The 72,089-nt window shown below is 41.5% G+C and overlaps 2 protein-coding genes across 2 annotated transcripts; one reads left to right on the top strand and one right to left on the bottom strand.

The window, feature by feature from the left end:
* Window positions 1–17,856: 17,856 nt before the first annotated feature.
* On the bottom strand, window positions 17,857–22,553 carry LOC139479999 (uncharacterized). Its single transcript, XM_071262967.1, has 5 exons — window positions 22,459–22,553; window positions 21,809–21,955; window positions 20,783–20,950; window positions 19,702–19,798; window positions 17,857–17,952 (listed from the first exon to the last, which is right to left on the bottom strand). The coding sequence occupies exons 1-5, from the start codon at window positions 22,507–22,509 to the stop codon at window positions 17,945–17,947; spliced, it is 471 nt and encodes a 156-aa protein (XP_071119068.1). The 5' UTR covers window positions 22,510–22,553; the 3' UTR covers window positions 17,857–17,944.
* A 41,018-nt stretch (window positions 22,554–63,571) lies between these two features.
* On the top strand, window positions 63,572–64,995 carry LOC139479355 (rho GTPase-activating protein gacII-like). Its single transcript, XM_071262212.1, has 2 exons — window positions 63,572–63,615; window positions 64,239–64,995. Exons 1-2 carry the CDS (start codon window positions 63,572–63,574, stop codon window positions 64,993–64,995), a joined length of 801 nt encoding a protein of 266 aa, XP_071118313.1.
* Window positions 64,996–72,089: the final 7,094 nt, after the last annotated feature.

The raw sequence follows: 72,089 nt of genomic DNA, 5'->3' as shown, positions 1-72,089 counted from the left end.
TAACTCTGTCATGTACCAGTTGGTCTAACTCTGTCATATTCCAGTAGGTCTAACTCTGTCATATTCCAGTAGGTCTAACTCTGTCATATACCAGTAGGAGTAGATAAGACATACGTCCACGAGACCTGACTGACCCAGCTGTATGATATACCACCATACAAAACTCTATCAAACACTGGTTGATATATCTTTATTACATACCAACATGCACAACTCTATCAAACAATGATTGATATATCTCTATTACATACCAACATGCACAACTCTATCAAACAATGATTGATATATCTCTATTACATACCGACATACACAACTCTATCAAACACTGGTTGATATATCTTTATTACATACCAACATACACACCTCTATCATCCACTGGTTGATATGTTTCTATGATGTACTAACATGCACAACTCTATCAAACACTGATTGATATCTCTATTACATACCAACATACACAACTCTATCAAACACTGGTTGATATATCTTTATTACATACCAACATACAAAACTCTATCAAACACTGGTTGATATATCTCTATTACATACCAACATACACAACTCTATCAAAAACTGGTTGATATATCTCTATTACATACCAACATACAAAACTCTATCAAACACTGGTTGATATATCTCTATTACATACCAACATACACAACTCTATCAAAAACTGGTTGATATATCTCTATTACATACCAACATACACAACTCTATCAAACACTGGTTGATGTATCTTTATTACATACCAACATACAAAACTCTATCAAACACTGGTTGATATATCTCTATTACATACCAACATACACAACTCTATCAAACACTGGTTGATATATCTTTATTACATACCAACATACAAAACTCTATCAAACACTGGTTGATATATCTCTATTACATACCAACATACACAACTCTATCAAAAACTGGTTGATATATCTCTATTACATACCAACATACACAACTCTATCAAACACTGATTGATATATCTCTATTACATACCAACATGCACAACTCAATCAAACAATAATTGATATATCTGTATTACATACCAACATGTACAACTCTATCAAACACTGGTTAATATATCTCTACTACATACCAACACGCACAACTCTAACAAGCACTGGCTGATCCGTCTCTATTATATACCAGTTGACCAGGCTCTATCCCACAACAAACATGTCTAGTGCTATTCTATATACCAGCTACTATTTTTCTGTCATATATCATGCAGATGGCCTCCCGTTAATATCTACCGTTCATCTGACATAATCACATGCAAAACGATCTATCTCCAACATATAATAGCTGTTTTGTCTCTTCAACAAACCACATAAAATAGCCGAGCCTGTCTGGTGTGGCTCTGTTACAAACACGCTTCGTCTGCAAATATCAGTGACTCCAGCTGCTATATATTCCTGTTAATTTTCTACACATTTTATGCGCAATACGCATAAACACACAACCAACTCTGGCGTGTAAAACACCGTAATTACATATGCCTATCACAAGGGTGTACAGGCCCGCGAAGGTCCGGGGTAGAACAGGTTTTCAGCAACCCATGCTTGCCGTAAAAGGTGACTATGCTTGTCGTAAGAGGCGACTAACGGGATCGGGTGGTCAGGCTCACTGACAGTTGTTGATGCATGTCATCGATCCCAATTGCGTGGATCGATGCTCATGCTGCCAATCACTGGATTAACTGGTCCAGACTTGATTTACAGACAGCCGTCATATAGCTGTAATATTGCTGAATGCGGCGTTAAACAACAAACAAACAGACAAGAGTGTACTTAAATGACGACCCGGAAATACCAGGGTTAACGGTTATCAGCAACTATGAGAAATCCCAGGTTCTATATCCCTCAATTTACACATTTGAAAGGTCACTTGCGTGGAATCCAATACTATTATCTGAAGTGAAATAACAAATATGCATATTGCATAACCCATTGCATAAGATACCGCTACTCAGTTTTGCAGCACGTGGTCTATTCTATTATTGGATAAGAGTTTACCTTTGACCCATTGCAGCTGGGGTTTCGTTACGTAAGATGCTTGGCTTCACAACTGATTCAAGCCGTTTGGTTGCTATGGATTGATATATTACCACGTACCTTGGTCCCGATACATATATTTGTCAATGATAAGGGGGCGATAACACACATAATTCGTTACATGTCATACCTCTGATGTTAAAGTTCATATTGTGGAGCGTATCTTGCCTATTAAGCCAGGCTCAGCGAATCCTGGAACAGCAAGTTGGCACAACTCTGCACTGCGACTGGCGTCGGTTTGTTACACTGGTGTGTCCTGGTAGTTTGTGTGACATCGTATCTCAACGAAGTGGTGTTGATCATGCCATTACACATATTCCACCCCCAGGCACAGACCCAGCACCTCACCCACTGTTCCAATATATAGGTCATATATATATGAACAATGCATTCACACAATGTGTATCGGCATAATTCAAATAATACTATATAATCTTCGGCGCAGGGCTTTGTTCCAGTCTATGTAAGAAGTTCTCCACACGCAACGCTGACGTTATTGAAAAATGTATCAACGTATTTATTTTCCTGGTGAATTAAGTACAAATTGATATATTTTTTATTTATGTGAGCGTGTACAAGCAGTATTTCCTGAACAGGAAACGGCAAAAGTCATAACAAAATTGAATAGTGTTTGTTTCCCTGCTATGTAAATAGTGATTGGTTTCGCTGTAGTTTAGACAGCGGTTGTTACACTGCTATGTAGACAGTGTTTGGTTACGCTGTCGTTTGGACACTGGTTGTTACTCTGTTATGTAGACAGTGGTTTGTTACGCTGTAGTTTAGACAGTGGTTGTTACACTGCTATGTAGACAGTGGTTTGTTACGCTGTCGTTTAGACAGTGGTTGTTACACTGTTATGTAGACAGTGGTGGTTACGCTGTAGTTTAGACTGTGGTTGTTACACTGCAATGTAGACAGTGGTTGGCTACGCTGTAGTTTAGACAGTGGCTGCTACACTGCTTTGAAGACAATGGCTGGTTACCCTGTACTTTAGGCAGTGGTTGTTACACCGCTATGTAGACACTGATTGGCTACGCTGCACTTTAGACAGTGGTTGTAACACTGTTATGTAGACTGTGGTTAGTTACGCTGTAGTTTAGGCACTGGTTGGTTACGCTGTAGTTAAGACAGTGATTTTAATCCTACTATGTAAACCGTGTTTGGCTACCATATTGTGTAGTGTCGACAGTGGTTGGTTACTCTTCTGTGTGGACACTGGTTGTTTACCCTGTTGTGTAGACAGTGGTTGGTTACCCGGTTGTTCAGACAGTGTTGTTACCCTGTTGTTTAGACAGTGGCTGTTACCCCTTAGTTTAGACAGTGGTTTTTACCCTGTAGTTTAGACAGTGGTTGGTTACCCCATTGCTCAGACAGTGGTTGTTACCCTGTAGGTTAGACAATGGTTGTTACCCTGTAGTTTGGACAGTGGTTGTTACCCTGTAGTTTAGACAGTGGCTGTTACCCCGTTGTTAAGAAAGTGGTTGTTAGCCTGTAGTTTAGACAGTGATTTTAATCCTACTATGTAAACCGTGTTGGTTACTCTTCTGTGTGGACACTGGTTGTTTACCCTGTTGTGTAGACAGTGGTTGTTCAGACAGTGGCTGTTACCCTGTAGTTTAGACAGTGATTGTTACCCTGTAGTTTAGACAATGGTTGTTACCCTGTAGTTTAGACAGTGGTTGTTACCCTGTAGTTTAGACAATGGTTGTTACCCTATAGTTTAGACAATGGTTGTTACCCTGTAGTTTAGACAGTGGTTGTTACCCTGTAGTTTAGACAGTGGTTGTTACTCCGTAGTTTAGACAATGGTTGTTACCCTGTAGTTTAGACAATGGTTGTTACCCTGTAGTTTAGACAGTGGTTGTTACCCTGTAGTTAAGAAAGTCGTTGTTACCCTGTAGTTTAGACAGTGGTTGTTACCCTGTAGTTTAGACAGTGGTTTTTACCCTGTAGTTTAGACAGTGGTTGTTACCCTGTAGTTTAGACAGTGGTTGTTACCCTGTAGTTAAGAAAGTCGTTGTTACCCTGTAGTTTAGACAATGGTTGTTACCCTGTAGTTTAGACAATGGTTGTTACCCTGTAGTTCAGACAGTGGTTGTTACCCTGTAGTTTAGACAGTGGTTGTTACTCCGTAGTTTAGACAATGGTTGTTACCCTGTAGTTTAGACAATGGTTGTTACCCTGTAGTTTAGACAGTGGTTGTTACCCTGTAGTTAAGAAAGTCGTTGTTACCCTGTAGTTTAGACAGTGGTTGTTACCCTGTAGTTTAGACAGTGGTTTTTACCCTGTAGTTTAGACAGTGGTTGTTACCCTGTAGTTTAGACAATGGTTGTTACCCTGTAGTTTAGACAATGGTTGTTACCCTGTAGTTTAGACAATGGTTGTTACCCTGTAGTTTAGACAATGGTTGTTTCCCTGTAGTTTAGACAGTGGTTGTTAACCAGGTAGTTTAGACAGTGGCTGTTACCCCATAGTTGAAACAGTGGTTGGTTATCATTGGTTGTACCAATCACTGGCCACCTGCCCACACCTTCTCAAAACGTGGTGTGTGTTATTCAGGAGTTTTCAATCTAGAGCTGGTTTGTTTGTTTCTATTTCAACGTCTACCTGGGGAGCCGTGGTCAGTGGTGCCATCCAAAAGACGATGAAAGATGGTATTTCTTATTACCCTGCCTGGCGCCCGGCATTAAGTGGGTAAAGGAACGACTGACCACGGCTCTCCAGGTAGACGTTCCACCCACCTGGCAGTCTTTTAGAGTTTTTAGATTTATAAAGGCTTTTAGGAGAATATTTATTTGTCATTTTTTCATAAGGAACAATGAAATAATACCAACCTAAATGGTGGACATGCATGATCCTGTAATTACCGACCGACACAGACAGACATTTAGTCCCAGAAATAAAGTTGTCGTATTCAAAATATAGGTCTTTGAGAGGCATTTAGAAGTAATACACTCAGGGAGGAGAATATATGGATGTCAGCTTCTTTATTATGAGGAACACAACGTTTCGGAGTATATCCTTACTCCTTCATCAGCAGGATGATGATGGAGGGATAAGCATATACTCCGAAACGTTGTGTTCCTCATAATAAAGAAGTTGACAACCATATAATCTCTTCCTTAATTATTTCATGGTTATTTTTTAAGGAAAGGATTTTAATTTGTTGTGCTGCTATTGACAAGCAAATTGCAGAAACTTTGAACTATAGCTTAATATTTTTAATCAGCCTCTATCAATGCAGGAGTATGTAACATGTACAGTAGGTAGAGACGTTTCCTTTGTGTACCAATTAATGACAAAACTAACAATCAGTCAAGGATAGCCACAGAGTGTCTTTATTTCTATCACGATAAGCTGCACGTGATTTCCAAACAGTACACGCTAATCCTGTGTCAATCACTGGGTTATCCGGTCCAGACTAAATCTTTTGATAGGCATTACTTAGAAGTTGACGGAAGACAAGATAGACACAATTTTTATGGATAACAACTTCTTTAATACTGTGAAAAGCGACTTAATCATTTACAGACCGTCGTCATATATTTGGAATATTACAAAGTGCGGCGTTAAACAAACAAGCAAACCATAGGGTTAACGCCGCTTCATATGCAGAAAGGGAAATACACATTTAGCTGTACCTATATTGATATTCCATATCGGTCCAAATTTGCCTCCAATGTATTGACCAGTAAATTTCCCGTGTGTGTTAGTTGGATCATAGTAAGTCCGTGGAAGTATAACTTTACACCCGGGTGAAAATTTAAAAAATGGAAAATCCATGAAATAACGGTAAAAAAGTAGAGGCAGAGTTACTTCCCTTCTTCAAATATCATCGCGATAAAATACAGTGCGCATTCTTTTTAATTTGAGCAAGAAATTCGTAAAGAAAGGCGATTACATACATTCAAGTGGACGAATAGGTGGAATTTATGCCATACAGGGTGAAAAAACAACAACAAAAAAACCGGACTGGGACAATTACTTGAATGTTGTGAAAACTAGACTTTGATATGGGTGTGTGGACACTCTTGCCTCGGGGAGGTGTGCCAATCATTGGATGTGCCACTTTGACAACCACCATCCTCAGCTAGGAATCGTCTATTATGAATTATCTTTATTTCATTCGGGCATCATTTCGGCTATAGCTACATTCGAAGCTGGAAATGTTACGTGCGTATACATGCAAATACACGGAATGCTGTTTACATGTACATGTAGAAGAGGTGCAGTAAGTTCAGGACTGTTGTTGTCTCGAAAAGATGTGCTCGGGGGATTCACCAAAGTAAACGTCTAAGACCTGCATAACTTGGGCCTTTCCTCACACTTCAAGCTGACACGCCGTGATATAACTGGAATACTGTTTAAGCGGCGTTAAAACAAACTCACTCACTCACTCATTAATATGTATAATATTAACGGATTTTATTTCAAAACGGATCGAACTCGCCCTCGCTCCGTTAGTCGCGTCTTGAAACACAATCGTAATAATAAAGACGGTATATAACGAGGAAACAACTGTGTATTTTGTATTACTCACTTTAACTTTGCACATTATTCAAATACAACTTTGAAAAAGGACATTGCTAGTATAAGGGTGATGTATGAACTAACAGTCGTAACTGATGATTCGACCATTCACTGTTCTCTAAAGCATCAGCATTGCAATAAAATGCGCACTTTTTTCCGAGATCTATTGCAACAATTGATTTGGAAAACAGTATTATTTGCACAAACATGGCCAAGTTGGAACCATCGGTATCTGTATGCAGCACGAAAAACACGGAGTTCAAGGTCGGTAGTGGACGCGGCGATGAATGTTGTGTTGATGCTCCGACATTATGATTTGTTTATTAATGATGCTCTGAACCATTATAATGAGACAATGCTTGCACTACTAATTGCAAATAATGTGTTTACGTCCTAAATACAAACCTAAGTAAGCGCGTTCCTTGTCCCATAATTTGGACGCTTACATGTCACACAGTGCTCTCGATGCCCCATTCGAATGACCAGCTGATGCCAAAACTACACCTGGCTGCACGTGATGTTATAGGCCCTGTTTAGTACAGGTGTGTTGTTTGTAAGCGGGTGGTAATAGAAAACTTTTTAATCAACAAATAATAGGATAATATGTATATAGCTATTCCCTGGAGTGAGTGAGTGAGTGAGTTATTATATAACGTCACATGGGCAATATTTCAGCCATATCGTGACGAGAAGTTATATTTATGATACATTTATGATACATTTATGATACATATATTTAGACTGAATAAAAAGCTGTCAACGAAGGACAGTAGAATAACTAGAATATCACAGACTTGATTGTTCCCTGGATGTCTCAAGACATGACTACATATATAGATGGTACAATGGTCTGGGAGTTAATGTTTCATCTAAAGTCTAAAACAGGCATTCAGCTTTGAAGTTTAAACCAAGATTGGAAAGAAGCCAATAGTTAAAATAGTGTCGACACTGAAAATTGAAACAGACAAGGCACACCACACACCGTCAAATGGATTCCCGATGAACACTGAAATAAATCCATATAATGGTCGGATGTTTTTCAATTGTCTGCGCCTCAAATACGTTTCTCCACCTACACTTTTGGTGCTGCTGCAAACGTCAAAGAAAGTATGTACTCAGCGCGATGAACTTTGTAGTTACACTGTCGGTGTGGGTGTATGAATGGCGAGGTTAGAGAATTACATCCGAGGAATTACGCATCACCTGTCCCGAGAGAATTAATTGTAAACATCAAATCTCGAGGGACAGATACTCCGTAGTTCTGAGTAGGTTATTCTATGCATTGCTCGTAGTCTTGTTCTTCTGAGAAAAGGAAAACCAAAACACGTGGGTTTTAGCTCAGCCAATCTCTAGTAGCAACAACACCAAAAATATGGATTTTAATGCCAGGGATATTTGATGACGTCAATTCTAATTATTGCGACAATGCGTCGACATCTAATGTTTGCGATTATTATCTTCACATAACGTCACGTTGCTCAGGGCCTCTTCTTAAATATTGAAAATAGTGTAACAATTGGTGTGAACTAGCTAATCAAGATGACGCCAAATCTACAATGCTGAATAAGAATTATCGACAATAATTTTTTCACAATTGAAATAATTAATTTTCAGTTCTATCTCTCACGCAATATTCTCTTCCTTTTACCGAAGCGCAATAGTATATTAATGTTCAGTCCAATATGAACGATATTCATAAGTAAATATGAAAATAAATATTATTAATTTTCCTTCTTTATCAGAAAACATCACGACCAAACATTATGGGAGTTTTGCACTCGCAGCCCGATGGCGTCAATCACTGGATTGTCTCGTCCATATTCGATCATTTACAAGACCTAGGTAATATAGCTGAAATATTGCTTGGTGCCGCGTTAAACGATAAATATACCTGCACGCCATCAGTGAACATACCCGGAGAAATCATAATTATTTTAATTATTTTGAGGTATCTTTTACGTAGCACTCGTCAACGTTGTGCCACAAAAAGGAATATTTGCGAAAGCGCCGTTTCATTTTTTGAAGCAGTCATAAAATATATATTAATATCCTGTTACGTATAATATTTATTTCTCTCATTGCAAGTGAGCAAGTATTCGACGTAAGCAGTGATGCAGGCCTTTCTCTGGAGGATTCACCTCACGGGTACAACGTGAGAAGCCTATTCAAATAAAAGTGTTCACAGACATTACATGTGTCTCGAATATTGCTAGAAGTGGTGTAAGATCATATCCATGCATTCACACAATGAATTTATTCCACAGCGGCCATGCCTTAATCTATATGTGATAGTTTTCTTAAACGTCCATGGGCCTTATGAGTAACTAAATAGAAGGCACATGTATTTCTATTTTTTAAACAGTTGTAGATGACATATGCATGTCATATTTGGTCTACTTTAGTTTGACGTCCATGTTGTTAGTTTGTCTTTTCTTAAACGCTGATATGCAAGGCATTTGTTTGAAAGTTTCGCGCAATAATGGAGGCAAGCAGTGACTTCGTGCCTGTACATCACAACCGCTCGGCGACCATGAGTTCAGAATAGACTACTGCGCTAGTTTACCGGGCTATGACCGTGTTTGTCAATATCTACGTCAATATGTAAGGGTGGTTATGGCATAGTTGTCAAAAACATGACGTAAGATATAAAACAGGGAATGAATTTAAACCATCGATCATATTGTTTCAAACATTTTTGGTGTTGCTTCATCATGTTAGGAAAATTATTTTATCGTTAATTTAATTTGTTTGCACTTTGAAATATAGTGATGGTAATTAGTTGCCTTAGTGTTGATCAAATGTTTCCTGTTCTGTACTTTTGGACATAGGTCCATGATAAAACACAAAATTGATAAAAGTATAATTATTAAATGTACATGCCAAATAAGTGGCTGGAGTACAAGACACTCAATGTTAAAAGATAAATGTCTTGCTTCTTATGTTCAAACACTTTGCGAAAATCATTTACTCAAGCACTTGGCAAAAGTATTTATTCAAGCACTTGGCAAAATCGTTTACCCAAGCACTTGGCAAAAATATTTACTCAAGCACATGGCAAAATCGTTTACTCAAGCACTTGGCAAAAATATTTATTCAAGCACTTGGCAAAACTCATTTACCCAAGCACTTGGCAAAAATATTTACTCAAGCACTTGGCAAAAGTATTTACTCAAGCACTTGGCAAAAATCATTTACTCAAGCCCATGGCAAAAGCATTTACTTAAGCATTTAGCAAAAGCATTTGCGCAAGCACTTGGCAAAAATATTTACTCAAACGTTTATTAGTATGGATATTGTCTGCTGACACTAGTCTTGAAAAAGTTCGGTTGTTGTTGGATTGATGAGACGATTGAGGAGAACAGTATTTTCCGTCAATAAGGGAGAAGGTCACAGGTTAAACAGATTCCCACACTTAGTACAAAATTAAAATTAGAATAGTAATTGCATTTAGATGAAGCGGCGAGGTGATGACCAATTGCAAGAAGCAGTCATAAAATCAAAATTTGAAGCCTGGCAGGAACAACGAGACGGCCATTTTAACCCAAAGCCACATTTAAATAAAAGGAAACTCTTATTTTGAGATGACTGTTCTGGATGTACAGTAAACTACGGTTATATCGAACTTAAAGGGACCACTAATTTTAGTTCGTAATAACCGTAGTTCGTTATACGCATATCTACAACATACTTACAACAAATGGCCGGGACAAAAACATAAGTTCGTTATATCGGTCAGTTCGTTATAAGCGTGTTCGTTATAAACGTAGTGTACATTGATACTGCCTGGAGAGACTCTCCCAGGGCCATGTTGACACGTTTGTGCTCCCAGAAATTATTTACAGAATACGGTGTGCATAATCTCAATAATGTATCAATAAGTGGTTCGCCATATAACTGATCAACAGCACAGGTTATGTGTGATAGCAACAAAAATATTGATGAATATATCCACAGTTTCTGATAGTTGTAAATTGAGAATACTGCTTTTCTCGCTAATTTGTGTGAAATTACAATACTAATATATCTTTCAATGTTGCAAACATTAATTTCTTCTCTATTATGGAACCAGTTTACATAACTGCGAAAAGGACCTCTATTTTAAAAGACTATAATATTATAGTTGTTGAAATTGACTTTTATTTAGTTTATCTTCTGCACAAAAAACACTGAAAGACATATTAATATTTTTGCATTTGTTTGTTTGTTGTTTAACGCCGCACCCATCAATATTCCTGCATAATGACGGCGTTCTGTAAATCATCGAGTCTGGACCAGACAATCCAGTGATTGACATTATGAGCATCGAGCCACGTATTTGGGATACGGTGACAAGCATCAACCAAGTCAGCAAACCTGACCACCGTTGAAAACCAATTCGAACCCTGATCTTCACGGGTCATTTTGCTTTGGAAGCTGTAAATCAGAGTAAATAATTATGAAAACATATCATAAATATGAGGAGATACAAAACACCTCTCCAACCTTCCTCCTTCGACATTGTTGCACGCTGGTTGATAAAAAGGATGACAAGTTGGTGGCCGCGGACACATCCTTGACGGTTACCAATATTACATGTAAAGTATGTTCATAAGCCATTTTCAGTTGTGACACAATCACATACTGATGGATTATCAACACAGGATATTAATGCATATTTTATGGCTGCTTCAAAAAATGAAAGCGCTATCGCAAATATGCCTTTGGTGGCACAACGTTGACGAGCACTACGTCAAAGTTACCTCAAAATAATCGTAATTATTATGATTTCTCCGCGTTAAGCCCTAATTTTACTACGACCACGAATATCCCGAACCTCCCCGAGTAGGAAATGTTTCATGTTCGTAGATAAATCTCAATCATAGCTTGAAGTTCTTAAATGAATCTTTTTGATTCCCAAACATTCGTTCAGTTCGCGGGCGTACGTCGAATCGGCGAGAAAGTTTTTTGTTTGTCAAAAACTTTCGTGGAAGGGTCCCCGAATTGCAATTTCGTGGCTGTATCGTAATCCATTTGTAATTAATTCTTATGTTCCGTAACAGCTTCGTTATCGAGTCTTTGGCATTCTTGGCTATTTTTAGCGATTCGTGGCTCTCAAAATTTCTTGTCTTCAAACCAAAAACATCCCGAAAGAGCCACGAATGTCCCGAATCAACTACGAATCATGTAAGAATTAAGTAAGAACAACACGATTCCCCAAGGACCAGGACCAGAGCAGCACGTGCTCTCCGTTGAACCTCCATCTGGAAGTGATGGGTTGGCCAGCCTTTCGGGACCCAAAAATATGCCGAAGTGTCAGGAAAAGTACCGATTTTCGCAAACTATTCGTAAATATGTCGCTTTAGTCGTATCTTATTCGTTGCGATCGTCCTGCATTCGCACATGCATTCGGCACTTTCGTAACTTAGTCGGAGGTCATTCTTACAATTCGTGCATGATCTTCTAATTCGTTCATGTTTCTGAACCCATTCCTAGCATTCTTCATATTTTTCAACCCGATTTGCCACGAGTTTCTCGCAACTGCTTCGTACCTCTTACCGATTCTCCATTAGTTTGCATTATTGGCCGAATCATCACCAATTTTGAAAGTTTCCGGTTCGGGATATTCGTGTTCGTAGTGAAAGGGGGACATTAGACGAACACATCTTCACAGCCATATCAGTAACTGCCACTGATAATGTTGCGTTGGATATGGGAAGTTGGGAAGTCTAAAACGGATGTTTTAATCCTGGGATAACATAAAGAAAACAGATTGGGGCGGCCTATTCTATGTCACCTTTGAGTCCATCCCTATGTTCACTAATGGCGTGCAGGTATATTTATCGTTTAACGCCGCACCCAGCAATATTCCAGCTATATTACGGAGGCCTGTAAATGGTCGAATATGGAGGAGACAATCCAGTGATTGACGCCATCTGGCTGCGAGTGCAAAACTCCCATAAAGTTTGGTAGTGATGTTTTCCGATAAAGGAGGAAAAATAATATTTAGTTTTGTATTTACTTATGAACCTCGCTCATATCGGACAGAACATTAATATACTATTGAGCTTCTTATTCTGCATTATAGATTTGGCGTCATCTTGATTAGCTAGTTCACACCAATTGTTACACTATTTTCAATATTTAAGAATAGGCCCCGAGCAACGTGACGTCATGTGAAGAGAATTAACGCAAACATTAGATGTCGACGCATTGTCGCAATAATTAAACATGACGTCATGAAATGTTCATGACATTATTTTTGGTGTTGTTGCTACTAGAGATTGACTGAGCTAAAACCCACGTGTTTTGGTTTTCCTTTTCTCAGAAGAACAAGACTACGAGCAATACATAGAATAACCTACTCAGAACTACGGAGGGTTCTCTCCCAAAACTTCTACATGCCAAAACGTCTACATGCCAAAACATCTACAGAGGGTTGTCATGGCTGATTGAGTTTACCTATTGTTATCATGGTATAGCCCTCCTGTAATTAAGAAGACTCATTAGCTTCTTTACGATGTTGTTTTAGAAAGGCAAGGAAGGGTACTTCGGGAAGATTAAATAGTTACAAATGTACCTAATGAAAACAACTTTTTTTTAGATAAAGAAGATTATAATAAAAAGACCCGTCACTTACAATGAAATTAGTTCCTTGATGCTGTTGGTCATCTTCTCAAACTTGGTTAAGAGACTTCAAATATAGTAATTTTAGTGTTGTATGTGACAGAGTGAGGCCAGTTGTGACATTAAATTAGTGTGTGTACTATTTATTTATACCAGTTCTTACATTAAATTAGTAAGTAGTCTTGTGCAAAAAGTGTGTGTACCATTTATTTATACCAGTGCTATATGAGTAGATTGTCTTCAAATTGTTTTATTTTGTTGTATGTTGTACACTTAATTAATTGGACTGTTCCAATCAATGCCCAACAGGTACAAATGTAACAGCCAGGAGATTAGAGGTGCAGTGGACCATAAACTTTGTTGTTTTAAGCTGTAGAAGTTTTGGCATGTAGAAGTTTTTGGAGGACACCCTACGGAGTATCTGTCCGTCGAGATGTGATGTTTACAATTAATTCTCTCGGGACAGGTGATATGTAATTCCTCGGATGTAATTCTCTAACCTCGCCATTCATACACCCACACCGACAGTGTAACTACAAAGTTCATCGCGCTGAGTACATACTTTCTTTGACGTTTGCAGCAGCACCAAAAGTGTAGGTGGAGAAACATATCTGAGGCGCAGACAATTGAAAAACATCCGTCCATTATATGGATTTATTTCAATGTTCATCGGGAATCCATTTGACGGTGTGGTGTGCCTTGTCTGTTTCAATTTTCAGTGTCGACACTATTTTAACTATTGGCTTCTTTCCCATCTTGGTTTAAACTTCAAAGCTGAATGCCTGTTTTAGACTTTAGATGAAACATTAACTCCCAGACCATTGCACCATCTATATATGTAGTCATGTCTTGAGACATCCAGGGAACATCTATGTACATATTATCCTATTATTTGTTGATTAAAAGGTTTTCTATTACCACCCGCTTACAAACTACACACCTGTACTAAACAGGGCCTATAACATCACGTGCAGCCAGGTGTAGTTTTGGCATCAGCTGGTCATTCGAATGGGGCATCGATAGCACTGTGCAGCTGTGCTGTACAACGTCTACTTTACTCCGAGACGGATAATCTACTCTCGATAGACACTAACGTCTTTCCCAAAACACCAGAAGTGCACAAACACCATACGCATGCATCTCAAAACTCGCAGTGCTGTTAAAATGTTTCATTTAAATTTTTAAGTCCTTGATTTTTTCAAGTTGCCCGTGATCAATAATTACTTAAGGTCGTTGTGTGTGTTCTCATGCTTGCAAAGTGAAAACAAGCCATTCCGGCGATAAGGAATATTACCTACAGTAATGACAAAAAATACAAAGTGTGCTTTTCAAGAAATGTCTGTCTTGTGGTGATAAACATGAACATTGAGTTTAGAACACCTGGTTACTATCCGGGTACGAATCGTCAGCCAGGTAGGTGCCTGTGAGCCGTTTTAATCTTACAGGTCGCTACTTTGGTACCGACCATCAGCTTGGTTGATGGTGCTAAGGCAAGGGGAGCCAGTGAAGGTGGTATCGATGCCTTTTTGTCGTTTGAATAACCTGGTGATTCGATGTGATGTCTAGCTAATATACGGGTCTCGTGATTTTACCTTGCTGTGATTGTTTTAGAACGTGTATTCTGATGTTGTTGTCATATTGCTTATTTTAAATATAGATATAAAAGTTATCATATATTATATAATATATAATATATTATACACCCCACACCACACCCACACCCCTGGACAATGTCATATTATTCCTTTTCAGTTCAATTCCTTTTGTAGATCTATATAATTTCCTACTTTGAGGATTTGATAATGATCGGTTTAGCATGGCTGAAGAAACACAAATGGTGGAAGATAAACTTTAACTGTTAAACACAGTTCAAAATATGTTTAAACATATAAGCGTCAAATATTTGGATAAGGAACGCGCTTAATTAGGTTTGTATTGAGGACATAAATACACTACTAACAATTAGTATTGCAAGCCCAGTCTCATTATAATGGTTCAGAGCATCATTAATAAACAAATCATAATGTCGGAGCATCAACACACCATTCATTGCCGCGTCTACTTCCGACCTTGAACTTCGTGTTTTTCGTGCTGCATACAGATACCGATGGTTCCAACTTGGCCATGTTTGTGCAAATAATACTGTTTTCCAAATCTGCATCTCATCTTTTGTTGCAATAGATCTCGGAAAAAGGTGCGCATTTTATTGCAATGCTGATCCTTTAGAGAACAGTGAATGGTCGAATCATCAGTTACGACTGTTAGTTCATACATCACCCTTATACTAGCAATGTCCTTTTTCATAGTTGTATTTGAATAATGTGCAAAGTTTAAGTAAGTAATAAAAAATAAATATTAAACGATTCCTCGTTACATACCGTCTTTATTATTGAGTGTGTTTCAAGACGCGACTCAAGAGCGAGGTCGAGTTCTCCCTCCCCCCCCCCCCTGTCTCTCTCTCTCTCTGTCTCTCTCTCCCTCTGTCTCGCTCTCTCTCTCTCTCTCTCTCTCTCTCTCTCTCTCTCTCTCTTTATATATATGTATGAGTGAGTGAGTTGGATATAACACGGCTTTGAACAGTATTCCAGTTATGATGTGTGACGAAAGACCCAAGTTATACAGGTCTGTAACGTTTACCACTTTGGTGAAATCCATGAGCATGTATACGGTGCTGACAAACCTGGTAACATTATCGAGTCTGTCCTTATCTCTATCTTTTCGAGACAGCAACAGCCCTGAACTTACTGCACAAAAAAACATTTGATATTTGTTGTGACACGCACCTGACATTTCCAGCTGCATAGCGTGGTGTAGCTGCAGCTGAACCGATGCCCGGATGAAATATAGATAATTCATTAGACGTTGCTTAGCTGGTGATGGTGGTTCTCGTAGTGCCACATATCCCATGAGAGGCATATATATCTTTCCGGGGGAAAAGTGTCCACACTCCAATATCAAAGTCTAGTTTTCACAACATACAAGAACTTGTCCCAGTCGGCGAAAACAGGTATTGTATAGTGTTCGATCGCCTCTCAGTCCGTTTATCCATTTAGTGCTTTTCACCTTGTACGGCATATATCATCGCACCTCTCCAAAATAAATGTTTTTACCATATAATGGGTAGGTTTCTCGGCAGGATAAAGCCAACGGATAAAAACGATATCCGTTGGGGTCATATGCGGATAGCGATGCATATATCAAAGGTCAAGTTGGGACTACTTTCAGTGTTTATAAACAAACATGGCGTCGCACTTGTCATTCGGCGATCGAGTTAGAATTAACCATCGTGAATCTGGCAACTTTGGAGACATGAATTTCGAAACAATTTTCCTAGGGCACTAGGCCTAGCCAAGCGGGATCAGTAGCCATATCTGTGCTTGTAGACCTCTGCGGCTTGAAACCTTTTCCACAAATACAAATAGTTGGATTTAGGCGAAATATGTATGTATTGTTACCTTGTTTCGTTTTGGCGCTGTGTGTACATCTGACTGAACTTCTTAACGTTTTGACAGAACAGGCTGACTGTCAACAACGTCTGAACGTGGCCGTGATGTGATGTCTCATAGACTAGGGTTACAGTAGCTTCTCTTTGACAAAGGGCAGTTGCTCTAGCGGACAGATCGATGGAATGTCGCGAAAGGCAAGTAAAAACAATTGTTGTTTTGCGTATATGTCGCTTCGCCACTGTATAAGAAATAGATTTCAGTTGGAACTATATTGGCTACTGTCACTGTCCGACGGACACATCACCTACCCTGTGACGTTATAAATATTAATGCGCGTATTCCAGGAAAACTCGCAATGTTTAGGTAATGTTTGTGAGAGAGGGGAAGCGATTTTCAAGCACAGAATTGAAGAATGACATTATATGATAAAGAGGTTATCACGCTTGTGTGTTTAGGAATGGTAAAGGCTCGCTAAATACAATGTTTATTCCTAATGCAGGATATTTACCATCCCCAAACACACTCGCGTGATAACCTCTATATATCCACCCATTCGTCCACTTGAATGTTTGTCTCGCAATGAATTCCTTTCTTTACGAATTTTTTGCTCAAATTAAAAAAAGAATGCACACTGTGCTTTTTTGTGATGGTATTTGAAGGAGGGAAGTAACTCTGCATTTTTTCTCTGCAACTCTCCACAACGATATCGCAACCGTTGTATTTGTACATGCAGTACAATATACATAGACGATCAAGTTGAGGGACCACTGTTGCAGGAACCCATTAATCATCGGAACTCCGGTCGGGACATTGGTGACACGTTGTAACCAAGACATGGAATACCCAGACACGCCACGATAAGGAGTTTAAAACATTTGACAGTTGGGGCCTTGTTCGAGAATGAATCTCATCACGATATACATATTCAATACCCAGATATTTGTTATTTGTGTTCGTGTGATATGGTTTTGTAGGTATAGTGCTGGATACGCTGACCTTTTCGCGAACACCTGGTATCATCACCATTTTATAGTAAACACATGCTCATGTAATAGTCGACTTCATACCATCGACTCTCGGTCTTTCTTATGAAAATGGAAAGGGTTTTGTCGCTTTTGTTATTCGACTTTTTATTACCGATATGGTGGCAGTTCGGTTTTGGTTGTGTTTATACATTCTCCAACAACAGGCAAAAAGGAAAGATGGAAAAAGATAGTATCAGGGGTGTTTGCAGATTTTATTTCTCATGTTACAAACGATCGGCGCGTGGTTGTGACGTGGTAAGTCGTGTCTTGTGCTCCCCTGCCCCTATGCAGCTGCAATAGAAACGACCACACGAACAGTTAGTTTGTTTGTTTGTTTGTTGTCTATAGCCGCCTATAGCAGTATTCTAGCTTTATGACGGCGGTCTGTAAATAATTGTGTCTGGACTAGTCAATCCAGTGATTGATATTATGAGCATCGATCCACGCAGTTGGGATACAATGAGTGAGTGAGTGAGTTAATACTTAAAGTCACATCGGCAATATGTCAGCCATATCGTGACTTATTAAGCAATTTATACATAAAAACAACATTAATTTAGACTATATAAAAACCTGTCAGTAAAGGACAGTAAAATTACTAGACTTATCACAGATATCAATTGGTTTTTAAAACTAGTATGTGACCATAAAAAGCTATTACTAACGAGAACAATACGTTGTAAAAACGGGCTATAGATCGCCAGCAATTGAAGGAAGATCACCATACTAGGGACCATGGGGACTTATAGTACCTTTGCTACCTACATGGGCCTCAGCAGGATTTATACCATCCCTTCAGTCGCTGGCGACTGTATGGGATACAATGACATGCATCAAAACAAGTCAGCGAGCCTGATCACCCGATCCCGTTAGTCGCCTCTTACGACAAGCATAGTAGCCTCCAACGACAAGAATGTCGACTAAATGTTACAAACAGTTAGTATCTCAGATAGACCCCTCCCCAAATACCCGTGTTCGGGTTCTGAATAAACAAACAATAAATGTCGCATATGAATCAACAACAGAAATAACTTTTGCTGTGTGCTAAGATGGACTAAGAATAAAGATGACTATTGTCCCTTCACGTTTATTCAAATATGTCAAGATTATTGCCAAGATGATACTAAAAATGCGGTACTGTAAATAGCCTCATGAAACTTTGGTTAACATACAGTCTGAAGTGCGGCAGAAAGTAAACGCGAACAGGAAAGTATTTTTAATATTCTGTCAGTTATTTACAGTCAGAACTGTTGTGTATTTTACTCGACAACGCTATCAATCTTATGACGAAAGAACTATTTTATGTGGCCCAAGGGTAATCATGGCACCGAAAAATATGCCTTATTACTCATCCCAGAACGACCATGACTTTTGTGCATGCTAATATTAACATACTCTTTATTTATTCATATATATTTACAATATATATCATTGTTAATTTATACCATTCTGAATTAATAGACCGCCTCCGTGGTCTAGTGGTAAGGCGTCCGCCCGGAGAGCGGAAGGTCCGGGGTTCGATCCCCGACCGCGTCACACCAAAAGACGTTAAAAGATGGCGCTCGGCATTAAGGGGCTAAAACAATGACTGGTCGGCTCGGAGTCAGTATACTGTATCTGAGTGGGGTATTCATGTTAAACTGCAGCATGGTATCTCAGTGAGCTAGCACTATAAATCGGCATCAGTCCGGACTAGTACAAGCAGCCACACACACACACACACACACACACACACACACACACACACACATGCACGTCGCTATATAAGTGCAATAATCTTGCGACGTTAAACCCCATTTCACTTCACCTCACCTTAATTAATATGGCAGGAATTTCGGAAATATAAGAGGATAATACCTATTAGTATTAACAAAGTGATAATAGATGAGACAATTTCTCTTTGTGACCGTACCTTACCTATCCCACCTATCTCACCGAACAATCTACCTTCCATCACAATTCTTGCAAAATTCACGATTAACCACAATTATGATGTTATGATGCTAAAATGTTTTGACGATTGTTTCACAAGGTACTTACAGAATTTGCAGGCCACGTATACTGGTTCTGTTTCACGGCCAACCATGGGGCACGCCAGCTGCACGGAACACCCAACACGCGTCGCGCTGCTGGTGATCTGAGTAGGAAGGATGTAATATATGTTGTGGAACATCACTCTAGAAGTATCTGTTGTTTTAACTCGGCTTTTGAACATTTAAGTCTTGACCAGAGGTAACCAGAACAGGAAACGTTCATGGCCCTCATCTCACAAAACAGCAGGTCAACCATCTCATTTCATTCACACTTCTTACTGGGATCTGGGACGAGAAAGCTGGCACTATGTCTTCCCGAGGTACTTGTCATCTGTCATTTAAATTTTTTATCACACGCAAAGCAATGTTTATTGTATTGACACAGGCCAGAAAACATGAAGAATTGCTCATGTTTTATTACCACCCATACGAATATCAAATATACGTCACAATAGGCCAGTGGTGACCTTACCATGTGTATTGAATTGAACATAAAACTAAAATCATGTGCATGAAATGAAACATTTTGCAAAAAGAAGATACATTTTATAACGATGATCAACTTTATCCTAATCCTAGCGTTGTTGGGGCGGTCGGGTAGCCTAGTGGTTAAAAGCGTTCGCTCGTGACGCCGAAGACCCGGATTCGATTCCCGACATGGGTACAATGTGTGAAGCCCATTTCTGGTGTCCCCCGCCGTGATATTGCTGGAATGTTGCTAAAAGCGGCGTAAAACCATACTCACTCACTCACTCACTCCTAACGTTGTTTCGATGCAGCCGACTCGGCTTTCAGCAAAGATTTCTTATGATTCTGGAAAGTGTTTTTTCGTTTATATTTTATTAAACTACCATTTTACCAGATATTATTTCGGGATTTATATCAAGATTATTTTTCCATTATTAGAATTTTCTCCCGGGAGTAAGGTTATACTTGCACGGTTCTTACTATGATTCAACTATCCAACTTCCGTATACACGTCCAGGAAGACCATTGAGTGTAGTGTCTAGTTCGTGTGAATATATATCTTCAGTTAAGAAAGACGATTAATGTTTATGTTCGTGACCAACACTTTGACTAATAGTTACCTCACTCAGGGCATCTGGCTCGTTCGTCCAACTAGCAATGGCTTTGTTGATCGCATCATCAATATCAGTTCCATGTGAGAAGATGGCGGCTGTAACTTTAGGCATCTCCTGTTGCTCACAGCTCTCAGTAATACCATCTGCCTCAACCATGTCGAAGAGATCCCAGACCTAATATAACACACACGGGGAATTCACTCGTCAATACATTGGACCCCAATTTGGACAGACATAGAATACCAATATAGATACATAATATATAGATAACTGTGTTATCAATTATTTTTCCTCTTTGCATGTGAAGCGGTGTTAACCCTATGCTTTGTTTTTTGTTGTTTAACGACGCACTCAGCAATATTCCAAATATATAACCAAGTCAGCGAGCCTTACCAACCGGTCCCGTTAGTTGCCTCATACATGGATATACCACAAGCTTAGTCGCCTTTTACGGCAAGCATGGTTTGCTGAAGACCTATTCTAACCTTCTTCACGGTAACCTCTGCTACCTACTCACGTTACCCGGCCATTTAAATCTAAAGTTTTGAACTTCATACAATTTAATATATCATTTAGAAAGAACATTTATTGTGTTTAATGCTGCCTGGAACAGTATTTCAGTTATAATCACAAGTCTTCTCAGTGTGGGAGGATATTTCCCAAGTCGTTCAAGACATTATCACCTCACCGAAATCTGATAGCACGGGTGGGATACTGACACAGCAAGGATCATAATCAGAACCAGTCTTGGATTCGAACACATTCCAGAGGATTACGGCAGGCACGAGTAAAACGACTCGGCAAATTGCAGCACCTTTCAATCAGAGGAAATGTGTGCATTTAGTTGCCCTGTGCACGAGTGGCGGGATGCTTAATTGGATTCATGTTATTCGAAAGGCACAAGGGCCACTTGTGTCACAAACCAACCAATCTTTACTATAAAGACTGCCTGTGGCTCTGACTCTATGTCATCCACAATGTGCCGTTATGGTCTTCCTGCAAGTCTTGCTATCGTTATCCTTTGTTACCTACCAAGTCTGATTCACCATTGGCGCTCCTGATCTTGTTTATCGATGCCAAAGTTGATTCCTGAAGCTCAGGAGAAAGCTCCCCGGCAGCGGCCAGTGCCAGAATGGCGACGAAGACTATGACCTTCATGGTTGAGGATGCCTGTTGGAACTGTTGGAGGTGCAGACGGGGACAGAAATAGAAACATTTATTGACGCTATCGGTATAAATACGTCAAACGACTTCCACAATGTCTCAGTAATATGTGGCCCAGTCGCCTAAGGCGCCGCGATTCGCTGTTAAGGGTTGCGTTCCCTTGGGGACGCCAGAAACCTATGATTGTGGGTTCGAATCCCGGTTCGCCCCGATTATGTTTCTAGGTTTGTCAGCACCATACCCGTCCGTCTCTGGCGTCCCTGCTGTAAAATTACTGGAATAAAGCAGTGAGTGTGAGTGAGTATGGTTTTACGCCGCTTTTAGCAATATTCCAGCAATATCACGGCGGGGGACACCTGAAATTAAATGGGCTTCACGCATTGTCTTCGGCGTGACGAGCGAACGCTTTAACCACTAGGCTACCCGACCGCCACTGTTAAAAGCTTCCCGACACTAAACCTGCCCATCCCACTGGATAACTCGATCCCAAAGAAAAACCAAAAAAATGTGAAACTTACCGAAAGTCGTAACGAATGTTGAAATGGAGCTGAATGGATGTGGACACACATTTATATACTCTCAGCTGTGCACTACAGAGTGCTTATCCCAAAGAAGCCATCATACTTAATGACAATCTGCATGCTTAATACTGCAGGTGCTGCATATTACATAAAGCACTGTAACTTGTATGCGAAGAGCGAGATTCCTACATATATTATATTGATTGATCACTAATTTAATTAGTCAGTTACTGAATATGTTTTGACGCCAATATATAAATATGTCAACTATCACAATTAACATTATCTATGAGTATGTTATTATTTTATGAAATCTCAAGTGTGTTGCCCGTTTAGTCGTAAATTCAATTAGCATTATTTTGGTAGAGTGTGGTTGTGTGTGTATTGAGGGGAGTCACATGTTTTTCTTAAAGTTTAAACAGTTTGATGCCAGTATATAACACTGCCATAGAGTAACGAGTCTCGATTATCCTACGAAACAAATTCCGTATAGCGATGACAATTGTATGAGTGAGTGAGTTGGGTTTAACGCCGTTTTTAACATTATTCCAGTTATATCACGGCGTATCAGCTTAATGTGGGAGGAAAGCCCGAAGTGATTCAGGTCTCAGACGGTTACCACTTCGGTAAAACCCACGAGCACGGGTATGGTGCTGACAAACCTAGAAACATAATTGGGGCGAACCGGGATTCGAACCCACAACCATAGGTTTCTGGCGTGCCCAAGGGACGCAACTCTGCACAGCGAATCGCGGCGCCTTAGACTACTGGGCCACCCGTGCCCCCGACAATTGTATGAATTTCAATTACTGAAACACAGTCAGCTATTGTTCTAAACTATCTGTAAAGTTTATTTGAAAAGGAATGGTGAAACGAGTGGCCGATAGAGTGAGCATTTAACCTCCTTATGACTGGACAGGGGTCTGTCCATGTAAGCAGACATTGATGATGTGACTTACGTCTGTGCCTCCACCCTTTTACTGCGCTGCGAGTGAGCGAGTGTTTAAAACGCAGCACTATATTATCCATATTACGCCTTATTAGCAGTGTCACAATGCTTTTGAGTGAGTAAGTATGGTTTTACCCCGCTTTTAGCAATATTCCAGCAATATCACGGCGGGGGACACCGGAAATGGGCTTCACACATTGTACCCATGTCGGGAATCGAACCCGGGTCTTCGGCGTGACGAGCAAACGCTTTAACCACTAGGCTACCCGACCTTCCCCACAATGCTTTTGACGTACAGGATACAAAGGGTGACTTTTCATATTTTACCCATCGTTTCAGTCCATCTCAGGTGTTCAAATGAACGAGCAAATTTAAAGACGTTCACTTCCGGCTTAATCATCCGTCCCCAGGGGTCACATACTCTGATGTTTGAATTGACGTCATTGGTCACTGCATGTTAATGTTCAATTAATTTACATCAAATCTAGTAAGTGAGTGAGTAAGTTTGGTTTAACGCCGCTTTTAACAGTATTCCAGATATATCACGGCGTGGCAGCTTAATGTGGGAGGAAAGCCCGAAGTGATGCAGGTCTCAGACGTTTACCACTTCGGTGAAACCCACGAGCACGGGTATGGTGCTGACAAACCTAGAAACATAATCGGGGCGAACCGGGATTCTAACCCACAATCATAGGTTTCTGGCGATCCCAAGGGACGCAACTCTGCACAGCGAATCGCGGCCCCTGAGACGACTGGGCCACCCGTGCCCCCCATATCAAATCTAGTCACACATAACTCACAGAAAGCTCTATGCATGCAGCCACACGTTTGTTACATAATCAGTCACGGCATGCATGTGTTATGTATTGGTAATGGTTAATAACGTTGATTATATAACATTAAAAATAATTGATGATAAAGATAAGAATGGTTATTAGATAATGCATTGAATAATTTATTAAATGTGTATAATAAACTTCGCAGTGATATGCTTTGTATGATGGCCTACGTTGTTATCTATACTCACACGCAAAAGAAACGCAAGTCGAGTATGCAATATACATGTTATTTATTTTCAACAGTAAAAACAAGAAATACTAATAGTTTAATGGATTAAAAGGCAGATGAAATAAGTGGGTTATTTTTCAAATGTTAAGGGCTTACACAGTTTCGGGTCAATACCCAAAATGTCAGTCCATACCTGGTGTGACCACCATTAGCATTGATCACTGTCACACATCTCCTATACATTGAGTGGATCAGACGATTTGTGAAGGCCCTAGGGATCCTCCTGCACACATCCAGAGCAGCTGTGCGTAGTTCATCGGCAGTTGTAGGGACTGCATGGGCGCACATTGTGCAGACGCCTTTGAATCTCATCCCACAAGTATTCGATGGGGTTCAGATAAGGGCTGAGGGCTGGCCACGGTAGAACACGGATGTTGTGTTGTTGCAGAAAGGCCATGGTAGCTCTGGAAAATGTGTTGTTGATGTTGTGCAAAAAATGGAACAACGTGGGGTCTGATCACTTGGTCGATATACCGCTGAGCAATGACGCCGTGTCCCCGACCTTGACCAACATTCAAAGAGCACATGGGTCCAAGTCTCGCATTAAGTCCAAACCCTGCCCATATCATGACGCTAGGTCCACCCCATGGATCCCTTTCCACAACGTTTTTGTCAGCGAAACGATCGCCTCGACGCCGCCAAATTTTGATTCTTCTGTCTGCATGGGAGACACAAAAGCGACTTTCATCAGAGAAGATGATACGCCTCCACTCATGATGACGCCAATTGTGATGACCATGTGCCCACCGAAGCCGTGCTTGTCGATGCCGTGGTTGGAGAACAGGACGACGTGCTGGTCGGCGACATCTGAGGTTGTTGGAACGGAGACGTCGGATCACAGTGTCCCGGCTAATGTGTCGATTATGTGTTCCTATGGTCTGTCGAGCACTTTCACTTGCAGTTAGGAACGTATGTCACTGGTGTTGACGGGTAGTCTGCCGATCTTGTCGAGGTGGGGTGACCCTAGGACGACCGCTCCGAGGAAGGTCATCTGTGGTCTGTGTAGCATTGTATCGATGCAGGAGACGGTAAATTGTGCTTATGTTAACGTTGAAATGACGGGCAACATCTGGGACAGACTCTCCAGCTTCCAAACGTCCAATAGCCTGGTTTCTCTGAATTTGAGTTAGGCGTGGCATTGTTGACCAAGGAGTGGTAGGTCCAAGAATCGGCCACAGTTTTATACCCACTACAGTTCGTGACAGTTCGTGCATTTTCGATTTCGCGAGAAATGGGTGCATGATACCTACATATTCATTGAAATGGTGCGTTTTGGCGATTCGTTTTTAATGTTGCGTTTTTACTCGGGGCTTCAAAATGCAACCAAAAATATTGATAACAACTTCAGGCTTCACTACATGCTATCAATTTATGGATCCGTGTTTGTTACCTATTTTCTTAAAACCACTTGTGTTTCTTTTGCGCGTGAATATATAACGTTGTTCTCAAAGACCCAGTGCCGCATGGTACATTGTCAAAACAAGAACTTTAAGCTTAAAAGCATCAAAAGTCTTCAGTTTTCGACATTCGATATCCATGTGAATAATAAAAAAATAACGTTCATAAGATCAAACAATACCGATAAGACGATAGGGTTAAAAAGAAGATATGTGTTTTAGTTTATATATGACGTTATTGCATCATCGAAAAATATTTGACACTGCTCGGATTCTTGGTTTGCTGATTTGAATCACGTGATGTTTAAGGCACCACGTTCCCTTTTCAATCCCTTACAGTTTCCTCTACTGGGCATGCGCAGATCGGTGAGTGTCCGTGCTGGTGCCTACAGTCTGCAAATGACATTCTGATCTTAAAATACTTTGAAATATCGCTGACGGCCAGATATAAACATGCCTATATATTTATAGACGGTCACCTATTATCCGGCGTAGAATAAGTCTTAAGCAACCCATGATTGCTGCAAAAAGTGACTATGCTTGTCGAAAGATGCATTTAACGGAATCTGGTGGTCAGACTCGCTGACAGGGTTGATGCATGTCGTCGTTTCCTATTTGCGTGGATCGATGCTCATGATGTCAATCACTGAATAGTCTGGTTCAGGCTCAATTATTTACAGACCGCCGTCATATGTTTGGAATATTGCTTAGTGTGGCGGTAAACAGCAAACAAACAGAATTCTTTACTCAATTACATCGACACCCGGGCCTCGTTTTATAACCTTGCGTAACATGCTTATTTCGCAGTATCGTTGAGCTGACATGAACCGATGTTTATCCGAATGCATCGGTTGAAGGAAAGCATCTCGGTTCGCTTGCGTCGTCATAGCTGGATTATAAAGCGTTCTACTCGGTGTAACTTATTCCGGGTGTGTATGAATGAATTTCGGTGAGATAAATTCGTTGTCAACCCATCGCCGGGTCATATGATGTGATGTACCCGGTGTGTGGGCCTATGTAACCCACGCCTAACGGGTACGTCACACCATATACCCCTCGTGATCGGTTGACAACTTATATGCATAATGGCAAAACAAAAAAACAATCGCGTGTAACTATTTAGACACGTGGAGACAATAATGTCGATAGAAGACTCCAAATCTACATCCAATTCCTTAATAAGGAGTCTGTCATCAGCATTACATCAATAATTTATAATGTTGTTTTGTGCTGATTGCAAGCACTTAGGTGGTGAATTAATGATAAAAAACATCAACGCCGGAGGAAAACCAGTCTTGATTAAAAGCCAAAACAGATTCCACTGGGAGTGAATGATAATAAAACATTCTTGATTCTAACGATACACCTGTGACATATTCAGTAACTGTCACATGAAGCATTTTAATTTGCATGTACAGCCGAACAGGGTTAGTGTATATACCTTTCTGCATTGAAGGTGTATTTGAAAGAATTTGTAATTGGAGACTATAAAACTTTTCTTTTCCCTTAGGTCTGATAATCTGGACGTTGTGGACGTTAAAATCTAAATGGATATTAGTACAGCGATGAAGTGAAATTGGGTTTAAAGTCGCGTTCAATATTATTGCAATTATGTAGCGAATAACCCAATCAGACACAGTATACTGACTCCGAGCCGACCAGTCCTTGTTTTAGCCCCTAAATGTCGAGCGCCAGGTAGGGTAACAACAAGTACCATCTTTTAACGTCTTTTGGTATGACGCAGCCGGGGATCCAAACCATGACCTTCCGCTCTCCGGTCGGACGCCCTACCAACTGAGGCGGTTGGTATAATGAGGGAGTACATGTAGAGTAGTACAAAGTACAAAGTAGTACAATGCTTAATTCACATAGATACAGTCATCACGCGGGTTTGAATCCTCAAATACACTCTTCAAAACAAACCGCACAGATGTTTTAGTAAATGTATTGTACCTAATAAAGTCGATATATTTAATTTATTATCATAAATACAAATATAAAATTTTGGAGCTCGATAGTCACATGTCGTTGTACAAAGGCATTGAAAACTGTTTATTGTCATCATGTCGTATAAGGCCAAAAGGTTGCGCTGAACTCAGTATCTCGTATGACCGCACAATCACGGCTCTGCATCTCCTCGGCACTGACTGGATAATTGGACGAATTCTGCCCTGCGGAATTCTGCGTCATTCTGCTTGTAACGCGTTGGCCAGTTACGGGGGTGTCTGCGGCGTGTTCTTATGTTGAGGTACACGTCGATCGAGTTTATTTAGGGGTGTTTCGATTGGTTGGAGATCTGGAGATCTCGACGACCAGGGCAAGGTGTTGATGTTGGCATTATGAAGGTAGTCTACCGTGACACGAGCTGTGTGCGGTGGAGCGTTGTCTTGTTGAAACAACTTCATCTGGCGGTCAATGGTTGGAAGCAGGTGAGGTTGAAGAATTTGATTCATGTAGCGATCATTTGTCGAATTTCCTTGAACCACAACCAAGTCAGATCTCGTGGTGTAGGATATGCCCCCCCCCCCCCCCCCCCCCTTGCCGCTGAAGAAGAAATCGTGATTCATCCCTAAACCCCACCCGTCAAATTCCAAGGCTGTAAGGTATGGCACAGACGTAAGCGTCGCTGTCGATAGATCTGTTGCAAAACAGGGACGATAACTGGTCTTCTTGGTCGAATTCCAGCCTCTCGAAGATGGTTCCTGTCTCGTCCGATAGCCTCCTGAAACCAGGGATGCGCCCTGCAGTCTCCGTAGCAGTGACATTGCGATGACGTAGGTGGAACTGTCGAATGAAGCGATCCTGTGCAGGGGTGGTAACTCTTGGTCGACCGGTTCTCTGACGGTCTGCAGTGGAATTGAACTGATTGTATCGGTCCCAAATGCGGCAAATGGTGCTTGCGTTCAACAGAAGACTGCGATTCCCCTCTTTGGATACGTCCTATGGCTATGTTCCGATCGGCAGCGTTGAGTCTGAGTTGAATGACAAATTATTGGCTGATGCTCGCCTTTTTATAGCCACTACCACGAGTTTTACTCGCTTTACTGTTTTCCTCCATGGCGTTTTTGAACAAGTGTGAATATCAGGCCACCAACATTTTTCAATAACATATGTCCAATCTATCTACCGGATTTTTTGTGTAGTCAGATTCAGTGAACTACATACTACCTGTGCGTTTCTTTTTTTGAAGAGTGAATATGTTCAAAATATTGAGCCCACTATATCACTATCCTACCGTTATCAATATTTATGGATAACTCACTCGTTGCTAATTTCAGGTTTTGAAAACCTTGTTTTGCTCGATACTCATCAATATTGTTAATGCAAATAAATTATAAAGTGTCCTCGATACCAATACAAGCATACACATGTATGTATGTACACGTGATACGTTTCTAAATCTTATATTGCATCAAAGCTAACTACTGTAATTAGTGGAGTAATGTCGAAATAAAAGAAATCATTTGTTAATTTCAGCTTCTATCATAACTGGCCTTGATCCCTGATATTTGCTATCGAGAATTGAAGGCACGATCTCCTTACAGCGTTCATTGTCTGTTTGGACATATTGTCACGAACACCAGTATCTGATGTTTTCGGATATAACATATGTTTAATAATGATCATTTTCAGCTCGAAAGTGATTCATAACTAAGCAAATTTTACATCTTTAAGATTGTATAACCTTACAGGGGTATAAATATAACACTTAAGATGATTAGGACGCTGTTAAATTGTTCAGATATAATATCGTTGCCAATATGCAGACTTCAAAATATCTCATGGTATCACATATCAAGACGATATCTGATGGTTATTGCTTGCTATGTTGTATTCATTTGACTTTCAGTTGTGTCCTTGTGTAAGACGCACACTTTTGTGTATTTGCCCAGCTCCTGTTTGATTAAGACGCACACTTTGTGTGTATTTTCCCAGCACCTGTTTGATTAAGAGGCACACTTTTTGTGTATTTTCCCAGGACCTGTTTGATTAAGACGCACACTTTTGTGTATTTTCCCAGCAGCTGTTTCACTATGACGCACACTTTTTGTGTATTTGCCCAGCACCTGTTTGATCAAGACACACACTTTTTGTGTATTTGCCCAGCAGCTGTTTCACTAAGACGCACACTTTTTGTGTATTTTCCCAGCACCTGTTTGATTAAGCCGCACACTTTTGTGTATTTGCCCAGCAGCTGTTTCACTAAGACGCACACTTTGTGTATTTGCCCAGTAGCTGTTTGATTAAGACGCACACTTTGTGTATTTGCCTAGCACCTGTTTGATTAAGACGCACACTTTCTGTGTATTCGCCCAGTAGCTGTTTGATAAAGACGCTCACTTTTGGGGTATTTGCCCATCACCTGTTTGATTAAGACGCCATGTCTATTCAGTTCACAGTATTTTATTTTCCAGTTCCGTTTATGGCGACTTTTGTCGGCTCAGGTACTTTAGCAAACAAGTCTTTCTAGTTGATAACCCAGATAAGCACTGATTACGAAAATTGGTATGTACATACCCATGTTCTTGGGTTTCCTGTAAACCTGCTTCGTGTTGGTGACGTCTATAATAAGACCTACCTCACTTTGGGTTGTCCTCCTACGCCGATGCGACATTAGATTTTAACTCACTCACTTTCCTCCCACAAAACTGATATAATGTTATATGCAACCGTTACGTAAAATAAATCCATCCGTTTAAACTTTCACACGAATATTATCAAAGAATTGCAAGTCAGGTATCAACCTAGACTAGAATGCTATATATTTGATCATGATTTATCGCGCTGTTATTCCATTTAAGTGGAAATTACACGGAAATCAAATTCCTGGAATATCAATTCACCCTAATATTTGTCGGAATTTCATGCTACACACATGAGGCGGGCGAGTGATCGTTACTAAGAAATAGGATATTTTTCATTTATTGTCTAGAATATATTCTCAGACTAGTTTTCCGGGTTTCACTCTCCATTGGTAGTGCAATGTGTTTTTTGTGTTGGTAGAAACATATTAGGAGATTCTGTTGGCAGAAATTAATTGTCAATTGATTGAGCCTATTAACGTTCACTATTTGTAATATTTACAGCCAAACTATTACATTGATTAATCAACACCTTTGTTGTTATACTTCGGGGATAAATAAAGGGGAATTCAAAGTTAGACATCGGTTCCTTGAAAAGCATGCTTCTCCACACATCATAATGGTGTCGCAACGCAAATATTGTCAGGAACCAGGCTGAGTATACTGACACATTCATTACGCTCACAATATGATCATGATGATACGAGATATCAACAAGAAGTGGGATGCATGTTCCCAAATAAATAAAACATAATTTACCGATTGAAAACATCTTAAACGTGAATGACACCTAAAATCATATACGTGTGGATTTTAATATGCCAAAAATCGGCTGCAGAAAAAATAGTCTTATCTCATAGTTCCATGAAACGTTTTCATTTGATTGTGAGCTACAGGCTTGAATGACGTTTTTGTTCATCACACAAGATTTTAACAGTGGATTAACTTTCTTTCGTTGTTTGTTTGTTGTTTAACGCCACAATCAGTAGTGTTTCAGCAATATAACAGCGGTCCGTAAACAATCGAGTCTGGACAAAACAATCTAGTGATTGACATCGCGAGCATCGATCTATGCAACTGGAATACGATGACATGAATCAACCAAGTCAGCGAGCCTGACCACCCGATCCCGTTAGTCGCCTCTTGCAACAAGCGTGGGTTGCTGAAGACCCATTCTGAGTGTGCATATTTTGATTATGTATAGATACGAGACGTGGTCATATGAATCTGAATGCAATTGAATGCCATTTTAAGTAGCAAACACCCCTCTATTTATAAACCCATGTTCATCTGCACACAAATAATAATAATTGTATGTTAATTTTTTTTTCTCCTAGATAAGCCGAATAGCGACTCGTGCCCCACTCGTGGATATTTTTGCGCAAAGGGGCATAGATAAAAGAATTGTGAACTCGTTGCGTAATGATTCACGAATATTTAACCGATATATAATAATTAAAATATTCCAGATGCTACTTAAACACGTGCTTTATCATACAGTATAATGGAAAACATTCAACTGTATCTTGGATATACATTTTGATGCAAGACATATATAATCAAAAACTTATTCATGAGGGATTCTTTGACCGAAGTACTTTAAGTCATACAAATTCTGCTTAGTTTGTCATATTTTCGCACAGAACATTCGTCGATAGAGGGATGAGTCTTCTTGCAGGATAAGGAAAAGGGCGAGTGGTGACGAATGCATTTACAGCAAAAGATGGTGACAAGGCGACGCGAGTTACCTCCCTTTAACCGTTATTGTTTCGTTTTGCTACACGCTACTCGACTCGTCTCGAGCAAATTATTTCATATTTAAGCTCACTACTAACATTCATGCAAGGCTAGCGTTATACAATGCTGGTGATGACCTATCACCTGTTCACCCTGTTTCGTTTATCTTTTGAAAAAAGCTCTTTCCACTAAATGTGAATCTGCTGCGTCCAAGGTGAGGTGAAATGGGGTTTAACGTCGCGTCCAAGATTATTGCACTTATATAGCGACGTGCATGCACGTGTGTTTGTGTGTGTGGCTGCTTGTACTAGTCCGGACTGATGCCGATTTATAGTGCTAGCTCACTGAGATACCATGTCACAGTTTAACATGAATACCCCACTCAGACACAGTATACTGACTCCGAGCCGACCAGTCCTTGTTTTAGCCCCTTAATGCCGAGCGCCAGACAGGGTAACAACAAGTACCATCTTTTAACGTATTTTGATATGACGCGGTCGGGGATCGAACCCCGGACCTTCCGCTCTCTGGGCGGACGCTCTACCATTAGACCACGGAGGCGGTCGCGTCCAAGGAGGAATCCGGCCCTACCATGTCGGGGAACGCCCGGACTGACTATCACACATTATACTCATGTGGGTATCGAACTCTGTCTCGTCTTCGGCGCTGTTAAAACTTGGCCACCCGACACTCCAAATTCTCCTTAGAAAGTGTTTTTCATTTTTACATCGTGTTTAGCAGTAATATTAGGGAACGTTTATTTTCAGTTCATTATCATTTGCAGAAGCACTAGGTCTGCCAATAGGTGCCCGACGAAGAAGAGAAGGTGAACAGTCCGCGGGCTTCTGCAAATGATAATGCCCTGAAAAATAACGTCATCGTTATTTGTAACTAAAACGGATTTGTAGCTAATTAGCAAAACAACAAACTAGCAAACAGCACCATAAGTGTAGTGCTTGTAGTAAAACCCTCACAACAGAGGTCATTGATTTACAGATAGCAATGCTATAGGACATAATACAGGATGACGTCACAAACAAGAAACGTGACGCCGTTGACGTCAAATGTGAATAGAATAGATAGCAGCATGTCGTTGGCCGCTATCATGTTACAATGCCCCCCTTATTTCTGATAACATGCGAGTAGTTTTATGACAATTACATCTATGTTAGCTTTACTGAAGGATAACTGTTGCATGTCTTCCACATTGCCGTCACCCCCACGTCCCACCCACCCAGGATAATGTCTGCTGTGATATCCATATCACCTCATCCCACCCAATATGCCCCGATACAGCCCCCGAGAATTCCTAAATCAATATCAACATCCACACTTCAATGAAGCCCACCAAAAAATCAAAGCAACAAATTAAATAACAACAACTAAACAATGCAAAGGAAATGATAACTCCAATACGAGCGATGGACAACTTTCCTATCAATATCTCGCAGGCATCTACATGGAAACATTAAATCATGTCCCATATATGTACACTGCTTTGATGTAGTATACGCCTACATAAGGCTACACTGCGTCTGTTTACCCATGTTGATACTCTACAGGATTATAGGAGACTCGATCCTGGATAGCCGAACATGTTTGTTTACTCCAGGTAAAATCAATTAACCTGCAGATTCTTTCTAAATCCCACTGTCAATGAAGAGGTATGACTGTTACCAGAGGTGTGATAGTGACCCTCCCCCCCCTCCCCCGGCGCCACCCCCCTCACACTCCCACCCCAGGCGATGTAAGGTGATACCGTCCAATGATCACGACGTACCACGCTAAACGTACATGGGAGGTCTCCTAACGTAAGGTAACTTTTGTGGGTATATTCAGTAAATGCGGTTTAAATTTACCCATAGTATTCAAATCGCAACACACTGCTCTCGTTTAGTTACGCTGTTCTTAAATCTTTCGATATTATACACTGCCACCTAATTCCCAGAATCAGTCTGTTAAATGAGTCAGTGAGTGAGTCAGCGAGTGAGTCAGTGAGTCAGTATGGTTTTACGCCGCTTTAGGTATATTCCAGCAATATAACGGCGGGGGACACCAGAAATGGGCTTCACACAGTGTACCCATGTCGGGAATCGAATCCGGGTCTTCGGCGTGACGAGCGAACGCTTTAACCACTAGGCTACCCGACCGCCCCTCAGTCTGTTAAGACAACTATTGGATACCAGGAACATGTTCCGCCGAAGAAATCAACTTCTAAAAACATGGCGTTTATGAATAACATGGTGCCAAAATCTAACAGCTGTAGTCATTCTTATATTTGTTTGTTTGTTGTTCAACGCAGAACCCCCCATTATTCCAGCTTTTTGGAGGCGGTCTGTATGTAATCGAGTCTCGACCAATCCAGTGATTGACATCATGAGCATCGGTCCACGCCATTGTTATACGATGATATGCATCAACCGAGTCAGTGAGCCTGACCACCCGACCCCGTTAGTCGCCTCTTACGACAAGCATGGGTTTCTGAAGGCCAGTTCTAACCCGAGCAATTCTTATAATGACTATCAAATACTCTTTATTATAATAGATTAATTACTTCGACTCCTATATACTCTTCATTAGTTATGATTTCATTGACGTGGATGCATTCAATTATGTGCTAGAATCATTTTGAGTATTGCGGATTATGAAATTGGTATTAATACAACAATATACATGGATATCCATGCACCAAAAAAACCCGATTTCATTCAGACATCAAAATGGTGTCTTTTCACTTCAGCATGCTTTGCTTCTTGCTGTTTTCTACATATCACGTTACATGTTGAAACTACATGTAGGGTTGCTGTAAATGACCCTTTTCAATGACCAAGATCCCCTACTGCAACTGCTCTAAGCAAATGAGTTAAACTTTATCCATTCAACATACGTACATTGCCCTTGAATCCCTGAGAAGCTTACGTGCTTTAATACACAGTGCTTCAGTATGCAAGAAACATGACCTACTCTTTAAACACGTAAGGATCAACCGTAGCTCTCTGTGATTCTATCTCAAACACTTGAGGGTCGGAGGGCATGGATGTTCCCCACTCTCGCTACACACTATATGACGTATCTGTTTGCAGCCAGGCGTAATGTAGAGGGTATCCTACATAAAAACTGCAGAGCAGTCACGCTATCTACTTGAGGAAACATGCCGTTCTCCTGTTAACTATACAGCAGTGGTAGAGTGATCAGGGGTAGAGAGTGAGTGAGTGAACCAGGTATAGTGCAATGTGATCAACGTCAACTAGTGGGGATTGTATGGGTGGACACGACGTCTGAAGGTGCCGGGATTCGCTGTGTAGAGTTGCGTGCCTTACGCGTGCCAGAAAGATCGTAAGTTCGAATCCTAGATAAACCTTGGTTATCTTTCTGGGTTTGTGAGTACAACAATCGTGCTTGTGGTGATTGACATCATGAACATGGAGCCACGTATCTGCGAAAAGACATGCATCAACCAGGTCACCGAGACTGACAACCCGATCCTTTTAGTCGACTCTTACGACAAGCATAGTCGCCTCTTACGGCAAGCATGGATTGCTGGAGACTTATTCTCTTCCCGGATCTTCACGGGTCTCCTATAAACACTATATACGGGAACGAATCGAATGTTACGCTACCACCTAGTATGTTTACAAACTGGCACCAAAGGGCAGAGTATTTATCAGAATCACATACAGTAAAGTACGGTTATAACGAACTCAAAGGGACTTCTTATTTTAGTTGGTTATAACCGTAGTTCGTTATAAGCATATATACAGCATAACTACAGCAAATAGTCGGGACCCAAAAAGTAAGTTCGTTATATCCGTAAGTTCGTTATAAGCGTGTTCGTTATAACCGTAGTTTACTGTAAGTCATTTTACAGAAAGTTGTGGGGAAAATAGTCCGTGGCACAGTTACCCGGTTATTACTACGAGAGGAATGCAGTAGATTTATTGCACGAACTCACTTTAAACTGCACACCAAACCTATCATGCTGACCGTTCTTGTGAAAAAAACATTTTGTATTCAAATTTATATACATTTAAACGGATCACGATTATCGCGGACGACTGCAGCCAGTGAATCCTGCTGGATGCTGGCCTGATGCGCCTCTTTGCTGCCAGAGTCCGTTTACGATAATCGAAAGACTTTGATTCGTTGACTGTGATTACGGCCTTTGGTCTGTCCCCATCTTTCCATCATGAGGGGTTACAGCAAGGTGTAAAACGTCACCAACTTGCTTTCCTCCCACATGAATGAACTGAAACTAGCAGTTCACTCAGCATAATCACCACTTCAACAACTCACTCAACTACTCAATAGCATCAACACAAAACTATGTACAAAAGTCACAAACCACTGTTCCACCACACGTGACACATGCAGGTTACACACTGAAATACAAACATTACTTACACACATTCAGTTATTGTATAATATTATGCCTATAATTCCAAATAAAGCCCTGTAATGGCACTATAACGTAAGGTGTGCTCTTGTGTGAGAGTATCCCACGACACGTCTTACACTGTCCAAATTGAAAATGTCTAACAAAATATCAGAAACTTCAATGTCCCAATCATTAACAAGGTTTTCACGATAAGCACGTGCTTTCCGCGAAGCAGCGCGTGTTTGGTACGCAAAACCTTCTTGATCATGATTGGGACATGTGCGGGTCTGCGAAGTAGGGTGTGTTTTATCGATAAACCCTTCCCTTTTTTGCTGGTACTAGTCCGGACTCGTGCCGATTTTATAGTGCTAGCCCCTGAGATAGAATGCCGCAGTCTCACATGAATACCCCACTCTGATTCTTAGCCGACCAGTCGTTGTTGTACCATTTCTTAACGTCTTTTGGTATGACGCGGCCCAGGATGGAACCCCAAACCTTCCGCTCTTCGGGCGGACACTCTAACACTAAACCATGGAGGAGGTCTATCACACATGAAAGGAGAAGAGCAATACCAATGTCATAACAGAATGCTTGGCTTCCACATGACAACTAGTTGACAGCAACATACCGACAGAATAATAGCACTCTTGATCGGGAAGTGTGCCGACGCCTACAGGCTGCTGGACTAATCGTCACCCTGAGCAATGTTTCTGTAACTCTCTTAATCGCCTTTATTCTCGCTTCACTGACTTGTTTCTTTGTATTATTGTTCCTGAATATTTTGTTACGTGTTGATTCCAAAATTATGCCGTCCGCACTGGGCAACTAGACACATCGCAAGACAGGCCAAATTCCCAAAGAGATTAGTAACGGGTGATGAAGCATTGGTGTATACCACTGTGATCCCAAGTTGCAACGTCAATCCATGGAATGGCACCATTACACTTCTCCGGCACCAAAGAAATTCAGGTCTTCTGGGCAAAGGTGTGGTCCTTGTTGATTACTTAGAAAGCCAAAAGATGATTACCGGTGCCATCTATGCTGATTTGCTTCATCGCCTAGGAGATTCTATGAAAGAAAAACTGCGAGGACTCCTGGAGTTCTACTTTTTCATGACAATGCCTATCTCACACCCCTCGACTAGAAAAAACCTGTTATGAGCCTCATCAAACCCTATACTCTCAAGACCTGGCACTAAGTGATGTCCACATGTTTCCTAAACTAAAAAAACACCTTCGTGGAAAGCGTATTGGAGACAACGGTGACCTCAAAGCTGCCGTGAATGTTTTTTTTCAGACTGGCTTCAGAAAACTTCTTCCTGACTGGAATTGAAAAGCTTCACTATCGATATGAGCAGTGTTTTGAAAAGTAGGGAGATATAAAATCAAAAACATTTTCACAATTGTTGGTTTTGTTTGTTAGGCTTCATTTTGTACCAGCAGTAAATATTAAACACATCAAGTCGTCTTGCTTTTGTTCTTAGGTACATTCAGCCTTCTAGAAACTGTTACCCAAGGGAATGTTTTGAAAAAGAGGTAAGGCGGTAACTCCCTACATCTGGTTATCACATACCATAAAAAAATTACATAGTCACATTTGTTCTTGACATTTTACGAACGCTTGATCATTGCTGCCACTAACAATCATCAGACATAAACGTACACCATATACTGCCACATACCAATATTCAACAAATAAATGTGTTCACAAAGCTTTGTCAAAGTGTCACAATCAGCTGGTGACCTTCCTTTGCCTTTCAATGCATTTCACAAAATGGCAATCGCTGGGGAGTATTTTGATAGTCACGGAGGGGTCTTATTGCAAGCTTGGTGACGAAACGCTGATCAGCTTAAACCAATATGATGTAAAAACTTCACTTAACGATGTGAAGATAACGCGAGGCATGTGACTGGAGTTGTCCAGCCGTATCAGAATCAGAACATTGTTGATGACATAACTGGGTCTGCAAGGTCCCCTGACCTGCCACCAATGGACCATCTTTGGGGTGAGATGGAATGACGTTAGCGACGTCTTCCACATTCTCCAACAATGCTCAGAAACTCCGAGTTATCCCTCCTGAGATATGGAATGTCATGCCCAAAACTTTCTTCAACTTTTAGTGTCTTCAACGAGGCGTTCGCCTTTTACATCCGTGTGGCATGACATGCTGCAATGTTGCCCTTTCAGGCTGATAAATGTGTCAATTGCATATCTGTAATTTGATTGTAAAAAATCTTAATCGTGATTGAAAATTTAATAATGTCTTGTTTTCGCGCATAAGAAAATCCGATGTCAAGACATAAAACATTGAAAGATAGCTATTTGTAATCCAGTACAGGGTTTTTGATTATCTGGCATATGCGTCAATCGAACAGTGACAGTTCAACAACATGCCAAGATTAACAGAAGTACAACGAAACAACGCCATAGGCTGGTTGCAGGCAGTGATCCCGATCAGCTGGACACAGGGTTTTAAATGTAGCGCCCACCATGATCACAAGGCTATGGGATCGGTTTTAACAGCATGGGTCAACACGTGATCGGTCCAGGTCGGGTCGACCAAGAGAAACTACCCCTGCTCATGGTCGCTACATTCGATTGTGCCACCTACGTGAAAGGACGACCACAGCCACCTCAACCGCATCCAAAATACCCGGTCTGCGCAGAATCTCCGACCAGACCGTACGAAACCGCTTAAGAGCAGCAGGTCTACGAGCAAGACGTCCTGTCCGACGCGTCATAGTAAGTCGACAACATCGCCAACAAAGAATGCATTGGAGTCGTCAACACAGATGATGGCCTCAACTGCGATGGAGTGATGTCTGGTTCAGCGCCGAATCAAGATTTCTCCTCCGTCGAGGTGATGGAAGAGCACGGGTCCACAGACGTCGGGGAAAACGTTACGCTGAAAACTGCATACATGACAGGTTTAGTGGGGGTAGCGTTGTGATGTGGGTGGCTATCTCTCATCATGGCAGGACAGGTTTGGTCCATACCCAGGGCAATCAGGACAACGTTCGACCGCATACAGCACGGATCACAAGAGCCTGTCTACACAACAACAACGTTGATGTTCTCCCCCGGCCCTTCAGATCCACGGATCCCCGTGGGCTATCATTCCCCAGGATGTGATTTGCATACACGTTTCTTCCAAGGACAGGAGATGTCAAGCCGCTATTGATTTCAACGGGGGACATACGCGTTATTGATGGTAGCTGACGCTCACCTTGGACTTTTCCTATGCACTGATAACTAAGATGACTACAATCACCAAATGTTCTCTCCACAATCAGAATCTTTGGGAATGTTATTACTGTTAATTTTGAAACTGGTTACGACTGACCATATTTCCCAGATGAATTTACCTTTTTGTTTGGTTCGAGATTGGAAATCAACCAATTGCCCCCTTACATCTGCTGTATAGGTATATAACACCTACTACATATACTACATGACGTGCAACTCTATGAAGAACTTTGTAATATCATATACTGAATTGAATAACCATGGCAGTCATCACTAAGTCTTGTTTGTAAACATAACGGTCAGTCGGTTGTGAATTCAACTCCAAGCATGGTTGTGGTCACCTATCACAGTGGGAAGTTTTGACTGGTGGCAGCGATAGTATAGAGAGCTCCGCGAATGCTCTATCACTGTGGGGAGCTTGCGCCAGGCACCTATGGTTTGTGGGTTAGAATCCCGGTTCGCCCCGATTATGTTTCTAGGTTTGTCAGCACCATACCCGTGGTCGCGGGTTTCACCGAAGGGGTAAACGTCTGGGACCTGCATCACTTCGGGCTTTCCTCCCACACTAAGCTGTCACGCCGCGATATAATTGACTGTAATACTGTCAAAAACTGCGATAAACCCAACTCACTCTCTCACTCATACAATGTCAATTCTTCAATATACACGTTAACACACAATCTCAATAACACAGAATGTGTTCACGTTCACGTTTAGTCCTTTATTATCTACAGACAACGACGCCACACATCGCTGAATATTTTTGTAGATGTGTCCGACAAAGTGAATCATACTATATCATGATCGCTGAAAATATATAATATAAAATACAGCATATAATATATAATAATCTGTCACTTTTAAGTTGTCTGGTAAAATAATTGTTAAAAACAGCCTAAGAATATCTGACTCATACTACTAGGAAATTGATAAATGAAAAACATCATTATACCGTGTCTAGACTCACTCTGTCAAGATTAAAAACATGTATCTGGCACAAACTTGGTTTTATTGCACAAACGTTGGTGTCAGAAGAGGTTTCGATTGTCCTTGTTTTACACCGATTGTCTGCAATTCACATCCCCAGACATATATACATTACGTGTCTTCACTGCTAATATTCCTTGAAGTTTTATCATATAACCAATAAAACAAATAATTTCCTTCAGAAATATTTGCATTCATAATATTAAATATTTTGTTACATCGATTTCATGTTTACCTCCCTCTTATTCGAGTAGGATCGGACGGGGGATGACTTTTGATGATGTTGAAAAATATAATAAAATAAATATATAATTCCAAGCGCACGTAAGACGTGGGTTACAATGGGTTTATGTGTCAGGTCGTGATTATCCTTGATTGGTAATACACGTTTACGACTTTGTTGAAACCAACGGGCACGGTTTAGCGTTGATAAAACTGGAGTGAGTGAGTGAGTATGGTTTAACGCCGTTTTTAGCAATATTCCAGAGTAACATCAGTAGATGTGGATGTTGTATATAGAGTAACAACAGTAGATGAAGATGCAGTACACTAGAGTAAGAACAGTAGATGTAGATGCTGTTTATAGAGTAACAACAGTAGATGTAGATGCAGTATATAGAGTAACAACAGTAGATGTAGATGCTGTATATAGAGTAACAACAATAGATGTAGATGCAGTATATAGAGTAACAACAGTAGATGTAGGTGCTGTATATAGAGTAAGAACAGTAGATGTAGATGCTGTATATAGAGTAACAACAGTAGATGTAGGTGCAGGATATAGAGTAACAACAGTAGATGTAGATGCAGTATCTAGAGTAAGAACAGTAGCTGTAGACGCAGAATGTGAAGTGTAGTAAACAGATAGACAGTAGACATTGTAAATGATGGAGTAACAACAGTGGATATAGATGCAGTAGATGTAGTGTAGTAGACATATAGACAGTTGACATTGTAAATGATAGAGTAACAACAGTGGATATAGATGTCGTAGATGCAGTTTAGTAGACGGATAGACAGTATACATTGTAAACGATAGAGTAACAACAGTAGATGCAGAAGATATAGTGCAGTAGACAGATTGGCAAAAGACATTGTAAATGATAGAGTGACATCAGTTGATGTAGATGCAGTATATAGAGTAGCACCAGTAGATGTAGTGTAGTAAACAGATAGACAGTACACATTGTAAATGATAGAGTAACAACAGTAGATGTAGTACAGTTGACAGATAGACAGAAGACATTGTAAATGATAGTGTAACAACAGTAGATGTAGTGTAGTCGACAGACAGTAGACATTGTAAATGATAGATTAACAACAGTAGATGTAGTGTAGTAGACAGACAGTAGACATTGCAAATGATAGAGTGACAGCAGTACAAACAGTAACTGTATTAACAAGAACATATGTATTTCTTGTAGACAAAACAACAACAGGTCAAATCGTAGAAGATGAGGATGTATTATGACATGAAATGGCAAAGAAAATCGGCTTTTCCTAAACACTTTCATGAACGTTTCAACTGCCCGCGTCAACTGTGCTGGGTATGTAAAGATGCTTCGACCGATCATTTTTCTCGTGGATAATAAATCAAGGTCTACACCGCCCGGACGGTACAATAACCCAAGCATGCGACTGGATCTATCAGTTGTAATCTTGCACGCAAACTATGCAAACACTTTGAAGTATCCATTCATGCATTGTGCGCGTATTATTGCTTATCGTTGCGTCTTTTTGTAAGGGTTCAAGCAAGACATCACATCCACTGATGAGACAAAGCTGATATGATCCCGTTCGCGTGTGAAGTGTTACTATCTGAACCAATATCACGTTTCTTTTATGGACTTACTCAACGCATGAAAAGCACTTACTTGGTAAATTAACCTTTTGATAAATGACAAGTCAAAATGTTCAAATTGACAATGATTCTGTGAAATTCAAAATCATGCATGGGAGAGGGCATTTGAAATTGAATATCATTTAAACACCCGAACCTATAATGTGCGTTAAAAAGAAAAAACACACTATTCTATCAGTTACCTGCACCAAAGTAGACGTTGCCAACTTCATTTTAGCTTAGAACGTCATAATACGAATAAATTAGAGTCTGACTGCTTCACTTTGCTGGACAATAAACGTTAAACGAACAAACTAATTTAATGATATTTAAACACCTACCCTTAAAATTAGGAATTTGTAAAAGAAACCTTTTATATGACTTCGACATGTCATACACGCTCAATCAGCCTTAAGCGTGCATAGCACGATAAATATCATTCAAAGCCCTAGAAGTAATACATGCCCACACCATGAAATGTACATTCCTGTATCATATTACGAAAATGTCAACTGGAAAAATTGAATTGTTTTCTCATCCTTCTAAGGCCATTTGATTTACAAAATCAATGGAACACGTTGATTCCTTTGGTCCAACGAATCAAGGTCTTGAGGAATAATAACCTTAAGCCGACACTGAGTGAGTATGGTTTTACGCCGGTTTTAGCAATATTCCAGCAATATTACGGCGGGGGACACAAGAAATGGGTTTCACACTTGTACCCATGTCTGGAACCGGGTCTTCGGCGTGACGTGCGAACGTTTTAACCACTAGGCTACCCGACCACCCCACCCAACAATTAAGAGACCTGCAGACCTTGATAACCGTTACTACAATGAGATCTGACGGTATGCGTTAAAGATAACACCGATGACTGACACTGAATTCCATTATCATGGAGTTATTAGATGGGATGATGGGTTTCGAATAACCGGTGTTTCAAGAACCAAGAATTGCTTTGAAAGCATACGATCCAGGTAAAATCAATGACAAACATTTAATTCCGGGTGTCATGAAGTTGACTGGTTTGAATGGTAGGTTTGGAATAACCGATACTACAAGTGAATTGTCATAAGTGAATTCGTATGCTTTGTTTCATTTTGTATGAGTACTGCTTTGCATTTCATGTTCGGCGTGCATGTCCACGGCGTGGCAAGACACGTCATTACGAAGTTCCAGCATCAACGATTTGACGTCAACGTTTGTCAGATAATTACAGTTTAAACTCACAGCATAAATGTGTTCCTTCATCTAGACATTCAACGAAGCTTTATTTAGCATCTGATATCATCGTGTTTATCGATTAGTCAGCCTGACACTGATTCAACGTGGGTAAATAGTTAGTCTGCCCATTGTTATCGATTAGTTGTGCCGTGGAAATGGACATCCGGGACGAGTAGTATCCAGGGGAGATAATCACGGAGGCTTAATGTGTGCTTAGCTTGAGACCTTAAAGAGGTATCCTAATTAAGTATTGTTTTAAAAAAGTGAATTGGTTGCAATTTAAATTTCACATATTTTGAAAATGAATGTTTTTATAACTAATTAATTGGCAATGTCTAACTTAAACGATCAAAAATCACCAGCACTCAGAAGGCCCTGTAATGAGAGTTATGAAGGCGCATATATCAATGTCGTGTGGACAAACATGACAACATTTAAAATGATGCTTATCACATCAAAGGTGTATTAATATATTACAATAAGATTGCTATCGCAACGATATGACGTTCACGACAATGTTCGTTCTTGCACGACACGGGTCTGTATTTCAAACCAAGGATGTAGCTCCCACGACAATCTTCTATTTCACGACAACGAGGTACCTCTCAAAACAATCGTCTATTATCACGACAAGTTATTGTATTTAACGACAAGGTTCTATCGTAGGTGACAAAAATATACTAGCAACCATAACAAAGGGGCTGCCTTGGACTTTATTGAGAGTTTTGTCTCTCACGCTCTTATGTCTAACATGATAGACTGCACTGTTGTCAGCGGGTAGTACCGTAATCTAGACTGGCAACATCGTTGTCGTAATAGACAGTATCGTTTACGTGTTTTGCATCATCTTGATGTGAAAGATAGGACCGTTGTCATGTGTCTTTGCCTGTCATGACAACGGTGCCGTACTGTCCTCCATGACAATGTTTGTCTCTGTAACGACAACTTTGACACCTATCATAAAGGTATCATCTAACTCGACAAAGGCTACGTATTATATGTACTTAGATTGTATAATTATTCTAATCACTACCGTGCAATCGAATTGTCATGGAACATGCAAAAACAAAGACTATTTGGTATAATGCATAAATAGTCACCTCATTTATCTATCATGACGAATACTCTTCCCGTTAAATTGGAAATACACACGTGATAGAATTTCACTGATTGGTGCTACAGTTATACATTCGCGTAAAGGTTATTCTTCGGGAAACTGATCTTAAATATTCCTAAGGTTGTCAAACACATATCATAGAACTAAATTTAAAAAAGGAAGGATTATTAATACCTATTGTGCAACACAAACGTCCAGAAATGAGTTTACACGTACAGTAAACTACGGTTATAACGAACTCAAAGGGACCACTAGTTTTAGTTCGGTATAACCGTAGTTCGTTATAAGCATATATACAGCATATATTCAACAAATGGCCGGGACTAAAATATATGTTCGTTATATCAGTCTGTTCGTTATAAGCGTGTTCGTTATAACCGTAGTTTACTGAACTTAGTTTATGCATCGGCTGCTTAAAAGTATACGCAGCTGGAATGATGTCAAACTGAATTATAGAATCTGTAAGGGGAACAGAATAATACCAATTTACAGCTGTGTGCTCGAGTCATTTAGGGTAAATCGGAGTTGCGTCCCTTAGTGGTACTAGAATCTGATGATTGCCAGTTGGCATCAAAGATTCAGCTGACAATCTAATTAAAAAAGATCTGAGATATGGCTTTGGTGAGATTGGTTTTCTGCAAACTCACCCACAAGGGTTTCTCCAGAGTGACACACACATGAACACATTCATGTAATGTATTATCTAAGTATTACTTCACCTGTATGTTGTAGACATGTTTCTGTGAAGTTTGATCTATCCGTGCAGGGTAACATCGCCATATCCATCAAACGTTCACCTTGAAATGACCTACCTCCGAAGAGAAGGTGGTCCTGTCGTGGTCTTTTCATGGTTGACAGGTGTGCATTTCAGCGCCTCAGCGACGAGGGTTCGAGTTATTTATATTAATACCTTAATAGGCTGCCATATGAATTTATTTAGCAGTCCGCCCACCTTAGTCCGATGTTGTAAACAAATGTTAACTTGATATGACGATACATAGTACTCTGCTGACAAGTACAATTATGTCATTTTGACGTAATGGTAACCGAAGACGTCACAATGGTTTGCAACACTTTGTGATGCAATTTCATTGAAGCGATATTTTCTTGGAGAGCTCGGTTGATCTCAACCAAGCGATATCATTTTAGATAATAAAATAACATCTAGGTATTATATATTTGACTATATTATACATAGTGTATCATTTTCAGTAAGGCGACATGATAATTATTCATTAATTATTTGCCACCATTGTTTAATGACCCTTCATAAACAAGGAAAGCATAACAATTTGACCATTTGAAAACAAATTAGTTGATCTTTCGGTCATATTTGTCTTAACGTGATATGATTTAATGGTACCAATTATTACGTTGTTGGTGTCCCCCACTGCCAATTAATATTTTCGTTCGTTCTTTCATGCTCATAATATTTGTAGCGCTAACATTTATATATACTCTAGATTTGTGGTAGGAAAATTCATTAATACGAGGAACCGTACAAGGTATTGAACCACAGGATGTGGAGAAAACAGTTCGTGATTGTAGTCATCTCAGTTATCGGTACATAGGAAAAGGTGAAGGTTAAGCTGCTATCAATAACGCGAATGTCCCCCCGTTGGAATCAATATCGGCCTGACATGGAAGAGACGAGTATGTGAATCACATCCTGCGGAATGGTAGGCCACTCGGCCTGCAACTCAAAAGCCAACTTCTGCATCGTCTGCGGTTGTGGTTGACGTCGGTGTAGCCGCCTGTAGACGTCCCCTCGACGGAGGAGAAATTCTGCTTCCTCGCTGAACCTGTCATCTCTCCAACACTAATGCTGTCGTTGTTGACGATATCGTCGACTCAATATGCCGCGTGGAACAGGACGTCTTGCTCGTAGATGTGCTGCTCTTAAACGGTTTCGTACGGTCTGGTCGGAGATTCTGTACAGACCAGGTATTTTGGATGCGGTTGAGGTGGCTCTGGTTGTCCTTTCACGTAGGTGGCGGAGGCAGATGTAGCGAATTTTTGCGGGGGTGGTTACTCTTGGTCGTTCCGACCTTGGTCGATCACCTGTTGACCCATGCTGTTGAAACTTATCCCACAGCCTTGTGATGGTGCTGGGCGCTACATTGAAAACCCTGTCCTCAGTTGATCGGGATTCCCCTGCGTGCAAGCGGCCTATGACGTTTTTTCTTTGCACTTCTGTTAATCTTGGCATGTTGTTGAACTGTCACTGTTCGATTAACGCATATGCCAGGCAATCAAAAACCCTGCACTTAAATACCGTTTATAGTGCTGCTGCACGTGCAGTACGTGCAGCCCCATGGCACTTTTGGATATGCACTGGGTGCGTTTTTCCGAATCGTACGTGTTTCCTGACTAATGGTTTGCATATCCCTGTTGTGATCATTTTGATCCGGAAAATTTGTCACTGACACTATAACACATTAAACCTCTTCATTTTGCACCTCTTGGTCTGCTAATTTTGCTTTTATGGACCAAAATATCCGTATTACGTTTCGTGTTTTAAGAGTATATTTCCATAAAAGGACATAGCTGTGAACGGCGGTTGTGTACTGGGGGTAAATTTACTCACTCAATCCCTCACTCACGCACTCTCTCACAAGTTCCCTCAATCTCCAAGGCACTCCCGATCTCACCCCATCAATCACCAGCCACGCACTACTCAATAACTCATCAACTCATTCACTCAGCTATCCACCAACTCACCACCTTCTGAATGTATCAACACACCTTATTTGTTCACAATCTTCCACCTAAACCTCACGTTTTCATTCGTAAATCACCTCACGAAGACATCAGCATCAGATAGTAATTTGAGCAGAATTTCTGTGTGGCTTGAGAGAATACTTACCGTTCCCTGCTGTCATCGTTCAATCAAGGTAATCCGATATTAACATGTTCCAAAGGTATGTCTGAAAGGTAACGGTAAAGTGTACCAATATCTATTACACAAGATCATTTCCTAAAGTTAGTTATGAAACAACATGCATATTTCTAACTGCGAGGTTTCAACAGGTAACTCTTCTTTGTTCTCATTGTAAGTTCGACAGGTGCTCGTAATATACTCAGCATAATAATGGCAATTGCAAGGAAACCCTCAAGTCTGCTGTATCGCCTACGGCAATAAATCTAAATAAAAGATGTAATATTTAACTACACGTGGCTTTATTACGTCAATGAATAATAACACACTCGTTCTAATTTGTTCAAGTCGTTTAAGCTTACAAGTTCTCTTTATGATAAAGCGCAGAACATTAAGCAAACGTCTTGTTTTGTAATGACATATATAAATGTGTTTTTGGCAAACTACAATCGTCATTCAGATTACTTCGAAAGTGTACTTTCTAAATGTTACCAAATTCCTATGATCGTCAGTTAAAGCTATTTGTCAGCAATCCTTACATGTAAACCTGTTCACCCCCTTATCTAAGCCAACCTTGTGATTGTATGTTTAAATACAAAGCATTTTTCAATAACATCATTAAATATCCCTTGATGATTAACCTTTAATGAGCTAAGCCGAAAACAAAGTTTTGATCATATTAAACTGAAAATTGGTAAGGCTATGTCTTCATGATGGCACCACCGGTAGGGCAGGATGCGCTTACCCTTTCGCGTACACCTGGTATCATCATTGTTTGATGGTGATTCATACACACATGCTCATGATAGAGTCAGAATCGCACTATCAAGTCTGCCTTTATCAGAGGTTTCGTTTTGAATATGGAATCGGTTTTGTCACTTTCATTTAAAGATTGTTCAATGTCATGTATACACAACATTCCATTCGCCAAGACAAATCTGGAGAGCACGATGCCGTGCCAATTCGTATGAGGTCCCAAAGAAAGCCACACCACAGGTTTTGTTTCCCTTCCAAACTGGTTTATATCTTCAAAAGGAAAGCAAGAGACAGCTCACACTAACTATGACAGCGTACATTGGGCAGATACATCTTCAAAACATAGTGAGTGAGTATGGTTTTACGCCACTTTCAGCAATATTCCAGCAATATCACGGCGGGGGACACGAGGAATTGGCTTCACACGTTGTACACATGTAGGGAATCGAACCCGGGCTTTCGGCGTGACGAGCGAACGCTTTAACCACGAGGCTACCCGACCGGCCCCTTTAAAACAGAGCTTCGTTACTCTTGCTCAAAAGTTGTTTACTCAGGGGTACAATGTTCAAGGTCCCAGCAGAACTTTCGAAATGTTTTTTTCGTAGACGTGTAGAGCTCATTTCCAAATTTGACGCAACAGTAACAGAACGTTTGTCCGATGTCATGCTTATGATTAAGTGTGAGTGAGTGAGTTGGGTTTAACGCAGCTTTTAACAGTATTGCAGTTATATCGCGGCGTGTCAGCTTAATGTGGAAGGAAAGCCCGAAGTGATGCAGGTCTCAGACGTTTACCACGGGTATGGTGCTGACAAACCTAGGAACCAAATCGGGGCGAACCGGGATTCCAATCCACAATCATAGGTTTCTGGCGTGCCCAAGTGACGCAACTCTGCACAGCGAATCTCGGAGCCTCAGACGACTGGCCCACCCGAAATCCCTATTACTAAGTCGGAATCGAACAATGGACACTGCCTTTAGTAGATATATCTTATGATTATTGAAATGATTTTATCCCTTTAATTTGCTAGATAGATACAGTGAAAATAAGAAAATGAATAAAATTTTGTGTTTGAATATACACACTTCATATATCCATGGATTCAACTATGTCAGCTGGAACAGGATATTGTTACATCTCATATAGATTCGTCCCGCTTTGCCGAAGATGGATTATGAATAGTCCGTGAGCATTTCTGTGGTGTTTAATGGTAGATTAGATCAGACTCATTTCGAAGACAAGAGCTGCATATCCAAATTGATCCTAATAAAAATTAGCCATTATTTCTTAGGCCGCATATCAGCGATATATTACTGACAAGCAGCTATGTTCCATGCGGCATCATGAAATGTTTATTACAGTATTGGCCGGTTTGGAGCTATTTCTGTCTAACTGTAGGGCTATAGTGGAGCTTGTTTTAGAACACTGTACACAAACAAATTGCGATTGCGATGATAAGTATTGATCATGTAATTAATTACGAAATCAACGAGAATTTATTATACTGAGCAAATACAGCTCTTGAGATGGCAAGCATGCAGTAGAACTATTGACTCAATAATTGTTTGTCTTTTTCTTTCCAACACACATAATCCTACTGTGGGATTGTGTCAGCGAAATGGATTTCTATTTATAGAGCCACAAAAGTGTCGAATTACTAATCAAATGAGAAAGCTAAAGGCAGGAGAGTTATTTGTGAGGTTTTTTCCCTTGTTTTAAAGAAATGATTTTTTCTCTCCGTAGCTTTGAAACGCCCACAGGTATTCGATTGTCTATCGCTCTCCATCGAACTGCCTTGAAGCCCCGTCCACAGTGTGTGTTAATCTGCCATGAAGTTGATAGACGGATCGGGATAGTCATATGAAGTTGCGGCAAAGACTTCCTCTTTGAGCTTCAAGGTCAAGGTCGCTTGGCGGCCCGCATCTGATAACATCGGCGATAACAGCATCAAATGTACCAGCGTATTTATATGCAATATTCAGATAGTAGAACGCGGTCGTAACAAACAACATGACGAGGGCGGAATTAGTAACGACAACCATATTACCAACTATATAATCAGATATCTTGTTGCCACACTTTTGAAGCTTTCTGTTAAAGAGTCGAATGATTGTTGTTTACATGTTAATCTGGTTAAGTCTCGGGGAATGTTTTGCAGCGTAAATGTTCGGCACAGAACAGTGGTTAATATAATAAAAGCCGCTAAACTATTTTCATAATCGGTACAGTGTTGTTCAGGAGAGTCACAAGTGACATGTAGAGAAGAAAAGTGGGCGAAAAAGAGAGTAGAATGTTGAGGTGAGATGGCTTCTAATTCGAGTTCAAATTTATTTCACTTGTTTGTGGCTGCTTGTACTGGTCCGGACTTTATAGTGCTATCTCTCAGCATCGTCCGGAGTTAAACATGGATACCCAACTCAGACTCGAGGATAGAGAAGGGATGTGTGTGTGTCAAGGCGTAGAAAGCCACGGTATTGTAATCAATATGTAGAAAAGTAAACTGAAGAGGAGTAGGAATGGACAGCAGAGAGGAGGTGATCAAGGAGTAGAAATGTACAGCAGAGAGGAGGGTTTCAAGGAGTAGAAATGTACAGCAGAGAGGAGGGTTTCAAGGAGTAGAAATGTACAGCAGAGAGGAGGGTTTCAAGGAGTAGAAATGTACAGCAGAGAGGAGGGGATCAAGGAGTAGAAATGTACAGCAGAGAGGAGGGTTTCAAGGAGTAGAAATGTACAGCAGAGAGGAGGGGTTCAAGGAGTAGAAATGTACAGCAGAGAGGAGGGGATCAAGGAGTAGAAATGTACAGCAGAGAGGAGGGGATCAAGGAGTAGAAATGTACAGCAGAGAGGAGGGGATCAAGGAGTAGAAATGTACAGCAGTGCGGAGGGTTTCAAGGAGTAGAAATGTACAGCAGAGAGGAGGGGATCAAGGAGTAGAAATGTACAGCAGTGCGGAGGGTTTCAAGGAGTAGAAATGTACAGCAGAGAGGAGGGTTTCAAGGAGTAGAAATGTACAGCAGAGAGGAGGGGATCAAGGAATAGAAATGTACAGCAGAGAGGAGGGGATCAAGGAGTAGAAATGTACAGCAGAGAGGAGGGGATCAAGGAGTAGAAATGTACAGCAGAGAGGAGGGTTTCAAGGAGTAGAAATGTACAGCAGAGTAGAGTAGATAAAGGAGTAGAAATGTACAGCAGAGAGGAGGGGTTCAAGGAGTAGAAATGTACAGCAGAGAGGAGGATTTTAAGGAGTAGAAATGTACAGCCGAGAGGAGGTTTTCAAGGAGTAGAAATGTACAGCAAAGAGGAGGGGATCAAGGAGTAGAAATGTACAGCAGAGAGGAGGGGATCAAGGAGAAGAAATGTACAACAGAGAGGAGGGGATCAAGGAGTAGAAATGTACAACAATGAGGAGGGTTTCAAGGAGTAGAAATGTACAGCAGAGAGGAGGGGATCAAGGAGTAGAAATGTACAGCAGAGAGGAGGGTTTCAAGGAGTAGAAATGTACAGCAGAGAGGAGGGGATCAAGGAGTAGAAATGTACAGCAGAGAGGAGGGTTTCAAGGAGTAGAAATGTACAGCAGAGAGGAGGATTTTAAGGAGTAGAAATGTACAGCCGAGAGGAGGTTTTCAAGGAGTAGAAATGTACAGCAGAGAGGAGGGGATCAAGGAGAAGAAATGTACAACAGAGAGGAGGGGATCAAGGAGTAGAAATGTACAACAAAGAGGAGGGTTTCAAGGAGTAGAAATGTACAGCAGAGAGGAGGGGATCAAGGAGTAGAAATGTACAGCAGAGAGGAGGGGATCAAGGAGTAGAAATGTACAGCAGAGAGGAGAGGATCAAGGAGTAGAAATGTACAGCAGAGAGGAGGGGATCAAGGAGTAGAAATGTACAGCAGAGAGGAGGGGTTCAAGGAGTAGAAATGTACAGCAGTGAGGAGGGGATCAAGGAGTAGAAATGTACAGCAGAGTAGAGTAGATAAAGGAGTAGAAATGTACAGCAGAGAGGAGGGGATCAAGGAGTAGAAATGTACAGCAGAGAGGAGGATTTTAAGGAGTAGAAATGTACAGCCGAGAGGAGGTTTTCAAGGAGTAGAAATGTACAGCAAAGAGGAGGGGATCAAGGAGTAGAAATGTACAGCAGAGAGGAGGGGATCAAGGAGAAGAAATGTACAACAGAGAGGAGGGGATCAAGGAGTAGAAATGTACAACAATGAGGAGGGTTTCAAGGAGTAGAAATGTACAGCAGAGAGGAGGGGATCAAGGAGTAGAAATGTACAGCAGAGAGGAGGGTTTCAAGGAGTAGAAATGTACAGCAGAGAGGAGGGGATCAAGGAGTAGAAATGTACAGCAGAGAGGAGGGTTTCAAGGAGTAGAAATGTACAGCAGAGAGGAGGATTTTAAGGAGTAGAAATGTACAGCCGAGAGGAGGTTTTCAAGGAGTAGAAATGTACAGCAGAGAGGAGGGGATCAAGGAGAAGAAATGTACAACAGAGAGGAGGGGATCAAGGAGTAGAAATGTACAACAAAGAGGAGGGTTTCAAGGAGTAGAAATGTACAGCAGAGAGGAGGGGATCAAGGAGTAGAAATGTACAGCAGAGAGGAGGGGATCAAGGAGTAGAAATGTACAGCAGAGAGGAGGGGATCAAGGAGTAGAAATGTACAACAAAGAGGAGGGTTTCAAGGAGTAGAAATGTACAGCAGAGAGGAGGGGATCAAGGAGTAGAAATGTACAGCAGAGAGGAGGGGATCAAGGAGTAGAAATGTACAACAAAGATGAGGGGATCAAGGAGTAGAAATGTACAACAAAGAGGAGGGTTTCAAGGAGTAGAAATGTACAGCAGAGAGGAGGGGATCAAGGAGTAGAAATGTACAGCAGAGAGGAGGGGATCAAGGAGTAGAAATGTACAACAAAGAGGAGGGGATCAAGGAGTAGAAATGTACAGCAGAGAGGAGGGGATCAAGGAGTAGAAATGTACAGCAGAGAGGAGGGGATCAAGGAGTAGAAATGTACAACAAAGAGGAGGGTTTCAAGGAGTAGAAATGTACAGCAGAGAGGAGGGGATCAAGGAGTAGAAATGTACAGCAGAGAGGAGGGGATCAAGGAGTAGAAATGTACAACAAAGAGGAGGGGATCAAGGAGTAGAAATGTACAGCAGAGAGGAGGGGATCAAGGAGTAGAAATGTACAGCAGAGAGGAGGGGATCAAGGAGTAGAAATGTACAGCAGAGAGGAGGGGATCAAGGAGTAGAAATGTACAGCAGAGAGGAGGGGATCAAGGAGTAGAAATGTACAACAAAGAGGAGGGGATCAAGGAGTAGAAACGTACAGCAGAGAGGAGCGGATCAAGGAGTAGAAATGTACAGCAGAGAGGAGGGGATCAAGGAGTAGAAATGTACAACAAAGAGGAGGGTTTCAAGGAGTAGAAATGTACAGCAGAGAGGAGGGGATCAAGGAGTAGAAATGTACAGCAGAGAGGAGGGGATCAAGGAGTAGAAATGTACAACAAAGAGGAGGGGATCAAGGAGTAGAAATGTACAGCAGAGAGGAGGGGATCAAGGTGTAGAAATGTACAGCAGAGAGGAGGGGATCAAGGAGTAGAAATGTACAACAAAGAGGAGGGTTTCAAGGAGTAGAAATGTACAGCAGAGAGGAGGGGATCAAGGAGTAGAAATGTACAGCAGAGAGGAGGGGATCAAGGAGTAGAAATGTACAACAAAGAGGAGGGGATCAAGGAGTAGAAATGTACAGCAGAGAGGAGGGGATCAAGGAGTAGAAATGTACAGCAGAGAGGAGGGGATCAAGGAGTAGAAATGTACAGCAGAGAGGAGGGGATCAAGGAGTAGAAATGTACAGCAGAGAGGAGGGGATCAAGGAGTAGAAATGTACAACAAAGAGGAGGGGATCAAGGAGTAGAAATGTACAGCAGAGAGGAGGGGATCAAGGAGTAGAAATGTACAGCAGAGAGGAGGGGATCAAGGAGTAGAAATGTACAGCAGAGAGGAGGGGATCAAGGAGTAGAAATGTACAGCAGAGAGGAGGGGTTCAAGGAGAAGAAATGTACAGCAGAGATCGAGGAGGGGATCAAGGGGTAGAAATCTACTGTAGAGAGGAGGTGATCCAGGGGTAGAACTGTACGGTAGAGAGGAGGTATTCTAGGATTACAACTGTACACTAGAGGGGAGGGTATCAAGGCAGAGACATGTACAGTAGAGGAGAGGGGGCGGAGGGGGAGAAATGTACAGAATAGAGGAGGGAATCAAGGGTAAACTGTAAACTAGAGAGAATAGGATCATGTACGGTAGAGAAGAGTGGACCAATGGGTAGAGATGTACGGTAGAGAGGAGGGAAACTAGATGTGGAAATTAACCTATAAAGAGAAGAGGATCCTGAAGAAGAACTGTACAGTATATAGGAGGGAGCTAAGAGTAGAACTGTACAGCAGAGAGGAGGGTTTCAAGGAGTAGAAATGTAAAGTAGAGAGGAGGGTTTCAAGGAGTAGAAATGTTGAGAGGGGGATAGATTTAAATATAAAACAGATGATTCAGTTTAATTTGTAGCATTTCATTAGGTCCCCGTTCCTCAAAACGACCGTAGCGCTAAGAGGATCGTAACTTCCATACTTCAACACAGGTTTACGACAGTCGTAGCGGTACGATCTCATTTTGGAACGGGGCCGGGTAAATCCGGGGAAGGGATTAGGATATTTGACCATTATTGAACGATATAAGGTCATCGAGATACCTGAAGCTTAATCTTCTTGGCCAAATGTCTGTGAATTTTCCAAAGTCTGTGCATCAATTCCATTTTAGACACAGAAAGAAAATCATGTATAAAAACAACCGAAAACATGGAAACCCGATGTTGCATTTTTGTATTTCAATCTGTAAATAATAATGATAATAATAATAATAGTAGTAATAGTAATAATAATAATTATTATAATTATAATTATAATAGTAATACTTATAATAATAATAATAGTAATGATATGTGCATGGCTCAACACTTTTATTATCCAAGTCAATGGCTCAGTGGTATTCGTGCCGTTACGATCGCTTTGTCGAGCAAGGCGATGATATAACGAGGTTAAGGCGATAACAAAAGTACTACTGAGTGAGTATGGTTTTACGCCGCTTTTAGCAATATTCCAGCAATATCACGGCGGGGGACACCAGGAATGGGCTTCACACATTGTACCCATGTCGGGAATCGAACCCGGGTCTTCGGCGTGACGAGCGAACGCTTTAACCACTAGGCTACCCGACCGCCCCAAAAGTACTACTGAAATGTTATGGTTGATAAAATACATTAGCATGAGTTGCTGCAAAAATATCTAAGCGGTTGCGTTCATCTTCAACAACAATGTGTTTGTAGGACCTTTGCAAGGGTCACCAACTATATAGGAGCAGAGAGCGAACTTTAACTTTTTCTGTTCTACAATGATCAATATAATGTACATCGCAATTGACACAATTATTGAATTGTATGACAATTTGGACCACATTAGTTGGTCGAAATGTGAGCTAGGCTTCAGTCGGTCGTATAAAGAATTGTAAGACTCATTCAGGGACATATTACATGACATTCCTGCTGCCGCTAGAACCTAAGATAACTTTTGCATGTGTTCACTTTTGCATTGGATGAGTGAATGAGTGAGTTGGGTTTAACACCGCCTTTGACAGTATTCCAGTCATATCACGGCGTGTCAGCTTCATGTGGAAGGAAAGCCCGAAGTGATGCAGGTCTCAGACGTCAACCACTTCGGTGAAACCCACTAGCACGGGTATGTTGCTGACAAACCTAGAAACATAATCTGGTCGAACAGGGATTCGAACCAAAAATCATAGGTTTCTGGTGTGCCTAAGGGACGCAACTCTGCACAGCGAATGGCGGCGCCTTAATGACTGGGCCACCCGTGCCCCCCCCCCCCCCCCCCCCCCCCCCCCCCCCCCCCCCCACACACACCCCACCCCACCCCCCCACACACACATGTGATGCCACGCACAGGGGCAACTGTACTAATTAAGTCTTTATCCAGGGTGTCTCGGCGTTAAAAATATCAACAGGGGTAAATTCTTGTCATCTCAGATGACCCTACATGTGAACTCAAGTGGGCTTGGTTTTACTATGGGTATTAATCTAAAACGCTTGACGTGTGTAACCCAATACACAATCAAAAGTCAACATTTGAATGATGGGGATCCATGGGTCGCTCTTTTTATTCCAACATAATGGGTGCGTATTTCAGTGCTCACTCATTGTTACTCGTTTCGTTCTATGCTATAGGTTTTTCCCTGCCTGAAAGCCGACTCGTCGAATTCAGTGTTTTAAAAGTCTATATCATTGTTCCAACCTCACACGACGCCTCCGATGACTTGCTATACTGTCTTGGACCTTCAGTTGTTTACTTGGTGTATAGTTTGACAAAAGGGATTAGACAAGCGAAATGGGGCTATTCAATTCTCGTTAGTTACCACGAAACCGTTCTTTAGGTCCGCTAGTTTTGCGAGAGAAGTTGATCAAATTACACCAGTAGATATGTTTGCAACATAATCTGCCGCCATGAGAAATTTAATGCACAGCTGTCTGCAGTTGAGGGGAGAAGCCACCAATACACTCCATCACAACCTGAAGTCAGATGATTCTCATGGTCCACAGCAATGGCAGATGCTTCTGGAATATTTAGCAGCAACGCTCTGTGATATGTAGAACTACAAGGCTCACAAATGTTCCTGGCTTCCCACAAGATGTGTGCGCGTACATAACCACACAGATCCACGGGCCACGGGAACATCGTACAAACTGATGAAATAGTTTGGTAGTGAACAGTAGGGAAGTCCTGTGTCAAGGAGGTGATCGAGCAGTAGGGTCGTGATCAGTAGGAATAATCCAGTGTCAAGAAGTTGATCGAGCAGTAGGGTAGTGATCAGTAGGACAGTTCAGTGTGAAGGAGGTGATCGAGCAGTAGGGTAGTGATCAGTAGGACAGTTCAGTGTCAAGGAGGTGATCGAGCAGTAGGGTCGTGATCAGTAGGACAGTTCAGTGTCAAGAAGGTGATCGAGCAGTAGGGTAGTGATCAGAAGGACAGTTCAGTGTCAAGGAGGTGATCGAGCAGTAGGGTAGTGATCAGTAGGACAGTTCAGTGTCAAGAAGGTGATCGAGCAGTAGGGTAGTGATCAGCAGGAGAGTTCAGTGTCAAGGAGGTGATCGAGCAGTAGGGTAGTGATCAGTAGGACAGTTCAGTGTCAAGGAGGTGATCGAGCAGTAGGGTAGTGATCAGTAGGACAGTTCAGTGTGAATGAGGTGATCGAGCAGTAGGGTAGTGATCAGTAGGACAGTTCAGTGTGAATGAGGTGATCGAGCAGTAGGGTAGTGATCAGAAGGACAGTTCAGTGTCAAGGAGGTGATCGAGCAGTAGGGTAGTGATCAGTAGGACAGTTTAGGGTCAAGGAGGTGATCGAGCAGTAGGGTCGTGATCAGTAGACAGTTCAGTGTCAAGGAGGTGATCGAGCAGTAGGGTAGTGATCAGTAGGACAGTTCAGTGTGAAGGAGATGATCGAGCAGTAGGGTAGTGATCAGTAGGACAGTTCAGTGTCAAGGAGGTGATCGAGAAGTAGGGTAGTGATCAGTAGGACAGTTCAGTGTCAAGTAGGTGATCGAGCAGTAGGGTAGTGATCAGTAGGACAGTTCAGTGTCAAGGAGGTGATCGAGCAATAGGGTCGTGATCAGTAGGACAGTTCAGTGTCAAGAAGGTGATCGATTAGTAGGGTAGTGATCAGTAGTATTTGGGCGTGAGACATTCAGGATCGAGAAGATGGGTCGTGTACAGTAGAGGTGTTTAGTGTATTGGGAGGGGGAGGGAGGGTCCAGGAATACGTTTGTGGTCCGTACGATCGAATTATACATTTTTGTTTTATGATGGATCTTAAACATTATTATCAAGTTGTAACATAAATGCCAAACAGGAGCGGTTCTTTTGAGAGAAACCATAAAGTTAACGGAAATGCATCGACCTAAGGTCAATAGTGGTATTTTACCTCAGTGTAAAGCTATACTTGCAAACGGGACTGGTACGTGGGTGTAAATGAAAAGCAATACATGGTAAATTGATTATTTGATGATACATACCATCAAACATCCTCCCAAGTTCCTGATATTTTACTTCCATCTAACAGTCCTTACCAGTTCCCAATCTGTTACATACATTAAAGCTACTCGTAACGCTAAGGTCACCTTGAGATACAAGGTTGTGGCGACCCGTGAAGATCCGGGTAGAATAGATCTTCAGCAACCCATGTGCTTGTCGTAAAAGGCGACTGTGCTTGTCGTAAAAAGGCGACTAACAGGATCGGGTGGTCAGGCTCGCTGACTTGGTTGATGCATGTCATCGATCCCAATTGCGTGGATCGATGCTCATGATATTAATCACTGGATTGTCTGGTCCAGACTCGATTATTTACAGACCGCCGTCATATAGCTGGAATAATGCGGCGTTAAACAACAAACCAACCAACCAACAAGGTTGTGGCAGTAGTTTTATGGCTATACTGAAATGTGGGTGTGAACAAACACTGGTTGTTAGTGGAGACAGTTGACAGATGACAACATCTTTATTATTGTAATGCCAGTGGTTATGGTGACATGCATCAACCAAGTCAGCGAGCCTGACCCACCGATCCTGTTAGTTGCCTCTTAGGACAAGCATACTCTTTTACGGCAAGTATGGGTTGCTGAAGACCTATTCTACCACGGAATCTTCACGCGTGTTGTTGTGGATCAATGCTGTCTCGGTACTGATGCTGGTAACTTTTCCAAGCAGGTATTGAACAACGTGGTACGACATGGTTTTTAGCTAAGAAGTATATCTACAGAGATTAACAAAAACAACACACAAGGGTGACAAAGTGATAATAGGAATGGGGTCACTTGTTTGATAAGGGTACTTACATTGTCTTCATTGAATCTACAGATTCTAAAATGTCACTTTAAAGAATAGATTGCATGATCACAGGATGGTTTTGTCGTAAGGTCTATTAACAATATATCCATCTTAAAAAAACTTTACACGGTGCATTTTTACTTTTACGACTTTTACAAGGGTTCTTACCCGTGACTGAGATCCGGGTTAGAAAAGGTCTTCAGCGGTAAAGGCCACACTGTGCATGTCGTAAGAGGTGACTGACGGGTTCGGGTGGTCAGGCTCGCTGACTTCGCAAATTGATGCTCATAATGTTAATCACTGGATTGTTTGGTCCACACTCGATTATTCACAGACAGCCGTCACATCGCTGGATTATTGCTGAGAGAGACGTTAAACAACAAACAAATTTAAGGCATCTTCCGGTGTTCATGAGGTGAGGTGAAATTGGGTTTAACGTCGTGTCCAAGATTATTGCACTTATATAGCGACGTGCATGCACGTGGGTGTGTGGCTGCACGTACCAGTCCACACTGATGCCGACTTATAGTGCTAGCTCACTGAGATACCATGCCACAGTTTAACATGAATACCTCACTCAGACACAGTATACTGACTCCGAGCCGACCAGTCCTTGTTTTAGCCCCTTAATGCCAGCGCCAGACAGGGTAACAACAAGTACCATCTTTTAACGTCTTTTGGTATGACGCGGCCGGGGATCGAACCCCAGACCTTCCGCTGTCCGGGCGAACGCTCTACCACAAGACCACGGAGGAGGTCTCTGGTGTTTATGAGTAGGCAAGTAGGTGCAATTTAAGTTATTTAGAGTCGCTCGCTTATATGACGCCCTAAACTGTAATTTAGTGAAAGATGAATATCAAAATATTTTGAACTATGGGAAATGCAGTTTTGTTTCCGTCTGTCATCTAGAAATTTATGTAACGGTGAAAACCTTAGTGTGTTTATCCATGGTTGACGCCACTTGCAAGGGCAACCGAAGCAAGGGATTGAGTGAGTGAGTGGGTATGGTTTTACGCCGTTTTTAGCAATATTCCAGCAATATCACGGCAGGGGACACCAGAAATGGGCTTCACACATTGTACCCATGTTGGGAATCGAACCCGGATCCCGAAGCAAGGGATACTTTGCCTGGGTTTATAAACATCGACAGGGGTCAATTCGTGTCATCTATGTTACATGTGGGTGTGTTTTACTGTGGGTAATAATCTTAAACGGCTAATAATTAGGTGTAGGTGTAACTAAAAGTAGGAGTAGGTGAGTTTTGTGCAGCCAAACCGTGGATGGAGTGACGAGAAGTGAAGAGGTTAGTAGCTTGTCATCCATACAGTGCTTAGTGGGGTGACGAGAAATGAAGAGGTTAGTAGCTTGTCAGACAGACAGTGCTTAGTGGGGTGACGAGAAATGAAGAGGTTAGTAGCTTGTCAGCCAGACAGTGCTTAGTGGGGTGACGAGAAGTGAAGAGGTCAGTGGCTTGTCAGCTAGACAGATTGTAGTGGGGTGAGGAGAATTGAAGAGGTTAGTAGCTTGTCTGCAAGACAGTTTGCAGTGGGGTGAGGAGAAATGAAGAGGTTAGTAGCTTGTCAGCCAGACAGTTTGTAGTGGGGTGACGAGAAGTGAAGAGGTCAGTGGCTTGTCAGCTAGACAGATTGTAGTGGGGTGAGGAGAATTGAAGAGGTTAGTAGCTTGTCTGCAAGACAGTTTGCAGTGGGGTGAGGAGAAATGAAGAGGTTAGTAGCTTGTCAGCAAGACAGTTTGTAGTGGGGTGAGGAGAAATGAAGAGGTTAGTAGTTTGTCAGCCAGACAGTTTGTAGTGGGGTGAGGAGAATTGAAGAGGTTAGTAGCTTGTCTGCAAGACAGTTTGTAGTGGGGTGAGGAGAAATGAAGAGGTTAGTAGCTTGTCAGCCAGACAGTTTGTAGTGGGGTGAGGAGAAATGAAGAGGTTAGTAGTTTGTCAGCCAGACAGTTTGTAGTGGGGTGAGGAGAAATGAAGAGGTTAGTAGCATGTCTGCCAGACAGTTTGCAGTGGGGTGAGGAGAAATGAAGAGGTTAGTAGCTTGTCAGCCAGACAGTTTGTAGTTGGGTGAGGAGAAATGAAGAGGTTAGTAGCTTGTCAGCCAGATAGTTTGTAGTGGGGTGAGGAGAAATGAAGAGGATAGTAGCTTGTCAGCCAGACAGTTTGTAGTGGGGTGAGGAGAAATGAAGAGGTTAGTAGTTTGTCAGCCAGCCAGTTTGTAGTGGGGTGAGGAGAAATGAAGAGGTTAGTAGCTTGTCTGCAAGACAGTTTGCAGTGGGGTGAGGAGAAATGAATAGGTTAGTAGCTTGTCAGCCAGACAGTTTGTAGTGGGGTGAGGAGAAATGAAGAGGTTAGTAGCTTGTCAGCCAGACAGTTTGCAGTGGGGTGAGGAGAAATGAATAGGTTAGTAGCTTGTCAGCCAGACAGTGTGAAGTGGAGTGATGGAAAGGGTGAATGTGAGTAACTGTTGTGCACTTGAATGTGGAGTGGGTAATTAGGTTACCGTGGAGAAACAGCCGAAGTGTGTGTTGTGGAGTGACGAGAAGGGTGGAGGTGAGCGGTTGAGTGTTGTGCAGCCAAACAATATGGGGCGGAGTGGTGAGATGTTTGTTTGTTCGTTGTTTAACGTCGCACTCAGCAATATCCCAGCTATATGACGGCGGTCTGTAAATAATTGAGTCTGGACGAGACAACCCTGTGATTGACGTCAAGAACATCGACCAATGCAATTGGGATACGATGACATACGTCAGCCAAGTTTACGAACCTTGACCACCCGATCCCGTTAGTCGCCTCTACGACAAGCATGGGTTGCTGAAGTTCAGTTTAAACTCGCATCACACTGATACGAACTCTGCAACACTTTAGTATGTTAAGTAAATCACTTAAATATTGCTTTCTCTTATTTATGTGTCATGTTATATATATTCATAGGTTGCAACCTTGAGTGAAAAAAGTAGAATGAAAAGCTCTAGAATGATTTACATTGCCTTTGCTTGAACTTTAACATTAAAAGCCTCGTAATATACAGAAGAACAAAATGATCATTTCACAAAACCTTAAACACACACCCAATGAACTAGAAATTAATTACCGTGCCTACGTAAAGCATGTCGTACAGATGGAGTGGGCGCAGCAATTGAACAAACGACAGATACTTTTAAATGACCTCCTGGTACGAAAAGCTGAATATGTACCTGACACGCGCGTTCTAGGGCAATGGGGAGGTGGGGTATCCTTGTGGTCAAAACGTTAGCCTGTCACACCGAAGGCCTGGGTTCTGTTCCCCACATGGGTACTCTGTGTGGAGCTATTTATGGTGTCCCCCGCCGTGATATTGCTATAATATTTCAAAAAGAGGCGTAAAGCACAACTCACTCTCTGAATCTAGTGCACCAGCAACATTCAGAATCGTATAACTGTTCGTAGTTTGTGTTGACTGTACACTGCATGCATGTTCCTGTTTTTTATATGGAACATTGAACCTTTTTCTCAGCATAATTACATAACAGCAAAGACCCACCGATAACCCACCGATATAGAACACATACAAATCGCTAGGGCGTCGCCATTAACCAGAGCTCCATACACACAGTAGACATCACATGTTTATATCATACTCAGTACACGCAATGTGATAAACAATACAAGACTAAAACATTATACATGCGCTCTGATTCGATATATACGAGCTTTTGGCCAATAGAAAATGAGGACAGAAACTTGATATCAACATACGCAGAAGTGACTGAATAATGTGTTTAACCTTTTCACAGTTAATTGACCTCTCACATTGAATTAAAACCAGAATGCTTAGGAATACAATAATATCCCGACCACATGGGACCGTCCGTCAGCAAAATAGACCGTCTCGTACTGTCGGGCAGATGGGTATTTTAAACACTGTGTACACAGCGTCGAAACACGGGTAACCGTCGCTGTTCATGTGTCATGTTTTCAGATGAGTCCCGATTCGCTTTGCCGTGGTTGTGACTGGCGACATCGAAATGAACGTCAAGCGAGTGGCAGATTTGGCGGTGGATCGGTTATGGTAAGGGATGGTATCACAACGACTGACCGAACCCCGATCCATATTGTGCAACGAAGAGTCAGTGGACAGTATTATTGGGACAACATACTGACACCCATTGTTGTCATGTTTGCAAGGCGTGTGGCCTGACGTTTTGTCTTGTAGGAGGTCAACGCTAGCTTGCGCTCATCGTGTACGAATCGTTAATACATCATCATTACAACCACCACCAGCACCACCACCACCATCCCCTCAACATCATATCTACAACCACCACCACCATCCCCTCAACATCACCACTACAACCACCACCACCATTCTCTCAACATCATCACTACAACCACCACCACCATCCCCTCAACATCATCACTACAACCACAACCACCATCCCCTCAACATCACCACTACAACCACCACCACCATTCTCTCAACATCATCACTACAACCACCACCACCATCCCCTCAACATCATCACTACAACCACAACCACCATCCCCTCAACATCACCACTACAACCACCACCACCATTCTCTCAACATCATCACTACAACCACCACCACCATCCCCTCAACATCATCACTACAACCACCACCACTATCCCCTCAACATCACCACTACAACCACCACCACCATTCTCTCAACAGCATCACTACAACCACCACCACCATCCCCTCAACATCATCACTACAACCACAACCACCATCCCCTCAACATCATCACTACAACCACCACCACAATCCCCTTAACATCATCACTACAACCACCACCACCATCCCCTCAACATCATCACTACAACCACCACCACCATCCCATCAGCATCACCACTACAACCACCACCACTATCCCCTCAACATCATCACTACAACCACCACCACTATCCCCTCAACATCATCACTACAACCACCACCACCATCCTCTCAACATCACCACTACAACCACCACCACTATCCCCTCAACATCATCACTACAACCACAACCACCATCCCATCAGCATCATCACTACAACCACAACCACCATCCCCTCAAAATCACCACTACAACCACCCCCACCATCACCTCACCATAATCACTACAACCACCACCACCATCCTCTCAACATCACCACTACAGCCACCACCACCATCCCACAGCATCATCACTACAACCACCACCACCATCCCCTCAACATCATCACTACAACCACCACCACCATCCCCTCAACATCATAACTACAACCACAACCACCATCCCCTCAACATCATCACTACAACCACAACCACCATCCCCTCAACATCATCACTACAACCACCACCACCATCCCACCAGCATCACCACTACAACCACAACCACCATCCCATCAGCATCACCACTACAACCACCACCACCATCCCCTCAGCATCATCACTACAACCACCACCATGACTTCTCACCTACAGATACCCATCCTGCAATTGCCGCTTTAAGGAGGGCTTACATTTAGCTGCTGTTGTCACACTTTGCTTCTTACTTCCATCACCCCGACGGAATGACATTTGCAACAGTCTTTTGTTTTAATTAGATTGACAGATGACGTAGTGTTATCCTATATTAGTTAAACTGCTTTAACGTTCATACGAAACAAACGATCTGGGGTCAAACTCAACTTAAACACATGTGGAACTTCCCGGTCTTGAACATTTATAGTTCTGACGGTTTCAGAAACTATGCCATTGTGCAGAAGTCGGATCAAACAAGGCTTCTCACTGTTAGCATAGTTGAGTGAGTTTGTGGAAGGAGAGGCCATAAAACGAAGTATCACTGGGAAGAAACATGTCTAAACTCGATAAGAGCCGCAACAGACATAGTTTTTTCTTTCACAATTAATCAATGGTACGCCCACGCATGTTTGTAATAAGTCTACATGTCTATCTTTGGGATTGGACGGGACATTTCGTTCATCTGCATGCCCGACTTTGCAATTTGCCCTCTAGATAGTGATGACAAATCGTCCGTGAGTCATTCAATCAATACCAAGGGTTCCTCTCCGGAGTATCATTTATGAGGATTTCTATTGGTTACAGACGATTTGGTTCACGATAGATGGAATGTTTAGATACTTTTGCAGACAAGGCTATTATATCAAACTTTCATTTAGTTGCTTTAACATACTCTTAGAACATTTGCCGCCCTGTCGTTTGAATATGAATATATGTATTTGGTTAGAAAGTCATACTTTTAATTTTGAATCTTCTGAAATGATAGCAATAAAGTAGATGTGTTTGCATTAGTTCTCACCAACAAAATACGTTAGAGTTTTTAGTGAGTTAGTGAACTGTTTTTGCCTATATTTGAACATTAATTCAGTTGTATGTCAGCCTAACTTGAGAAACTTGGAAAGCTTCAATCTCACTTATTGAAACACACGAGCACGGGTAGGGTGCTGATAGGGTAGGGTAGGGTGTATCATAATCAGAATAAAATCAGCAATATCCGAAGGACGATCAGCGTATCCTGACACGATTATGGGACGCAAATCTACAAAGCGTATCTCGAATCAGGTGTACTGTTTTTCTTGGGGAAAATGGAAAGCTCTAATCTCACTTATTGAAACACACGAGCACGGGTATGGTGTTTATAAACCAAGAAAAAAAAACAGAAGAAATTAGCGATATCTGAACAACAGACAGCGGAGCCTGACACGACTAAGGGATGCAACTCTAGAAAGAGTATCTCTTTTTCAAGTGCTTCTTGAGATGGATTGAACACTTCTTGCTACTGTTACTGTTTATATCAGTTGCAAGTTACCGAGGGATGACACAGGTTGTAGACTTTGCCAACTTTGGTTACACTTTGGTGGGCATCTCGGGGAATTTTGGGATCGACGGAACGAAAGCTTGTGAGCGAAATCCTGCACATCGAATTGCGCCAATTTACGCAACCATCCTTGCACTATTGCCAGTTGTAGGGAACAGCTGGTATCTTACGAAAGGGTCAGCATTTGTCAAACAATACAAAATAATAATGGAGGACGCATGCGTTTAGGCGTTTTAAAAACTGTTGATGTAAAAACATTTATTTCGACCCACGCTGTAATATCGTGTTACAACATAAAATGGTAGAACAGGAACACGTTTTAGTTTGTCGAAAACAAGATGACGGTGCTCTTTTTATCAGTATTATATGTGGGCAAGATTCAATATGGTGATTCGTGACGAAACTCGTCGTCTTGCTTCCTTCCTGTTTCAAGTGACGGAAGTGCGTAAACTCCGTAAAGATATCACGATAGAGGACTCGCTTTTGTCAACACCATGAAGTGGTTCTGATGAAAGAGCACGATGGAAGCAACATACCTCTTTTCCAGAAAGGATCCCCCTTAGTATTTTATATCGCCAAGCAGACAGTTTTTTTACGCAGCCATACCTTCTCGACTAAAGATGATTATACCGTCAAAATAAATGACGTTAACTTTCTTTATTATTCGACTTGTCATGTCGACATGGAACGTTAGTGTTTTGTGATATTTGCATACAAGGTTCCGTCATTGTGATCTATATATGTCAATTATGAAATGCACTTTGTTTCACGCAGTTGTTTCGTCTGTGTCTTTGGTGTTTGAATACTATACTGAGAATAGTCTGATTTTTTCTTTCATCTGTTGGTGTGACAATACTTATTACACAAAGGAATGTGAAACAAGGCTAAGTCCGGTCACACGTCAGGTGAATGAGTGAGTTCGGTTTTAACACCATTTTGGACAGGATTCGAGTTAAATCACGGCGTGACAGCAAGATGTGGGAGGAAAGCCAGGAATGATGCATGTCTCAGACGTTTACCACTTTGGTTAAACCCACGACCACTGGTCTGTGCATAGTCCAGTCAAACTCGCTTAACGGAATTGACATCCGGTTCGTAAACTGCCGTGCAGATTTAGGTCGATTGCAAGATTTACAAAGCATGTATACCGCCAACTCGAAGTCAACAGTTCTTCCAAATCGTTTCATGTTTTCAATCCATGTGCTCCTGTGATTTGATGCACTTCGCGAAGTAAGAACCGTTTTATCACAATATAGATTTTGAATATCGATCAGTTTGTCTTGAATGAGCGCCGACATTTTGGTTGAAGCAAATGCAAGTTATATGAGAGGTGGAATCTGATTGGTCAGTAGGAGGGACATATAAGGGACATAACTCGTAATAGCCACTGGTGATGCTACGATCGAGCCCAGAAATTCCAGCCTAGTTCGGCGAGGGTGGAAACTGGACTTTTACAACCAATGAACTCCCTTACTACGGCAAGATGCGAGGGAAGATGCGACAAATCAGGTGAAGTTAAGGAACGCTGGTCCCAGAGAATAGTTGGATGGGTGACCACGTTCGGCAGCTTGACTCCAGTGAATTCTTAGGGCGTCGGGCCTGCCCGACCAAGATGCACAAGTGACTGGGCAAAAGACTTTCTTCAAAGTATGCCTCTGGTCACTCAGCAGTATATGGGTACCCGGTAGGATGATATTGTAATGTGACTGTTAATCTTTCAGCGCCTTACAAGTTGTATACTCTCCAGAGAGCTGAGCATGGAAATTGAGTGCACAATGATACACGACCGAGGAGCGCTTTGCGCATGCTTCTGGGTGTGGATTCATACATATGGACACGATTTACCAACAGATGGTAGTAACACTTGCCAGATTATAAAACATGACCTCTCTATCTATTTGCAAAGATGTCCAATTATACAACAATGTTCAAACGCATTGAATGTAGAATGTTTATAACAAAAAACTTCAAATTCAAACTGATTAAGCCGAAATGTACAAATCACTATCACATTGATAAGTGATTGAATGTTCTTCCCCAAAAGGCCACCAATGCCAATGTCGTATTTGTTTCGTACTGTTTAAAACAGGAATCGTCATGTCATATGGCATTCCATGTTAACAAATCCAACTGCCAACCTACACAGCGCTAATGGCTAAACATATTTTAACTACCACTGATATTAGGCGATGCAACGTCATGAGAGGCTTCCAAAAATGGACTACCACTTTCAAAAGGACGAAAGCATTCGCACGGGCAATAAGGCTACGCAAATGTGAATCACTACTTTGCCGTACAGTTTACCAAAGGAGGTTACTTGAAGAAATGAATCCTTATCGGGGATAACAGACCTAAACTTGTCTAGCTGCAGGTTCTTTTTTGTTAGACTTTTTTTCTCTTTCCCAATTATCTGGGAAACTGTAAACATGACGTTGTCAGTGCAGAGGGAAGCACGAAGAAACCCGGAAACAATAATGAGTTCTGTGGAAGATTCTCGTACAAAGGCATATGTGAATTTCATTCAGTTCCAAATACCAGGGAGTCCGGAATATCTACTGTAGACTTTCTATGGAGAATATCGGATACAATGATCAGTTATACAGTGGAACCCGTCAGTCAGTAAAGTCGCATTCCTGGCATTACTGTCTGATTGCTCTATAGCATGTACGTTACCCTGAATCTTTTATCCGGACATTTTGTAGTCACGGGCATTTCAACTGGAACGCATGTGTTTGAATAAGTATGTTTTACTGTATACTAAAGTACATGATTTAAACTGGGCCAATTTTGGTCTTCTAAAAATTTAACTTTTTCAAGTTGTGGAAAACGTTGACATTTCAATGAGAACTGACAATCAGACATATTCAGAAGCCTGGCAACTAACCTTAAGTTTGTTCAATGTTCCACTTGCAGGCGTTGGACAAAACCTGACCATGAGCAAATCAGTGCCCCAAGGTGTTTGTGTACCACATGTTTGTACTGTCTTTATCTATACCTTTATCTACTTGCTCATGCTCAACTATTAAATGCTTTTTCTTTGAACATTTTAACCTGACTTCTACATTTTGTGTTCATATTTCTTTTTAAAATACAAGTGTTGACGAAAATAAAGTCTTATTCTCCTTTTTATGAGCACATTTACAACTTTCATAACAATTCCTATTAAGGTATTTCTTTGCAGATTCTGTGGCCCAAAAAGGGCCTACCATGTACTACCTTGAATCTACCTTGATCCTAACTTGCCCTAACTTGATCCTACCATGTCCTAATTTGATCCTATCTTAATCCTACCTTGATCCTGCCTTGTCCTACCATGACCCTACCTTGTCCTACCGTCTCCTATCTTGTCCTACATTGTCCTACCTTAATCCTACCCTGAACCTACCTTGTCCTACCTTAATCCTACCTTGTCCTACCTTGATCCTGCCATGATCCTACCTTTTCCTACCTTGATCCTACCTTGTCCTACATAGATCCTATATTCATCCTATCTTGATCCTACCTTGATCCCACCTTGTCCTACCTTGCACTCACCTTGTCCTACCTTAATCCTACCTTGAACTCACCTTGATCTTACCTTGAGCCTACCTTGTCCTACCTTAATCCTACCTTGTCCTACCTTGATCTTTCCTTGAGCCTACCTTGTCCTACCTTAATCCTACCTTGTCCTTCCTTGTCCTACCTTGATTCTAACTTGATCTTACCTTAAACCTACCTTGTCATAAATTGCTCCTACCTTGTCCTACCTTGATCCTACCTTGATCTTACCTTGATCCTACCTTGTCTATCTTGATCCTACTTTGATCCGACCTTGTCCAACCTTGATCCTACCTTGTCCTACCTTGACCCTACCTTGATCCTACCTTATCGTACCTTGATCTTACCTTGAACCCACCTTGTCCTATCTTGATCTTACCTTGACCCTACCTTGACCCTACCTTGTCCTACCTTGATCAACCTTGTCCTATCTTGATCCTACTTTGTCCTACCTTGATCCAACCGTGTCCTACCTTGATCCTACCTTGAACCTACCTTGTCCTATTTTGATCCTACCTTGATCTTACTTTGATCCGACCTTGTCCCACCTTGACCCTGCCTTGATCCTGCCTTGATCCTACCTTCTCCTACCTTGATCCTACCTTGTTCTACCTTGATCCTACCTTGTCCTACCTTGATCCTACCTTGTTCTTTCCTTGATCCTACCTTGATCCAACCTTGACCTACCTTGATCCTACCTTGTTCTACCTTGATCCTACCTTGATCCTACCTTGTCCTACCTTGATCCTACCTTGTCCTACCTTGATCCTACCTTGATCCAACCTTGACCTACCTTGATCCTACCTTGTTCCACCTTGATCTTACCTTGTCCTAGCTTGATCCTATCTAGTCCGTTGTTATTTACATCTACCAGATTTAGATTTGAACTGGATGACAGTGAGTTCATGTGACTGTGTGGAAGTGAACCATATTAGTTAGACTTCATTACTCTGGAATCCCTTTTTCCTGTACCCTTTTCGCGAACTGATTTTAAGTGATCCATTCATATAATGATCACTGGTCTTGAACGTATTGTACACTGTAAGTTATACAGGGCGGTCTGGTAGCCTAGTGGTTAAAGCGTTCGCTCGTCACGGGGGGCACGGGTGACCCAATCGTCTAAGGCGCCACGATTCGCTGTGCAGAGTTGCGTACCTTGGGCACGCCAGAAACCTATGATTGTGGGTTCGAATCCCGGTTCGCCCTGATTATGTTTCTAGGTTTGTCAGCACCATACCCGTACTCGTGGGTTTCACCGAAGTGGTAAACGTCTGAGACCTGCATCACTTCGGGCTTTCCTCCCTCATTAAGCTGACACGCCGTGATATAACTGGAATACTGTTAAAAGCGGCGTAAAACTCAACTCACTCACTCACTTTCTCGTGCTTTAAACTGTTTGTCTGGTCCCGATAAATGACAGACAGTCGTGATGTAGCAGTTGTATCATCGCCACCTCGAGAGTAAAACAACAGCAATTCCATCACCTGTTCTGCCGTGATACTCCATAATGTGAGATATATCATATCATGAACGCCAACGCTGCCGACGTAAATTATATTAAATGTGTCAAACTTCTGAATATATGAAATGTCATGATAGGCATTATCGAACGACTGTATATTACTACGATAATAAATGTCCCCATCGCAGAACTAATCACCCATTCTGTATAGAACGTATAGAGACTGCAAGATGACACCAGACGGGTCGTTATCCCATAGAAGTTTCAAGTGGAAACACTAACGTGTCGCTATTTCCTGTGTTGGCTGTCTCGACTGATCCTTCCTGCATTTTAATTAGTCATTTCACAGTGCCTACGTACTATGTACATGGGAAGCTTGCTTGCGGCTCAATTTCCGACCAATATTCACTTTGTGGCAGTACCTACGGGGGTCGTATAGACACAGAAATATCACCACGATCTAGACGAAGTGATGACTATGCTCCTGTCATTTTGTAGTTACTGATCTCAAAAGTAAAGCGAACATTTTTTTTCTTTTATTGTCACAGTAATGAAAAAGAAGGGTTATTCTTGCAATTATTTCATCTCGAACTGAGCGAAAGGTAAAAACTGTCAAGCAAACATTTCGATATTCAAACCATGACCAGACATAAGTCATAGATATACGTAAAAATAAATCGAGAGAAAGAGGGTTCAAGACAATACATACAGAATCTACCTGATC

This window comes from Haliotis cracherodii, unplaced genomic scaffold, assembly GCF_022045235.1.
Source record: "Haliotis cracherodii isolate W230 unplaced genomic scaffold, xgHalCrac1.p SCAF_4, whole genome shotgun sequence".
Classification (NCBI taxonomy): Eukaryota; Metazoa; Mollusca; class Gastropoda; order Lepetellida; family Haliotidae; genus Haliotis; species Haliotis cracherodii.
The sequence above is the reverse complement of the archived record's forward strand: the minus strand, read 5'-3'. Positions and strand labels throughout refer to the sequence as shown.

Bases quoted from the DNA above. Each gene is read 5' to 3' on its own strand.
- LOC139479999 (XM_071262967.1), bottom strand. From the start codon at position 22,509: ATGTGTGTCCACATCCATTCAGCTCCATTTCAACATTCGTTACGACTT. The intron at 21,956-22,458 runs GTAAGTTTCACA...CACCTCCAACAG, and splicing joins AACATTCGTTACGACTTTCG to TTCCAACAGGCATCCTCAAC. The intron at 20,951-21,808 runs GTAGGTAACAAA...GTGTTATATTAG, and splicing joins CCAATGGTGAATCAGACTTG to GTCTGGGATCTCTTCGACAT.
- LOC139479355 (XM_071262212.1), top strand. From the start codon at position 63,572: ATGAACGTCAAGCGAGTGGCAGATTTGGCGGTGGATCGGTTATG. The intron at 63,616-64,238 runs GTAAGGGATGGT...TTCTCTCAACAG, and splicing joins TTGGCGGTGGATCGGTTATG to CATCACTACAACCACCACCA.